The sequence below is a fragment of the Onthophagus taurus genome, chromosome 1, assembly GCF_036711975.1.
Source record: "Onthophagus taurus isolate NC chromosome 1, IU_Otau_3.0, whole genome shotgun sequence".
Taxonomy (NCBI): domain Eukaryota; kingdom Metazoa; phylum Arthropoda; class Insecta; order Coleoptera; family Scarabaeidae; genus Onthophagus; species Onthophagus taurus.
In genome coordinates, this window is record NC_091966.1 from 17,937,231 (window position 1) to 18,009,319 (window position 72,089).

The window sequence follows — 72,089 nt, forward strand, 5'->3', positions numbered from 1 at the left end:
CGAGATATTCAGTATTTGATGGTCGGTTCACTCTCAATTTCATTGTTACAGAATGTCATTTCTCTCCGTAAGAACATTTCCTTAGGTCTAAAACCTGTCGTACTTTATTTCAGTTTAATATAAAGCCTTCTGGTCTCGTTTTTGTTGTAATGTTCTACTATTTCTTGTACCTTTCTGTTAAGAGCCTATTTTTCTCCCTTTTACATATTCTAGACGTCGCGCCGTATTTATTTTTTGATAATATGACACAAAAATATGAAATCTGAACCTTTCATAATTAAGGAAGGATTAATGCAACTTGGTCCAGTACTTTTCATAATATTCATGGATAAAATAATCCTTAAGAAATGCTCAGCGGAAATGAAAAATTGCTTGTTGGGCTTCATCTTCAAGGGAGCGTTTGCAGACGATGTGGTGTTGATGGCAAATAGGTGATTTTGTGAAAAAATGGAAATTTGGAACAAAACACTAGCAGATTATAGAATGAAAATCAACAACATAACCAAGGTGATGGTGATAAGGGATGAACAGGAACAAGTTAGCATAAAGACAGAGAATGTAGAGTTAGAACAGGTTAGATCATTTCAATATCTAGGAGTGGTAATACGGTGTAATGGAAGAAAATGCAATAGATAGTAATAGAATTGAGAAAACATTAAAAATTTACCATGCCATGAACTTTTGACCAAATTAGCAATATCACAGAAAACGCAATGTGTTCAAAATAATCTACAAGCCTATATTAACTTTTGCTTGCGAGACATGGGTGTTAACAGCAAAAGAGCAAAATGCGGGCGACTGAAATGAAGTATTGGAGGAGAATTAGAAAGATAGCTATAAGGTAAGAATCCATACTGGACTTTATCGAGAAATACAACTAAGCTGGTGGGGCCAAAGAATGAATGGTAATAGAGCGGTCAAAATGTTTGGAAACACTTTTATCTGGCTTGTCGACATGCTGTCTGAAGGAATAAATTTCTTATGCCCGAACAGTCTTTATCTATGTTATACGAAGATCGATACTTTAGCAGACTCTGGTACTTCTCCTTTACATTTACAATCACAAGTCGCTCTATTTCAACTTGTGTTATTTGATCATTAGTCTTCCATTACAAGAGCTACTCGTCGTTCAATTTTAGCTCCCACCAAGTATTGATCTAATTGTAAGTGAACGCCCACTCTTTGGTATGATCTGATGTTCTAGATAGAAGTAGAGACTATTTCTCTAAATTACCTCTAAAGCAATCCTCTTTGATTAGCTTACCATTAAAATTTTCGAGAGGTACAAGTCATGTTTTGAATACGGTTTGTAGTTCACCATAGGATTTAAGTATTTTTATTTTAGACAGTAATGGTCGTGGGCATTGCTGGTGTTTGTTGCTCTGACGAATTATGCAAAATGAAGTTAGCAGTTATTAATATCAGAGAAAAATTTGTTGTGATAAAAATTCCTGACTCTAAAAGTGGTACTCAACGTTCATTTACAACTGTAGACAAGTCAGAAGAAGATATTAATTATATAGAGACGTTTCAAAAGTATTATAAAATAAGAGAAAAAGTTTTCTATGAGGAAACCAAGACCAGCGTTAAGAGTGTTAGGAACGAGTCTCGTGCTAAGATGATATTTAAGGATATTAGATGCATCAAAAAGTAAATTGGAAAAGATGTTCAAGGAGTACCAAGGATGATATTAATAGATAAATTGTTTAATCTTGAAACACAAAAGACAATGTTAACAAAGCAAAAGAGAACCTCAGTTTTAAACTACAACATCGTTTATTTTTGTGTTTCAGGTTGCCTGTGAGGTTATTTTCCAAAGAACTAATATGGTGTTAAGAGATGACTCGGACTATGTAGGGAGATCTCGAGAATAGCTTAGAAGAATCCCATAGACGAAAATGCTAGTAACGATGTTGGATGTCAGGAAGAATGTCAAAATATACCAGAGATGATGTTGAGAAATATCGAGAACTACGTTTACCGATATTAAAGACGATGTTGATAGCGTAGAGACATGTTGACGATTAAAAACTACATTCGCGCATATCACAATGATTACAGATATCAAGGAGAATTTTGATAAATAATTGGGAAGATGTTGAGAAGTTACTGACATTGGAGGAATGTTGACTTATCGAGAGATGTCAAAGATTTCGTTGATGTCAGAAACAGTGTAAACGAATCCAGCAATCGATGATGATAGATGATGTTGAGAAAGATAAGTGACAATATTAATATTTAATAGGGACGATGTTGAGGGAGTATGTGACACTGCTGAAATTTAAGAATTAGGGACAACATAGTCTCTAATTCCTTTCGGGATATATAAAGATTGTATAGAGATATCTGGTACGATATTGATAAATATCAACGATAATATCAATAACGATGTCGATATATGTTGAGGAAAATGTTGATACGTTGTTTATTGAAGATAATGTTAAGATACGGTGTTGGGATCAAAAACAATTTCCATAGTAGATGTATCAAAGTGCCATATTATTAAAAACCTACGATTTCTGACACAACATAAGTTTATGCTGAGACTTATGTTGCTGACTTCTATGCTAATCAGGGACAATGATTAAAATTATCAAGTAATATGATGAAGGAGACCAGAGATGATAGACACTAAGGCTTAGCAGTAGCACAGTGCATGACCGATCATTCTCAATGTTACGACGTGTCAAAGAGGATGTTGATAGATGATGGGGGAAGATGTAAAACACTACTGTGTTCAGATAGAATCCGAGTAACACCACTGCATGTGGTGAACCGATAGTTCCGATGGATATAGTTCAGTTATGAAGTAATTTGTGCATAGAAAAGCAGCATTTTGAATTTTTTAGTCATATTATGGATATATGTTTAAAAGTGAAATATGTTCATAAAGCTGCAATGGGTTAGCTAATTCAATAAGTCTCATCAAAAATTATATCATAGATGTTAGTGTCTCCTCACCATTCTCGTTTTTTCCTGCGATACCATGCTGGAAAATGTGCCAAATTTTTTGAAGTCTTTATACAGGACATTGTTTTCGTCGGAGCGGGGCAACGTTACTGGCTAACTTTGAAGTATCGAATCAAGTTTTTTATAAAGGCAAAATTTCCATCAAGGAGAAATCTAAAGAACCAAAAGAGAAGCATTTTTTAGAAAAGTTAGCAAAAGCAACTTCAGCTTCATTTAATAAAAATAAAAGACAAAAAGATTATGAAAATGAGCATTTGGTTTTAGGCAACTCATCTTTTTCGAACTACTCAATTGTGTTCAATATTTATAATAATGATGATAAATAAATAAAAAGAATGATTTTTGCTAACGTTGTTCATCTTTATTATTTTCCTAGGAATATAATGAATTAAGTTCTTTAGTAAATAAGCAAATGATATGGCAACCTTATGATACTTGTAACCATGAATGCAATTTCATTTTACGAGATTGCTAGTGAGAAAAAGTGATTTATTATTACTGTAAACAATACACAGTTCGTATACTAAATTTTAAAAAAAATGAAATTTTACCAGCGCCCCCTTTTATTCAAGGTCGAAATGTCTCCTATCTCTAGACTCTCTAGAGGAACAGTACACGCTTTCGTTATGGTTTGAAACTCGATTCATTTAATAACGAGTTATACTACTAAAACAGAAATGGCGCTAAAACACAACTAAAATATCAAAATCTATAATATTATTTGATAACGACATCACACGGACAATAGTGATCTATACATTAGTTAATCACCTTCAAAAATAGGTGTCATTAGTAATCATTGAGATAAATTACACCGCTAATACGGTTTCCTATGCCACGGATGCGATTCTATAGTAACCCTACATTCCATCAAAAAACAAATCGACACCTGACAAATTCATATTTCTAAAGTTCATCGATTAATAATCGCGTTAAACGAATAAGTTGAGAGTGCAGTTTAATTAAATTTAACAATGTCAGAGACATTATTTGATACTTGTCCTGAATATTCTTTACCGGAAAGTGTTCGTGTTAAAACTGTGGTCGATACATTCACCGAGCGCTATAAGTGTAAACCGGAGTTTCTGGTACGAGTTCCGGGAAGGTGAGACGCCATCTATTGAAAAAAAGCGATTATTTTTATAAGGAACTTTATTGCAGGGTTAATTTAATCGGCGAACACATCGACTATTGCGGATATGGGGTTTGTCCTATGGCGATAGAATTGGATATAATCTTGGCTGTGTCAACAACCGATAACAATGCTTTAAGATTATCGAATATGGATCGTTCATATGAAGACTTTGCTTGCAGAATTAAAAATATTGAGTAGGTCCAATTTGTTTATTTACTTAGTCCTTTCGATAAGATAAACTACTTTCAAATGTGCTCATTCCAACTATTTAATGCTAAAAATAATTTTATCTTAATCCCCGATAAAGAACAGGATGTATGTTGTTAGTTTTTAAACTTAAATAAAAACAAAATAAGATTGTATATATACAATGTCCTGAAAAACTAAGAAAAATGCATATAAGCTTGGGGTTAATAATATTGCATAAACAAGATTATTATGATAATGTCATCAGACATTAATTATAAACATAATCTATTGAGTACCTATTCAAACTACTTAATCTAATACTGGATATTAACACTAGATTTAAAATTTGTAATTTAATCTATGGACACATTCTATGTAACTGGCCTATTGGGTGTTAACTAAATAGATAGATACGTTATAACTCCACGAGTCGGTAGTTCAAATTAAATTTCATATATATCATCCCACATATCAAATCACGGATCATAACATCACAATATCGTATTACGATTAAACTCAATTTCCGGAGCTGACGGAAATGAACGTCTTCAATAAACATCCCGTTGAACTATCCGACCGGCGAACAAGACCAGACGTTAATAAATAGAGAAGGGGATCAGAGAGGAGAGGAAGCGCAGCGTGAAAGTTATAGCCTCTGAATATCCCCAAGCGCGTCGGTGTCGTACTAATTAATACAGAAGTTTTCATGTTCGAGTTAAAGCAATTCCCTGGCTTTAATGCAACAATTTAAAGTCAGCAACGGTCAACATAATTTTCTAAATATGATTTAATAATCATTAATTGAAAAAAAAACTTCAAATCCAATTATATCTACTATGATTTATATGTTTAGGTTTAGTAATACGGTTTGATTTATCTATTCGATGTACGTATCGTACAATCACTCCAAATAAGTCAATGACCATCGCAAATCATAGCCATTTCAATAATGACCAAGCCATTAATTTTACCCTCAAGCGAATCGGAATGTCATTTCGAAAGAAGTATGATTAAGCGAAACAGTTTTATGCGTTCTTTGTCCCAGACAGTTTAATATCGATTCGAATACTTTTTGCGTCGAGTACTAGAAAAATATATGTATACCGTATACGGAATGTTCAAAGAGAATTATATTAACAGATTCAAATTACGATAAATAATACACACGTGGTATATTTTTATGTAGCTGGATATTAAACGGAACTTTTAAAATTATGATATAAAGTTTATATAAACGGTTTAGCTTTATAGATGGGGAAATATGATTTATGTGTCTACGCTACATTTCTGGATTTAAGTGTTAAGGAACTTCAACGATGTAATGCTGAAAGTATCGAATGGAGATGAATAAAACAAATAATGAATAAAACAGGGATTACCCTAAAATGGAACATCTCTACAGAAGGCAAACCAAGGATCTTATTCAAAAGCAACCGAAGGAATGAGCACTTGAAAGAGAGAGACTTTCCCTGAATTCAAGTTCCCCGGGAACACATACATAATTGAAATCAATTACCTACAACGTTTTTATCATTTATGATAAAAAATTAGATGGAAAAAAAGTTACACACGGTTTGGGCCTAATAGGTCCAAAGCACTTCTTATAACTAAACGACAAAACAAAATTAAAAAAAAAAAGTGAAAAAGATGTACAGGTGTCCCTCATATAACACAGTACTTGTAATACATGGTACAAAATTTGCGATTATTATAACGGTGTCGATATTACATAGTACAAAACTTGAATTCAATATTGCACGGTTCTGATATAACACGATTTCAAAAAATTGAACTTCATTTTCGTTCAATAAGGGGAGCTCCAGCAGATGTAGAGGTAGCCCAAAAATGTATACTGGAAATACTACATATTAGTGAAGATGGACAATATTTAGCAGATCAAATTTTGAACGAGATTTTGGAACGAAGTACCATAAATATTGAAACCATAAAAACCATAAATATTGTACTTAACAACTGGACACTGGAATCAAGTGTACTAGATAATGGTCATTCAAGCAACACTCGAACTATCCATTGCACATTTCATCCACTGTTCACTGGAATTATCCACTAGATAATGTATTTAACCACTAAGTTCTGATTTTAATCACCATGGTAATTGTAACTAACATCAGGATACTGGAACAAGTCACTGTAGATATTGCATCAAATAACTATATGAATTCATCTACTATGTATTGGAATCTACCACTAGGTTGTTTTTCTAATCACTATAGAACATATATATGTATATCTATATTTTGGACACTAGAATCTGTTACTAGAATCTGCAATCATTGGCACGACACTGAAATCAACCACTCTATATTCAAACCGTAACGAATTCTAGTTCTATCAATCACCAAATTCTAGTTATAGTTAGTATGTAAAATTGTATCTAACTTGTGTATTCTGAAAAGAATCACTATATATTACATACATCAAACAATTGGATACTGGAAGAATTTTCAGCGGATCAAATTTTGAACGCCACTGAGACAGCTTTGTATAGGAAGAATCTTTTATTTCAAAAATTAAGAATCAAGCACCAGATTATAAACATTGCAAAGATCGTGTTACCCTTCAGATGTGTAGTAATCTATCGGGAAATTTGGTAGTAAAACCAATGATAATATATCGTACCTTGAATCCCAGAGTAATGAAAAACCTAGATAAGTGCAATCTACCAATCTTCTGCTGAGGAAATAAAAAGGCTGGATGACGCAAAATTTCTTTGAAGGCTCTTTGTTTATTTTCAAAACTTGTGTGTGATCGTTTATGTTAGAGACATATTAATTTCCTCGGCGAACTTTGATTAAAATTTATTTCTTTACATTTATCAAAAACCAAGCGTTAAAATTAATAAACTATTTTCTTGATACATCACAATCTGTTAATACTTAATACGGTTAGGTAGAAGAATTTCTATAAGAAAAGGGTGTTAAAAAACTGTCCGGAGAAAATCCTCAAAGTCTCTATTTTACAATGATGTATAACAACGATGTAACAAACTTTAAAATTTCATTTCCACTATTTCAGAAAAAAATTTACACCGAATTTTTATATTTACCTAAATTCCATAAAAAACGGGAATTGCATCATAATGTTGTATTACATATTTTTGTTTTTGATTAAAAACTTGAACTTTTTCGTTTGTATGTTTTATCGGAACGTAATTTCAGCTATCATAAAATTTTACACCTTACTTGATTTCGATATAACACGGTACACATTGCCCATATTTACAGTCTCTTTTTTATTATCAGCCTCTTTTCTTTCTCAGTCTTCTGTTATCAGTTCATTTCTCTTCAGTCTCTTATTATTTTGATTTATCTACACTGCTGGCACGTTAATTAGCACACTCTTACAAATTCAAACAGTACTATCCATATTTCGAACTATAAAGGCATTTTAACATAATTTTTGATTTGTTGGTATTGACTTATACTGTATCGCTTGTAATGGCTTCGTTGTAGTAAGATTTTATCGCTGCTTAATCATTGACAATGTCTGTTCGGTGTGTGGTTCGTATTGACAGTTGAATTTGATTTAAAAGCAGTATAAATGTCAGTTAAGTTAATTTAAACGAAAATTGTTTAAACATTATTGAGATGGGACGCAAAAAAAGCTCTACGGAGTGAGAAAGACGTCTAATATGAAAGATGTTTGAAAAAGAGAAAAATATAAGTAAAATTGCTCGATCGCGTAAAAAAGTTCAAAATGCACTCACACATTATCGAAATAATAAAAGTTTTTCTAATCAAAACGACACAGAAAAACCTCAAAAAGAGGAGATCCCCTAATTGTCTAGCACCTATCGCTCAAAGATCCTTTCACTACTTCTTCACAGATAAGAGCCACAATACAGCAGGAAGTCAACATGAAGTCAACATTGCAAGTAGGACTGTCAAACAATGACTTCAGGAAAACAATCTTCGGGGATGCCAAAGTTTAAAAAATCCGAAGGTTTCGCTTGATAACTATAAAAAGCCATATTGAATCATCCCTCTTTCTGGAATTGTGTAATTTGGAGCGACGAATCTAAATACAATATATGCGGACCTGATGGTAGATGCTATGTGCGACGTATAGGGTTGTTGTAGCGAGCATGGTGTTGCAGCTATTTTCAAATAAAAGGAAAGCTGAATGCCATGGCATACCAAAATTTATTGTTAAACCACCTTATCCCATATTTGGAAAATTTGCCGTTATCAATTTATACGAAAATGGTTTTCCAACAAAACATTGTGGGACTATTAGCGCACCCAGGCCATCGAACAAATTGATCCGGATCTATGCAGAGTCATTGAATATGGAGCCTCTCGAATCCCTACCACCGTGTGCAGCCACATTTGAAAGATGTTATATTTTATAACGCCATTCCATATATGCCTTACATAGTGGTATACAGGCCTTTTCAATCAAAAAGAGTTTCGTTAATATATCATACACTGCTTGTTTTATCCTATTTCAACATCGATCCGCCACTATTGGAAAACCTGTTATTACTAGTCTCTTCTCAATCTTTTCAGCTCTACCTTTCCCGTACCTTGCCTTTACCACCTCTTTTCAATATCTTTCTTTCATTAGCATTTTTTTTTTCCTTCTTCATCTGCTCTATCTTGTCCCTTTTTTGTCTTAACATTCTCTGTTCAGTTTCTAGTTACTATTTTGTGTTTATAGTCTTATGTAGTTCTAGTGTCTTTGTTTGCTTGCCAATCTCTGTTCAGCGTCGTTTTCTCTTTTCAACCTTTGTTTAGTATCGCTCTTCTATAGTCAGATTTTGTGTTCTTTTTAGTTGAATCTCTTTGTTATCATACCAGTTTTATTGCAATATCTGGTAGTGTCCGCCATCTGTTACTAATCCCTTTTTTATCCTTTCCAGTTTCTTTCTTTTATTACGAGTCTGTTTTCAGTCTTCCTTAATTCTTCCTTTCTTGTGTTCCCAATTGTAGTGCCATGCACCACACAAAGTGTGCCATGAAAAGTTGTTTTTAATAAAATGATTTGTTATATAATTTACAAAAAAACAAAAAACAGATTAAAAAAATAAATTATCGATTAACAACCTAAAACGTAGTAGAATAAAAATAATTTTTAAAATTCAATAAAAGTATTGTACATGATATTGTACATCAACGTACACCAATCTTTTTCTTATATTATCTTTCACTCTTTCCACTCTTTTTCCACTTTGCCTCGTTTCTTTTTTTCAGCTTCTCGTTTTTCGTTTCTTTTATATCTTTCCAGCCTCTATGATTTCTGCATACTTCGGATGATTATATATTGATTGCTAAAACCGGCCAGCATTTCAAATATGTAGATGTTGAAGACATGTCTTTATCTTTCAAATCTCTTTCTTTTATTACCAAATTGTTTCCTATATTCCTCTTTTCTGTCTAGTCTTTCTTTATTGTGACTTTCCAGTCTCTTTTTTTCTCTTTCTAGCCTCTGTTCAATCTCTTATTTTTATTATCAGTTTCTATTCAATATTCCACTGCTCTGTATAGTTCCTGCCTTACTCTTGAAAATTGTATCTAACTTCTGCATTTTGGAACAAATATGAATTTAATATAATTATTGAACCCAATAACTAGATGTTGGAATTACCCAATGACTAAATACTGTAACCATTCAAACGACTAAATACTAGAATCATCCACTATACTATGTTGGAATCTACAACTAGGTTGTTATTGTAATAACTATGGAGCTCGTATCTATATTCTGGACACTGGAATCAGTTACTAGAAACTGTAATCATTCAGTCGATACTGGAACCATCCACTCCATATTCAAATCACAACAAAAGAATCACTGATTACTGGAATGAATCACTAAATTCTAATCACTATACATACAGCATCAAACAATTGGATATTGAAATCATTTATTGGACGTAAGACTCACCCACTGCTGGAATCGTTCATTATACCATGAAATTTATAAATCTTTTCATCCCACATAAGCTAATCAATGCAACACGGCATACTAATATGGAAGATATTGCTGGATAACATTTCGAAAATGAAGTTCAAAAATTATTTTAGATGTTTTTCCATATGTTTTGTTTATTTGTAAGGCGAGCTGTTAGTTGACTACATTACCGGATAGTATAAGAAAAAATTGTTTAATTGAAGTCAAATTTCAATAAAAAAATAAATAATAATAAGTAACGGCTTTGGTGAAATATAACTAAATATATCGAGAACCACCAAAATCCATCTTTATCTAAGAAATAAATAAGAAGCATTTTAAGCGAAAAGTTAGTCCAACTTTCTTCTATTGGGATATCCGTCCCTTGCGCGCCATTAAAACTTTGTGACCGTTTATTACAGCCTGAAATTTTCTTTTCAACCAACTAACATTTATTCGTACATTATACGGGAGTATAATAAGTCTTGTTGAAAATATGGTTCTACCAGCGGTAATTTATCAAAAACGCTTAGTTGATGATATTTTCGTTGATTCAAGGAAGCGTCGATTAAAATAACCCTATCAAACTAAAGTTACTTTGGAAATATTTTCAATAACGAATTTATAAACAAATGCATACTAATATACTGCACTACTTGTAAAGATTGTAATGGTAAATACATTGGACAAACTAAATAATAGCTAAAAAGTAGAGTTAATAAACACAAAAGTGACACTAAATTAAAAAAAAAACATAACAAAGCACGCTGTTAACCATAACCATATTTTTGATTTTGAAAACATAAATTTTATACAAGGAATCTAATTGTCACAATAGATTATTCCTGGAAATGTTTCATATTAACGCTGAAAATAACATTGTCAATTTCAAGTTAGATACAGAAAATTTGAGCAACATTATTCATATCTTTTTCAACTAGATAAAAATAAAAATAAATACATTTTTTTGTGACATCACTCGATTGACGAGTACTGATTTGCTTATTTTAATATGGTTGTCACATTTCACGTTTTATTTTTCAACTTGAACTTTTAATTTTTGATGTGTATTGTATTGTGTTTTTAAAATGTTTACATCTTCAATTATTTTGTTATAAACGTTTTATGGTTTCATTATGTTATTTCCTTAAGAAACACAATTTATAAGTAATGAACCTTTATTGTAAGATTGTTATGTTATGTGGTTGCTTTTATATTTTAGTTATGCTCTGAGCAAGATCGAAATATTAGTATAAAATAAAGTAGTTTTTTTTTTATAAAAAGATCGTCTCGCGAATAATTATTTTATCAATTTTCATCAACAACTATCAAACTCCCTACTACACATTTTAAGAGGATTTATTTCAAAAACGTTGAAACCTATTTAGTTAAGAAAAGTCAAAGATAACAAAACAAAAACTCAAGAAGAAAAAGTAATGTTTTCAAACTCATCACGATCAATTTGATCATTTCTAGAAAGATGTCTTAGTATAGAGATGCAATTGAAATATTTGAATATCACCTGTTCTGAATGGCAAACAATTCCATTAGTAAGCAGTAAACGGCTTTGAACTAAAATACTCTCGAAACATAATATACGCCGCCGCCGTAGAATTTCAGGAATGTAGTGTTTATTTCTCCACGAAGTGTGTTCACGACGAACCACGCTGACGTTGCCATTTCTATTATCGTCGTTGAGATGAAATGCATTCAAATTATACGTAATTTCGATGGTGAACTAAATTATAAACTAGAGTGTACAATCGAGTAATTTAATACCACATCCAATCGTACGTAGTAGGTACTTAGCTAACGTCAGCAATGCAAACTGTAATCTATTAGAATCCGGTACGATTAGAGATCAAATTTGCAACTAGTACTAAGTAGACCACAACGAATTACTTAATTGAAAACGAATTTCACAATAACCTAGGATAAAAATTTCCGTAAACATTTTATTTTCAAAAACTTTTCGATGGTCGCGAAGTTTGGGTCGTAATTTCGTTAATCCCCAACGTCAAGAGTTTTAATGAATACCATTAGAGAGGCGGAAAGCTTTCATTAACATGTCGAATTACAATTTTTTTTGTGAGGGTGTTTTGCCAAGCCCGGGAAGGGCTTTGGTTGCAAAACAATAAACGGGACTCGCAAAAAACTCGGTTGTGGTTGGGAAACCTGATGGAGCATTAATTACTGGATCCCAACGTTCATATTTATCGCGTCAAACCTTATTTAGCAATAAAGTTCGGAGTAATTAAAGGACTCGGTTGGGCTTTTACGCCCAACTACTGTGTTATGATACATTAAAGTTTTACTATAGTTTAACACAACTTTAAGTAGATTAATTAATCTATTGAATTGATTATTGATTACTCAATTTTCTTTGTTATATAGAGTTAAAATTGGGGAAGGAGCCCCGGGATGGTATCAGTACGTTTTATGTGGTATTCGTGGTATATTGGACATTTTACCTTCTACTATTGAACTAAAAGGAATGAATATTTTAGTTCACGGTACAATTCCTCCTAGCGCTGGACTTTCGAGTAGTAGTGCACTTGTAAGTGCTTCGGCATTAGCGACATCCTATGCTTTTAAGGTAAGTTAATTGTGACTACGATGGCAGCAATAGTAATTTATTTAGTAAATTTAAAATATTGATCACGTACACTTTTCGAAACTTCTATGCTAAAGTACTAGGATAGTTTCAAAGTTTTCCACCGTGTATTCTCGTAGGGGAGGTGACTGGCGTTTTAAATTGCCAAACTTTTGTAGTTTGAACAACTTCAATAGCTTATATCGCTTTAGATTATATTTTGCCCCAGGGAATATTTTTCAAATATTGTGCTTTTTAGTGTCTACAAATATATATTTTTTTAATTTTATTAAAATTATGCCTACACCCAATTTCGCCGTACTTTTTAAAAAGTAGTTAAAAAAAGCAATCTTCCCTGACTTGATTATAAACCACCCCGTGTTGAGCGAAAAAGCCAGGTTGAAATTTTAGAGGTGATTACACCACAAAAACGCGAACCTCTGCTCACCATTTCCACGCTATGACGGACGAGAGATTCGATAAAAAGCCAACGTTTGCGCTCCCACGTTTCTCTATCGGTATTACCAACGTCGTTACCGGTAAATGCATCGCCCATATATAGCTTCACTTCTGCGAAAAGTAATTTCGGTTTAATGGCCATTGAAGCTGGAAAGCTCTAATGGCAGAATTTTTTATGTGTGCCACTTAAAATATGCGTGATTTTTTATTTTATTTTCACATTGTACTATTCAGAAATATTTTCTTGGAAATAAACAAGATGAAACGAAACAAGTTGTCGCGAAATCGAAATTGTAAAAATATCCTCCGCCCGTCAAGTTCTGAGACGTTAACGAAAACTGATAGAAAAGCGAATTTTTAGAGGAACGACGGCACTTATGTAGCGCACCCTTGTTGAAGAAACGGAAACGACGTCTACATCGCCCATTTTCCGAAGTGGGTTGTGTCAACACATTAACCGCAGAACCGTTTACAATATTCAGCGTTTTCCTTGCGGGGATTGCGGCTTGGATCTCTAATGAACCTTTTGTGCGACGGTCAATATTGGTTTCACAAACAATTTAAAAATTATATGGACGCATAGCGTAACATTTATATCCTAAAGCTTCATAATGTTCCACTTTATTTCAAACAAATAATAATTGTATAACAATGCTCATCCCTTTTCGAATGTTCACTTTGTACGAGCACAATCAACATAAAGAGCTATGAGGCAAAAAGAGGTTTCTGCATGAGGGTCGTATTTTAGTGGAAACGAGCAAAGTTTCGGCCTAGCGGTTAGTTTCCTAACGAGTGTGTTGTTATGCTCTGACGGTTGACCGATTTTCAAGGAAGTGACGAACGGATTTGTTCACGTCTCCATAGATACGAATCACGTAGGGGTTAGAGAAACACTTAGGAAGAGCTTTAAGCCGTTTCCATCTTTGTACAGAATCTGGAGATAATTCCCAGTATTTACTAAGAGACGAAATGGACTTGGAGACGTGTTTAAATCGGATTATCTATTTGTGTGGTAAATTTTCTGAAAGCCTTAAATTAGAAATACAGTAAAATCTCGATTTAACAAACTTCGTTAGAACGGACTTCAGATATAACGGACAAAATATTTTTAAATCATACTATTGTAGTGTAGTAATTAATTATAAATAATATATTAATTTAATTGTTAAGTAGGTTAAGTATTCTTTTGTGCGCTATTGCAAATTCTTCGTAATCGATCATAATGTAACGTAATCACTTTTCGTTATTAAAAAGCGGTCATGATTGCGAAGGATGAGTAGTAGCAATCATGAGTAGTAGTAATCAATACATTAATAAGGAATAATTATGTAATCATATTTTAATAAACAGTTATTCTTTAAATCTCACATCATGTTTCAATCTAAAAGATCCTGAACCATCGCACTATACATCTATTTAATACATCACTATATTTAAATCTAAATGTTAGCGTTCATAGATTGAACCCAACTCAGGTTATTTCCCAAGCTGCTTTATTAAATGTTCATATGTTTTAGTTAGTTTTAGTTTTAATTGTTATTCAGCGCTAGATTGTTGTATATTTTCATAGAACTAAAAGTTGAACCAACACTATACCTAGAACTAGAAACATTCGGGTTTGGCCTTACCTCTCTTAAGACGGCTAAACCTGAATCTTTCTAGTTCTAGGTCTACTGTTAGTTCTAATGTTAGTGTTAGTTCTAGTTTTAGTTATTATTCAGGATTAGATTGTTGCAGCGCATTTACTACAAAAAAAGTTAATATATATTTATTAATTATATTATAATTATTATTATTGCTGCCGAGCAATAATAAACATCAATGGTATTTAAATCGTGAGAAAAGAGCAAAAATGATGATCGTCAGCCGATCAACATTTTTTTAAGTATATTGTTTTTCCTTAAACGATTGGACTGAGTGTACACGAGGCTGTAAATAGCAACGAACCCTACAAGGCTCTGAAACAACAGGCCCACCACAATCTATACGGCTCAAACATACCGCCACAATTTCAGGTTTGAAATCACGAAAATTCGGACAAGCTAAACACTCATACACCTCTAAATAGCACTAGCGATTTTTAATTGAATTGAAGCTGTTTTCAGTAAAACGAGAAGTTTAACTACTAAATCAAAAAAGTAATATTTTGGAGGTTTTTGCTCTGATACTCAAATGATACAATTTGTCACCAATTGATTTCCTTCTTGTATATGCAAACGGTCATGGTACGCATTACTTATTTGTCGTTGGTACTGGGTCTTACCTCCATCAAGAAGAACTTCCTGTAAACTTTCGAATATACGATGTTCAAAATACTGCTGAGCTTCTTGACGTACGGTGGATCCGAAGCGCCATTAATTGTCGGATCCTTGACGTTTCCACATTCCATTACAATAACATGTTGGAAACTACTTCTTTTTAAAAATTCCGATAAGAGTTCGATTTCTCTCTATTGTTCAGAATACAAAACATTCATTTTGCCATATAAGCGCGGCTGTTAAAGCTAATATATTGTGTCAAAAATTTGAAAAGTTGCTTTACCTGTGCAAAAAATTAGTTGCGATCCCATTCTTATCCCAGAGATCCCAGAGAAAGAAGTTTACGAAAATATCGTCGTTGGGAGTATCGATGGTAGCAAGTAACTTTCTCCAAAAAGCCTCGCTGAGATAAACAACTGAATCATTGTTTGTTTCATGGTTATGGATCGACAATTACTGGGGTGGTTTAGTAACTAATACTGTAGGAATTTTATCTGATTGTAGATTCGTATTTGAAAGAACTCAAGTTTGATAAGAATTCACAACTTAAAATACATAAGAAGACGTGTTGTCATCGTTGAGACACATACAAAAAGCGAAGAATCTAAAGTCAGCCATTACGGAACCTTGTAAGAAACATCTGAAACCTGAAAAAAGAACTGAAAAATTGTAAGGATTGGATGACTGGTGAGATATTGGCGCCTATGGAAGAAAGAAGAAACCTGAAGAATAAAGACAGGCAGAAGTATAAAGAAGTACAGAACGACATCAAATATAAATGATGGTAGAAAATCTACAGAGACTACATCGGAGACAAAAATACATTCTTACAGATGAAAAAGGAAACATTGTCTTGAATATTGGGGATCAACTGATTCTATGGGAAAACTATATCAAGACCCTTTGCAATGACCAGCCAAGATACATAGAGCTCAACACTAACACTGAAAGTGGACCATCTATTCTAAAAGAAGAAGTACAAGCAACAATAAAATTCGCCAAAGATGAGAAAACCTCTAGCCCTGACGAACTACCCGCAGTTGTACTAAAGTTGATTGAAGAACAACATCCAGATATTGTAACGTCGCTATCTAATAAGATCTATGAAACAGGAACAATACCAGAAGAATCACATCGGTCAACGTTTATAACAATTCCTAAGAAGCAAAACGCTAAAAAATGTGAAGAACACCATACGATAAGTGTAATGAGCCATACATTAAAGATCTTTCTCAAAGTCATCCACCGTAGGATCTGTAAGAAATTGGAAGAGGATATGGCTAATACTCAGTTTGGTTTTAGAAATGGTTTCGGCACAAGAGAGGCTGTGTTTGCGTACTATGTCTTCATGCAGCGATATCTTGATGACAGCCAAAATGTATACGCCTGCTTTATTGATTATAATAAAGCATTTGATATAGTAAGACACAAACAGTTGATGGAAGCTCTGGAACGGAAAAACCTCGATACACGGGACATGCAAATAATAGTAAGATTATACCTAAACCAAAGTGCGTTCAATCAGAGCTGACGAACGCAGTGGAAATAAAGCGAGGAGTAAGACAGGTGTGTGTTCTTTCACCACTCCTCTTCAACGTCTATTCAGGGGAAATCTTCACTAAACTCCTCGGTAGTGAAGCCGATGGAATTATTATTATTATTACTGCTGGGCTGAGGGCAGCGGCCCCTCTGGTCACCGCGACCTATAAGATCTATTGTAACGTTAGCCCTCCAAAAGTTTAGGGCAAATGTAGGTCCTTAATTCACCTTAGTATTGCTCCAAGGTCTTGTTCCTTCATGTCGGTAGGTATCAAAAGAGCTTTACCGAAAATGCTGTGTCTTAGTTGGCCTCTTGCGACGTATTTGCACAGTATATGTTCAGCCGTTTCCGACTCGTCGTTGCAAAGTCGACACAAGTTTGATCCTCAGCTTGTGCAATGTGGAACAGGTGGTATTTTAGGGAAGCACATATTTTGCAGGAAACCTGAGAGCGTCTTTAGATCCCCTTTGCTGAGGCATAAAATCTGTTTGGATTTGTTTTACGATGGAGTTATCATACTCTTCGCTTGTCTGTGACTAGTATGTTCTTTCCAGCGTAAGGCTACCTTTGAGGCTTCCCGACTCTTGATTACTTGTTTTAGGTGGCTTTTTTGTAGTCCACAACCGGATTGCGGTCCAATGAAGGTCGTTTTCGCTGCCTCTTTGGCCAGTTTGTTCGCCTTTTCATTGCCCTCAATGTCTCTGTGACCTGGAATCCATCATAGAGTAACATCATTGCCCCTACCGAGTTCTCTCAGGTTCCTGGTATACTCGCTGATCAGTGAGGAGTCAGACGTGTAGCCTGAATTGCCTTTAGAGCGGCCCAATTGTCTGTGAAAATGTTTATGGATGCACCTTTCTGTCCCTTTTGTAGGCTTAAAGCACTGCAGAAGTTTATAGCAAGTACTTCTGCTTGAAAAGTGGTTATGTCCGAGCTGAAGGGCAATTTAATGCGGCTATTTGGTCCACTAATGCCCAAACCTACTTCGGATGCAACTGTCTTTGAAGCATCCGTGTACCAGGCAAGGGCTCCTCTTTTTAGTTGAGGCTCACATACGGCTGGTCGAAATTGTATTCTGTCAGTATAACGTCCGTTTTAATTTCAATCAAATGAATTAGACATGGGACCTTGAGGATTTCGAGGTGTCCTCTGAGGTTACCCTGCATGAGCTTGAGTGAAGAGCATGTTTTCAGTGATAAGGCACTTAAAGCTGTCTCCTTTTGTATATATAAATGAAGTGGTGTGGGACCGAGTAGGGCTTCAAGATTTGTTTTTGGGCACCAAACCAGTGACTTTAATTTGCTACACGAACGTTCACAGCTAGCAATTGATAATGAAATAGTAAGGAGTATTTGAAACGCGATTGTTAGGTTTGGAAAAACATCTTCTCCGTACGAGATTATAAAGGTAAGAAGCTCTAATGGAAGTTTAGGTTCAATTTCTTTTCTATTGCGGAGTAACATTTTGCAGTCACATATTTCGACGGAAATTTCTGTTCCATTGAAATCTGTATTATAAAATTCACCTATTTTCAAGACCGTTATCATCATTATCCTGGTTTAATAAATTTTCAACGTCCAATAGAAATCATAATTTGGAATTAAGGCCAACATCGCTAGCCAATTCTCTGGGCATTTTTCGACGTCTTCTATCACGGATTGTTTAATGCAACAATCCCATTTTTCACAAAGAGGGTTGGTTTTTTTTATTGCGTTTTTACAGACATTGTCTCGAATTTGTGCAAGTTTAGTCGCTAATGTTTCAAGATCATGGAAAGCTTCTCTAAAATTCATTTTAGGATCTTATAATTTGAGCTACACTCGATCAGTTCTCTTCAAGATTTCATGCCAGAAATGGACTAAAGTTATAAAATTGAAATTCATTATGTTTTGTAACAAAATTGTAGCTTCGCTTCTGGTATCACTTGTGCTAGTACCTCTGCTACCTCTGCTAATTTTTCCATTACTCCTATTAACTCTTCCAGCTCATCGACAATAATTTTAACCGCTTGTGCTTTGGCGCTCCATCGTGTTTCAGACTGACGTTTCACAGTTTTCTTTAAAGCATTTTTTAGTAATTCCCATCGTTATGTTGAGCGTGAGAAAAAGAGATATATGTTTTCAATTATCCCAAAACATGTTACAACGATTGGATCTTGCTTAGCTGCTGTAACTCCTACTAAATTTAAAGAGTGATTATCACAATTTACAAATAGTGCTTTATTATTTTTTTCTATAATTCTTTGTTGAACGCCAGATATATGACCTGACATCACAGCAGCATTCTCATAACATTATCATATATCACAATAATTAATTATGTTACAATGATAATATTATTTTAAAATATATTTCTGAGAAATCCAGTAAAATAACAATTAAAATTATTCGAAATATCTTATATATTGGGTATGCGTTGGGAATTCTTTGGCGCTCCCTGCAAGTGGCGCCGGGAGCATGATAGATTTTATTGAACTAAAAGTAGAACTAACACTAGACCTAGAACTAGAAACATTCAGCTTTAGCCCTACGTCTCTTAAGACGGCTAAACCTGAATGTTTCTAGTTCTAGTGTTAGTTGTAATGCCAGTGTTAGTTCTAGTTTTAGTGGTTATTAAGCGTTAGATTGTTGTATATTTTTCATGGAAACAAAATTAGAACTAACATTAGACCTAGAACTACAAACATTTGGGTTTAGCCGTCTTAACAAACGTACAGCTAAACCCGATTGTTTCTTGTTCTAGGTCTATTGTTAGTTCTAATACTAGTGTTAGTTCTAGTTTTAGTTAAGTTAGCTAATGTTGACTCTATATTCATCGTATATGTATAATTATAGGTGTGAATTTTTCCAAAAAAACCACTGTTTGAGAACGATGAAAGATATTTATTTAATTTTTAAATCGGTGCTACGTTACGTTTCGACCAATAAGTTGGTCTTCTTCAGGCACGTCTAAAAATAGTATAATTTAAGATTTACCAACGAAATAGAAACTAACAATTCCATCAATTTTTTAGATTTAACCATTACCAAAAACTTAGAACTTAACAGGTTAGAATTTAATATTTTCAGAAAACCAACCACCACCGACGCGGTGATCCCCAAAAATTCGTTTCATGATATCAGACATAAGGAGGCTAGCTTCCGATTTTTATTTACTAGACTTAACAGAATCCCATTAAACCATAACGATTACGTCATGGAGCTCAACAGAATAATAAAAATAGGTCTAAATAACAAATACAACATCTCGGATATGCAAAGTGCTTTCGATAAGGTGCATCACTCTAATATTATTAAATTGATTTATCCTCATTCTAATAAAGTTAATAGGTTTATATCTTTACAATACATACCTCAGATGACACGCACTATAAATAAGTGCCTTCATGACTTCAATTTAACAGCCTCCTTCTCGAACGCCTCTTTGATTAGTAAATGTATAATTAATAATAAACATAAATTCTCACCACTTGACATGAGCGGTGTTTATAAACTTAAGTGCGCTGATTGTAACAAATTTTACATCGGACAGACAGGACGTAATCTTAAGATCAGATTTAGAGAACACGTGACTAAACAATCATCGGCCGTATACAAACACCTTTCAGATAATAATCACAATACCAACATCGACCAGATGCAAATGATTAAGAAAATTAATAAATCTAAAACACTGGACATATTAGAAGAGTTCTACATACATAAAAACTACCTTAACAATAAAGAACTTTTAATTAACGAAAACATCGAATTTAATAAACAGCGATATTTTTTGAAATTTTTGTAATACCAGTTTTTGGAAATCCTTACGTCTGCGCATTAACATTACTTTATTGTCATTATTGAGTTTAGTCACACATCGAACACGTTACAGTGAAGTCAAAAAGAATTTCAAGACCTGTTCTGCAAATTGTATTCCGGTCGTCATCTTGCAAAATACTGATTTTCAAGCATTAATAATTAATAAACACACATACACACATTGACATATATGTATATATAGTTAAAAAAGAGGCGAGCCGACCTTATATTTTAATGTTTTAATGTACAAAACGTCAACGTTTTTCCGAAATGTTTTTTTATATGTTTTTTATATGCGTTTTAGAATCCGACCCTCATGTAAATCTTTGAACTATAACTTAAAATTATGTACGTCTAAATAACGAATTATCTCCATTGCCTTTGCGATGTTAAATTTATATAGATCAAATCCTCCATTTGCTACATCCTAAGACGGTAAATATTCAATGTATAATTTTGTCTTAATTATTTGTATTGAACGTATAAAACCTTTATAGACGTGCCTGAAGAAGACCAACTTATTGGTCGAAACGTAACGTAGCACCGATTTAAAAATTAAATAAATATCTTTCATCGTTCTCAAACAGTGGTTTTTTTGGAAAAATTCACACCTATAACTAGTTTTAGTTGTTATTAAGTGTTAGATTTGTTGTATATTTTTCATGGAACCAAAATTACGTACGTCTCTTAAGACGTCTATTTGTGTGCATTAAAATTATTCACGAATTAAAAATTTTTCATATAACGGACTTTTGGTTATAACGGGCATTTCTTTTCCCGTATTAATTCGTGATATCGAGGTTTTACTACAATTTAATTTACTAGAATAATATTTTTTTTTGTTTTTATTTTAGTATCCAGTTTGCAAAGAAAAATTAGCCTCACTATGTGCAATATGCGAGAGATATATTGGAACTCAAGGAGGCGGAATGGATCAGGCGATCGCATTTTTAGCTACGAAAGGTAAATAAATCAAAAATTTTTTTACTAAGTACATCGGTTTCTATTTCTTAAAATATATTTCCAACATTCTTTCGTGATAAACTGACGTAGTTGCTATATTTTATGTTCGGGTCCTCGCCCCATTGCGCACTTGAAGAAAATGGAAAGGCGAGCGTCCGCTAAGTGCAATCACATTACAGTAACTTTACGCAACGTTTGCCGTAAACGGAATAAACGCAATAAGGGCAATGTGGCTGGCGACGACGTTTCACATAATAACACAAGATCATTCCACGCTATACGGCAATTTTATAATGAAAATTGGGAAAACTTCTCCTAAAAGTACTATTTATAGTTTTAGTTTAACCCAAATTTCCACGCGGAAGTAATTAGTAAAAAGTCATTTCAACCCCGAAAAACATCAAGTTAGATAAGTTAACTTTTCAGTGAGATAAAACCCCCCGTTTTGAAAACTATAACGAACTTTTATGCGATCCGTAAGCTAACCTGACCACATAAACCATCACAATTAGCCTTACAATTAATGAAATGAGCCCTCGCTATTGCGGAAACGACACCATTAACTAAATTCCGGATGCCGGTGAATTGCAACTTCTGCCCAACGAACGCGGGAACATCATATTTTACCCGGAACGTGATAACATTAACCATTTCGTACGTTCTTGCCACACATTCACCCGTTCAGTTTCCTATACTATTTTCTCTGCGCAGTGTGATAACTCGAATACATTGTATTCTACAAACCATGTTTATGTCCCTATTGATTTTATCTTCATACCTTGCAGTTTTTCCATTAACATGATTAAACAAAGTAACTGCCGTTCGTAAGTAAGTCTTGATAAAATTAAATCCTAAGTAAAATTTTTACTTAACGGAAACGTTTATAGATTGTTACATAAAAATTAAAGACGCACTTAAAAAAATTAATTTTACTATTTGTACATTCTATGCAAATTTCTAAATTAGTAGTATTTTGACAATTTTCATTAAAATACTGAAATGTCGGGACAGGTAAAATCGATGTTTCAATTTTAAGCGAATAAAATGTACTAACATAAATTTTAGCAAATGCATTCACGATTTTATAGTATCAAAGCAATAAAATGTAATGCTTGAAAATGTTTTATATTGAACAATTTTTATTATTAAAGCTTATATTTTTGTGAATTATGTATATATTTATGTGTGAATATTATAAATTATAACACATACAATATTAATTAATTTTTATAGAGTTAACAAGGGTTGCAAACTATGCAAGTTGCTACATAAAATAGATCAAAATAAAGTTTACATATTTCTTACACATAAGGAAAAAGAAAAAAGTCTAGGGCGAGTTATAAAGGTTTGGAATTAAGAGAAAAAGTATTTAATCGCTTATATTTCGGTAATCAAACTTCCTATCAAACATACTAACTTTTTAGTTTTTTTTAATTGATTTTCGATCCACCCGATCGATATTGGATCCATTAACTAAACATAAAATACCTTTTTGTAATTCGCGAAAGCTATTACAGTACTCAAACGAGTGCTGTAATGAGACTCCTTACAGCATCCGATGCTGTAATGAGATTTTAGTAACATTTCATGGAACCAGTTCAAGTTGGTGAGGTTGGGTCATTAATTTTTCTAGTTGTCAATGTGACAATGTTTGTCTATGAATGCTTAAACACGTTCTTAGCATCGAATACAAGGTCCACAATGATGAGGACATTGAACTCAGCAATTTCTCTTATTTTGGGAGGTGTACATGAAAATTTTTTTTCAGGTGAATACATTTTGTATTTTGACAATTTCTAATTGTCAATTCAAATTTCTATTTTCAATGTTACGGTGTTACCAACTGCTACATACCTATTTACCTACATTGTCAAAATTTATTTTATTTTTGTAAAAAAAAAGGATAAAAACGCGAATTACAAAAATAACAAATAAAAACACGTTTTGTAAGACTTAAAGCACTCATTCATTAAAAGCTCGTGGCTTCGCCACTCGTTTTTCAACTTCAATTCGTGCATTTCAAGCGTGTCTTACGGAACTAGTTTTTTAATATACTATTATTTCATACTGTTCGGTATATTGATGCTTAATAGTAAGTGCCGAACATCATCAATTACATCATCAATTTGAGTACGGTAAGTGAGCTATAACATCACAAGGCCGGTAAGTGTTACTAAGCAACATTTACCAGACAGTTCCAGTATAAATTCAATATAACAACAAAGTGTTACAACACCGTTGCCATAGAAAAAATGGTGTCAAAATGTAATGTCATTTTTAACTTTTAAAATAAGTCAATATTTTACACCGTAATTGCTATTGTATAATGTTATGCGATGTGTGTCCGGTATGTCTTGTAACAGTATTTGTTTAGATATTCCAGCTAGCATATCCCACATGTGTTCTATGGGGTTTAAATCAGGGCTATGTGCAGGTTATTCTATTCTGCTAACATCGAAATCATCCAGGTGTTCGTGCATGAACACGAAGTAGTCACCAATAAATGGGCCGAAGAGGACCACGTGTTCAGCCAAAATTTCTTCAATATACCGAGCCGCGTTGAGATTGTCGTTGATAAAGCTCCATACGTGCTTCGAAGCAGATTCCCCCCAAACCATTACAGATTCTCCCTGGTATTATACTTTTTGAGAGAAGTTACACTGAGCATAACGCTCTCCTGCTCTTCTCCAAACTCTCTCTCGACCATTTGAAGAGTACAAGCCGAACCTCGACTCGTCTGAGAACAGTACGTTTTGCCACTCTGCATTGGTCCAGTGAACATGATCTCGTGCAAATTGTAATTGAGCAACACGATGTTCTCGAAGCAACTGTGGTCCAGATGCTGGTCTCTGTGATCTCAACCCCGCATCTTCAAATCTCCTTCTTAATGTCCATTCACTCATGTTCTCCCGACGCACTTGTTCCAGACGATTTCTCACCTTAACTGCTGTGGTGTGTCGATTTCGTAACACGATCGTTACAATATATCGATCATCACGGGGTTGTGTGGTACGTCTTCTTCCTGGCCCAGGCCGTCTGATAACGGTACTCTGTATCGCGCCTAGAACACGAGCAGCATGAGTGCTGCGCCCATCTTCCACCAAAGCCACTGCCTTCGCAACTTCTGCAAGACTTAAAGGCATTTTTCTTGTCTAGCAACGTTAACGACACTAAACGTCACAAAAATGTTTTCGTCAATTTCCATGGCTTGCTTTAAATGCTGATGGTGCTGCCGAAGAAGCTGCGTTATTCTTTAGAGCTTGTAACTTTGGTGTTAACAACAACAAAAACTTATTAAAGCTCCTTATGTTTAAAATTAATTTCCTTTGTCGGTGCACCTCACAGCAAGCTTCAAAGTGTAGGAAGAAAGCACGCATTAGCGTTATTCACTATTGTTGAAATGAAAGAGCGCCAAAATGGGGAAGGCGCCTACAGAAATATTGGCAAAGGGTAGAACTTTCAAATAAAAAAAAAACCTTATTCAAATCGAGCAATAAGTTCAAAGGTATTGTAGTTTGAAACTGGTGATCATTGCGTTTTTTATGCCGCTGAGTGTATTAAAAATATTAATTACATGTTTTTTCTTATTCTAAATCCTTTGCAATGTTATGTTAAGTTTCAATTTTTGCCCTGAATCAGTATAGTTTCATGGGTAACAGGGGAAATGGGGTTGAGATGATTGGATTCAGGATGAAGCTAAATTTAATCTTCGAGATAAGATTGGAATGATTTTGTTCGAAATTATAACCTTGTAAAATGATAGACTGAATTGCGACATTTTTCAGAATACTAGATACTACTGCTAATATAAGGCTGGGCTGTGTTTGCCAAAGACTGGATACTGCTTCTACTAGAAGAACAAATTTCTTTTTCCATTTGATTGAGATTGTATGTGAAACGAATTTCCTTCTTTCTGATAATTTTTTATCGAATGCAAGATGGGGTACCGATGTGTTCAACCGTTTCCGGTATTTTCTCAGATATCTATGTTAATTATTATGAGTATACAAAATATATAATACAATTTTTTAACACGGAATTTGAAGTAGTTTAACATAAACCCAGTTTTTAAAACGGGAAAGAAATTGTCGACAATTTCTTATCAACAACAAACATGAATTTCATTTTTCAGAACTTAGCGGTATATACCAATCAACTGCAATTGCTGTGCTAAATTTTATATCGGCCAAACAGGTGGATGCTTGAAAAGCCGAACTAAACAACTTTTATCTAAATATTACTCATCTTTTTTTCAATAATTCTTGTGTCAGATACAAGAAAATAATAATTCCGACGTTCGAAGAATATTTTATACCTATTAATACAAAAACTTGACAAAGGCTATGGTTAAATAACCTAATTACGACAACCTTAACAATCGACGTTCTTTTCTAAAATGTTACTTTTGAAATCCGTTTCCCATTTTTTCGCTTAATGTTCCTGTCATGATCTCTGTTATAACCTTATACTTTTCTTGTTAGTCCGTTGTCTGACTTGATTTTATTTAGTGTTCGACTTTACTGTATTAACTGTATTATTCAACTTATTAATCATTCGGTGAAGGATCCGGTGATCGAGGTAGCCACTACACATTCTCTCGCAATGAAAAGAGGTGCTCAGGAAAATGTTTCCTAAGAAAAGTGATGGATTGTCTTGAGGTGTGGCTAGTAGCCCTATCCAAATGTAAAATTTGGCGATATAACCTGTCTCATATACGTAAAACGCAAGTTATCTTGGCCTTGAAGGGCGAGGATTGATGTCCTCAGCCTGTCGAACTATTTTCATGTTTTCTGGTGTTCTAACAGTTCGATCATTTCCCCGAGCTATTCCATGTCTCCCAGTTCCTTTTATTCTAAAGTAGTTAAACCATTTTAATATTGTAGGGCGAGAAGGGACGGCGCCCCATCTATCAACATTGAAGTGAGTTTGAAATCTTCGCAGTGTTTGCACTACTGAATGACCGGTTGCTACAAAGGTGTCGTAAACAAAGACGCGTTTCATTACCTATTCTGAAAACGTCATTCCCCACTTTGTGTAGTTACACCCGTTACAAAAATGTAATAGCTACGGGACACTGTACAAACGGCAAAACTTCAGCAAAAATTACTTCAACGTTGTAATCTCGTCTCATAAAACGGACACAATTAAACATCGGTAAAAAACAAATTAAATTTTAGAATATAGATAACAAATCAATCTTGTTTATGTTTTAATATCTATTTATTTATTTATTAAATTTGTTTTAAATTTTTTTTTATTTATCATGTTATCTCTGATAGTTTTTGAGATACGATGTATTTAAATTTCAATTCTATACCCCTAGTGATTGTTAATAAGCAGAGTCGGATTGAAAAACTAATAATAAGGACATTTATTGAATTATAAATGTATTAAACGCTGAGATTTTGATCACTGAGATACTGAATCTAAATCAAATTTGCATTTTAAATGGCTGCGGGTGTTCTGCTAAATTTGCATATCGTCCACTATTGATTTTCTATCATTCATGGCGAATTATGTTTCTCTTTCATGAGCTAATGTACTCGTCACTACGTAAATAACTGCACTTTATAATTAGACTATTTCTATTCACTTGTGCAATGTATTTTAATATAAGAAGTGTTACATCTAAGAATTTTTGATGTTTGGTTAGTTGGTGTAGGTTAAATTGTAGAGTTAAATTTGTTCAATATATAAAGATACACCTTAATTGATATGTTGATTTCGGATCAACATATTCGGATCAACATATACACAGAAGCTAGTCGGAGAGGTCCAACTAGCTTCTCCTATAGTGTCTTCTTCTTTCAGGAGGCGTATTGCTTCTTTAGTGTCGATTTTCCTGCCTTAGCACTTCCTGTGATATTGACTACCAACTGTCTCGCCTTCTTTTAGGTGGTCGTCCTATAGGTCTTCTTCCGTGTTGTGTGTTGTTTCGCACAATCTTGGCTATTCTGTCGTAACACATCCGATTGACGTGCTGGTTCCATTCATTTCTTCTTCTCCTTGTTCATCTTACCACGTCACGTGGTAAGTTTTTGCACTTTTCTCTTATTTATACAGACTGTATTTCTTTGTCAGTCGGTTCATGTGTATCCCGTTATTGCAAGAGTCTTCATTTCGGCTTTTCTCAGGATCCTCGTTATTACTGATGTATCAGTTCTTGTTTCCGCACCATATGTCATCACTGGTCATACACATGTTTTACATATTCTCGACTTGCAATCTGTACTTAGGTGTTTGCTTTTCTTAGATTGGATATTTGAGGTATACTAAATCCTGTACTTGATATTCTGCAACCAAAGTATTCCAATGACATGGTTTGTTTCATGTTATTATGTATTACTAGCTTACAGCGTAGCAGTTCTGCTGAAGGATTACAACGCTAATAATAGTTAAGACATTTTTCACGACAAATTTTATTCTCTACAAAATAAGATATTTACAATGAAATCTAAGAAGGTAAAACTTAATCAGGCAAACTTTTTTAAATTACCCAGAAATTTACACGCCCAAAAAGAAGTGTTGGAATTCTTAGCCGTTTTAGTATCAGCTAAGAAAGATGAACAAACATTTACAAAAACTATAAACTAGAATATATTCGGACTGTTGAACAAAAACGGAAAAAACAAAATAAAGCTGTAATTGATAATGCTGGAAATAAAATTAAAAAAATGTGGGAGGTTATAAACGGACAACGACAAAACTCAAAAAAAGAAAATAGTCATGATAATAATTTGAGTGCCTCTGGTTTCAGTGAACACTTTGAAGTCATGATGCAGTCACTGTTGGACAAAACATACAAACAAACAGACTCTTTCTTGTTGTTATTTCGCACTAATGAGTGAAGCAGAAGTACTGCATGTTATTAAGACATCTAAACTAAGACATGAGATCTAAAAGTTAAGAAAACGGAGGATATATATGGCTGTACGACTTACATAATGAAGAAGGTTGCGACTGAGATTGTTCCTGTTTTAACGACAATAATAATAAATGCATCAAAGAAGAAATTTTTCCGGATAAGATTGAAAACTGCAAAAGTCATTCCGATTTTCAAAAAGGGAGATGACAGTTTATATGAAAATTATTGGCCATAGATTTAGATTTATTACCAGTGTTCTCAAAAATTTTTGAGCAACTGATTACGAAGTGTCTTACGAGTTACTTACATAAGAACAATATATTATCCGAATCACAGCATGGCTATAGAGTGGCAAGATCAACTACAACGGCTATTATGAAAATTATAAATGATGTAATTGAAGTACACGATAAATTTGAAAAATCAAAAATGATTTGTTGTGACCTAAGCCGAGTTTTCATCACTGTGGATGGTTTCATATTGTTGCACAAGCTGCACTATTACGGGGTGAGCGAAATTCCACACAAGCTCATAAAATCATATCTCTCTGCAATGACGAAATGTGTTCATGGGTTACCGCAATGGTCCATCCTCTGTCCCTTGCCCTTGATATTTATAATATACGTACATGACTTACCGGAAAATATAACTAGTGCTACTTCGTGCCTGTATGCCGACGATACAACATTTGTGGTGCGTGATGCGACGTTGCAAGCCATCAATTCAAATAGCACCGCAATACTAGATACAACTTCAGACTGGATGAGTGCCAACAGACTATTGCTAAACAATGACAAAACTCAAACGTTGGTTTTCTTTCCACTGAAAAATAAAATCCCATGTAAAGTTCTTGGGTCTACACGTCGACTCTTCCCTCAGCTGGAACCTTCATATCGATGTGATTTGCAAACATCTCGCAAGTGCAGTTTATCTAGTGCGAAGGTTAAGGTGTTGTGCTACCCTGGAGGCCGCAGGAGCTGCGTACTTCTTCTGCTTCCATGCTATTGCCGGGTATGGAATATTAGTTTGGGGTTCAGCTCCTGGTATAAAGAGACCCTCTTTATACCAGGAGCATTGTCCTGCAGAAAAGTTGTGTGCGGGCACTTGGCGGATTGAAACCCACAGACAGTTGTAAACCCTCCTTTATAAATCATAATATCCTTACCATTCCTGGTACATACCTCTTGGCTTGATTAGTTTATGTTCATAATTGTAAAGGCAAATTGCGGACGAACTCTCAGTATAATACGAAAAATAGAGAACTTTTAGAAATTCCTGTAAGTCACACAGCAGGGTATTGACTATCAGGGGGCAAAGCTGTACAATAGATTGCCAAACCATGTAAAACTTTTAAACACACAAAAATTTTGTAAATACATCAAAGCCGTGATTATTAGACATTGCTTCTATTTAGTCGATGAATTAACAAATTGTATGCCTCTCGATTTTTCTTAATGTAATCCTCATATTGTTATTGTATCATTGTGTTATATTATGTTATGTATGTCTGACGTTTTCTTGGATTCGTTTTGTGTCAACAAATAATTAAATAAATTTCAATTTCAATAAAAATTTCAATTCAATATTACTGTTTCATAAAGTCGTCACGTCACGGACCCCACGATACCTCTATGACAAAATAGCATTTAAGTCAGATGACGGAAGATATCCAACCAGATTTTGTCTTACAATCATACCACCTAAGTGTAGAACATCATTGTTTCAGCAGTCTTTCACATACCATGTCTATAAATCTTACGGGAGTTTGCCAGTGTTGTTGTGACAATTAAGTATGCCGAGTTTTAAAAGGCAGGTAGCTGAGAGGAGAGACTGAGAGACAGAGAGGATCTGTGCATTACTTAATGTGTGGTTTATTTAAACAATGGTAACTTCTTTATAACAATCTGTGATGTACTTTGATTTGCGGTCGTGCATTGATGTGCGGTCTGAGCTTATATATGTCTTGTCCGTATGCTATTTGTTTCATCATCTATTATATTCACAACTCTACTTTATATAATTTTTTTTTCTTTATGTTTATACATTAATTTTAGTTTACATTTTATTTTATTTTATTTTTATTTTGGTTTATTTTATTTTATTTCCTTTCAAGGTTGGTTAGAACAGACTAAAGTCTAGCACCCGCCGTCTGTGAAATTATTCTTTATTTTGTCTTATTTTATTATGTAAGTTATATGGTGCACAATAATAGTATATTGTTTTATATGGAAGAGAAGCAGTGCTTTTTATGGCGTGGTCTGTCGCTTAGCGACGAACGCAGTGAGTCGCTAATGACAGATGAGCCGTTAAAATTGTGGCGTGTCCGACAGTTTTCCGGACGAACGAAGTGAGTCCGGCAATGACGGACCAGCCACAACGAATCTGCTTCTCTTCCGAATAAAACATAGTATTTTTTCTTCAAACGTTGCAAATAATTGCAATATAAATTTTAATAAATTTAATAAAATGACAATTAACTTATTATGTATTAATGAGAAATCGAAGGACGTCATGACAAAATAACGTTAGCAACGACGACGTAAATTTGACAACCAATAAAAAAAATAAACAGTTTTGCGCGAATTTTAACTTTTAACTGTTAGTTAAATTTATTTTGTACAAAATGTCGTCCGAAATTAACGATATCGCGAAGAAGGTAATAGAAAATAGTTTCCAATACGGCGCTAAAGTGACATGTGCTTCAGCGCTATGGCGCTAAAGTGAAATTTACTTTAGCGCCATAACGCTGAAGTACTTTTTTGCTATGTTGATCTTACCAACCGTCGTTATGCAACAATGACTTACTTCTACCGCGAGTAAACACGACAACAAAGTTGTCATTTAATGACGTTTGAAGAAAAAGTTTATTATTATTATAATTTTTAAGGTATTAGTTTACCCCCACTACCCCAAATATACGACGCCTTTACACCAAACATTTGACTGTGCAACTAATTTACAGTTTTGTTTAAAATATTTTCAATATACCTGACAGTTTTATCACATCATTCTTACGAAAACTTACATATTAACCCCCGGAACTTCGCTGGGGTTGATCTAGGACGAATGAGAAAAAACACAACTAATATTTTTGAACGTACTACAAGCACATGTATTTAACGCCATTCAAAACGATAGAGTGGTTTTTAACAAAACCCGAAAAAATAAGGGTAGTTCGCCCCTTGTCACCCTGTGGTATATGTGTGATACATCAAACATCACAAACATCGTACGAATGTACTTTTTTCCCACACATTCAACTCCTAAAACTCGGCTCAGGTTCTTTTACCGCACCTTATTTTGATCCATTTTAAGACTGTACCTAATTTCGTCAAACCCGATGTCACACAGTTGTGACACTTCCTTTGTAAAAAGTATTTCCGAACAATTATATATTATATAGAAACTACTTCATATTTTTGTATTTAAAAATTATCACTGATGTTTGGCTAACCTGAACGTATTTTCAGACCCTTTGTATAACAGACATACAAATTATTAAATTTAATCTTTGTACTTTTGTACCAGCACATCTAATTTTGGAAGTGCCGCGAGGTGCATTTCTTGGACTTATTTTATACAGTACCTACACATTTCTGTTTTGTGTAATTGCAGTTATCACATACACCCAGGTATTACACATGTTTTCCATACTTTTATAATTGCGAATTTTATAAACGCATCAATGTGGAACACTGAATTCGGAATTGTAAACTTTGTAACTAGCTTGTAATTTATAAATTAATTTATTTCTTTTATAATGTTACTCTGCTGCCAGAGATTGTTATGCGTACTTTTAAAATTGGAATTTTTGGTGGTTATTGTAATGGTTAAAATTATTTTGTTATAAGGAGATATAAAATATTTATAATACTATCCATTATCCAAGATTTTTTATTTGTAGATTTATATTTCTTTATTGTAAACATGTGAAAGGTTTACTGGAGAAAAATGTAAAAGCGGGTCAGGTTTCTACCCAAATAAAATAAAGCGAAAATGGGTATTACGCATAAACATCCTTGTCCATTGGAATATAACTCTCCAGAGAGTTTTAGAACAACTTCTATTCCCTTCCTTTAACACTTTACGGGAGAGGCGATTATCTGCTTGAAGCGTTAAAAGAGGCTCCCTTTTGATGGGGTCGAAATTATCCTTATGATAATTCGCAGTTCGTGGAATACTTAACCCTCATTTACATTCAGTGTGCTAAATTAATGCCTTCTGTGTTTGTTCACTTAGGTATTATTACTTGTTTAATTGAGTAAACTAAATTGTTGCAAAATTGTGACGAATTTTTGATTAATATCGATTGCAGGTAAATTTATTGCTTAGAGGAATATTTGAAATCACATAAATTCAACTAATCGGACCAGATTGTCCCCTCCTGTGGATTGGTAACTTGAGCACATCCATTTCCTAGTTTGAGCATCGAAGCCGCACGGAGACTGGCATCATCGATATTATTCGGATTGAAGGAACGCCGTTCGCGATATTGCCGGATATTTCCGTAGATCCGGAACTCGAATTGGCTTTTGTGGGGTGCACGCTTCGTACTTACATTGTTCGCCAGCTGTAAAATCCCCGAATGGGATTTGCGTATTTGAATTCTCGCAAAAATTGCCCTCATGAATTGTAATGGAAAGAGAGAAACCAACGACCACGGAAACCACACACTCGCAATATTGAGCGGTTGATTGGTTACTGTTATTTTTTTTCTTTTCAAATTTTCCAATTCCGCACGGTTATTACCTTCCGTATTCGCCTTAATTAGGAATGAATTGAATAAGGTCGAATGAGGTTTAAAGAACCAATTATAAAATGCGCCCACATATTTTGTATTATGGAGTAAATTGATATTTGATTTTTTTTACGTGGGTGGTTCATCCAAATATGATGTGAATTTATAATGAAAATCAGTAATTTGAAGAAAAATTATAGAAGAATTTTATGTTCTGTTCAATATATTTATAATTTATATCATTCATGTTATAATTTAAAAGCTTTCAGTACCTACTTAAAAGCTTTAAGTGAATGATTTCGTCAAACGTTTACTTTTGAATATTAATTCTCTTAAACTTCTGCCGGATTTTATAAATTTCCTTTTAATCTTTAATGTTGAACAGATAAAACTTTGAATTTGGAGATGTAATATTACGGGAAGTGGCTTCGCTTTTATGACTTGATTTGGGAAAAAATAATAAAAGTTTAGTGCTTCAACTCCTGTACAACCGTAAAATATTTTATGGATTTTAGAGTTTTCAATTAGGTTTTATTTCGAAATAATTTAATGCTTTTATGCGTTATGGATTTTTATTAACAACACTTATTTTAATCATCTTACAACTTTTTCTTAAATTCGTATAAAGCGATACATTAACAGGTTTAGGGCCGGTTGTACCACCTCCCGATAAACTATCTAGCGGATAATTACCATGGTTACAGCGGTTTTAAACGCTCTCATTGGCTAAGGGCTGGTTGTACTAACTCCCGATAAATTTATCCGATAGATAAATTGGCGCACTTTGCCAATGAGAGCGCTTAAAACCGCTGTATCCATGGTAATTATCCGTTAAATAGTTTATCGGGAGGTGGTACAACCGGCCCTAAGGCTCGTTACTACCATCTTCTGGTTAAGCTATCTAAGGGATTATTACTATGGTTACGGCTATTTTATGCGCTCTGATTGGCTAATAGATGGGTTTATCTATAAGATAAATTTAACTAAAAGATGGTAATAATGGACCTTAGTGCGCCAATTTATCTATGGGATAAACGTATCGGGAGGTGGTACAACCGGCCCTAAATGTAATAAACTTCACCTCGTAAACCTATGCGAAGTTAGCCCCCAATTTATCTAGCCCCCAATTAGATAGGATTTTACATGTATAGTATTTTGATTATAACAAGAGAACCAGTCAACCGATTTCGATAAACAATGTCTCATTCGAAAGCTAAATCCTTGGCCAATACGAAAATGGAAATGCCCGATTCAAAATCTCTCTCGAATTCCGTTAAAACGCTAAAATAATGCGAAGGTACACGAAAATAACACAAAAATGACCTTTTTTAAATGGTGATAACTCGCAAACGATGTACCCGATGATCAAGCTCTATACGTCATTCGATTCGTCATAGTTTCTTCTATCGAAATCACAAAATGCCCGATTTCAATTCTCTCCCGTTAACATTGTGCAGCCCTCGGAATGACACTGTGTTCGGCTCGTTGTTTATGCACGTATGAACGCCCGAAAATCTAGCCCCCAACGGTTTGACGGATTTTAATGTTTTATATCTCAATTAAAAGTACGTGTCTGGCTGAATGCGGTTGTCGAAATGCCCGATTCGAAATATTTAAGGATTATGATTAAAACACAAAAAAACGAATTAATAATTGATCTTAATAATTGATCAAACAGATTAATAAAACACATCAATTATCTCCTTAACTAATTGACCAGTTTTAGTTATCAACGTCTCGATCGAAAGTATGATCTACAATGAATGCGAAGATGGAAATGCCCGATTTCAAAATTTACTAATTACCTACGTATGACATTCTATTACATGAAACTGTAAGTGCATTTTTTTCGAAACATCCTTTTTACATCTGGTTAACACGATTCCTAAAAAACTACTCATTCGATTGACTTGAAATTTGAACTGCACTTTCAAATAGCATCTTTCTATCGTATGACCTACAGAGAAACTGATACGCGATATACACATTATTTTTTTTTTTGAGATAAACTTATCGATTTGAAGAACAAAATCGATTATCTTAATTTGACTAGGCGACATTTTGCCAATAATATTTTTTTTGCTTAGTTCTAGTTCAAACGATAATCACAAGTACATATATAGAAAAGAACATCATTTGATTTTTGAGTTTCAGATTATTTCAGGGATAGATATTGTATCAACCAGCAACTTAGACAATCCACGCACCAACATGGTTGAGGGACAATGTAAAGATTATTTTCTATAAGCAGTTCTTCTTAAATAAGTGAATATATCATGAAAACACATGGAAAAGATTAAATTGAAATACCACATAATTTGGCAGCCAAAAATACCCAAAGAAATCATTTTATTTGATACAAAAAAGAGACTGCCCCCTTAAAAAGCATGCATTAGATTATACTAGCATTATATGGAGTGCTTTACACTCAATTTCAAATTATTTCATGTTTTGACAATGTTAATAATTAAAGCTTTATAATTTTTCAAGCACAAAATGTAAAAATTTATTGAATGGTACCGTTTGCAACATTACACCGTTCAAATCGCGAATTATCACGATATGTTTTGGTAAATTAATAAAATTGAAAACGACTCACCGAATGCATGTTGCTTCCCTTGGATTTTACTTCGAAGTTCAGCTGGGAAGAAAAGATAAATTAATTTATTGTGACAAAAAAAAAGAATTAATACGATACCTTCGCATCCTTCAACATCCATAAAATGGCAATCCCATGATGTCCTATATCACATCACTAATATCACCTAACACTTAGCATCAATATAGCACACATTTATCACTTAATTTAAGTAATAAGTTTTATTTTTCTAAACTACTTTATCACCCTTAAATGCCCGCATATCAACTAAAATGCGTTATTAGCGAATCAACTTCCAAACATCCCCTCCTTAATTTATTGTGGGAAGAAGGAATACTGGAGGTGAATAAACAAAAAAAAGGTAAAGACGACGGGCCAAAGCGGTTCTAAATCGTTTTTTGGTTTTAAAACTCAACCTTTCAATAAAAAAATTACTCGTTTTCTCGCAACATTTCAAATAAAACTTACGTCATTTTACTAAAATAAAACGCACTAATCGAATTTCAATGATTAACACTTCCTGCAAAAGAAAGTCTATCCCCCAATATAAAAAAGATAATTTAAACTAAACCGACTATAATTAGAGAACGGTTTGACGGATTTTAATGTTTTATATCTCAATCGAAAGTTTGGGGGCTAGACTTCCAGTCGGCAGATTCATAGGGTCATTTCAATAGCCGTACGCAGGTAATTAGTAAATTTTGAAATCGAGCATTTCCACCTTCGTATTCATTGTAGATCATACTTTCGATCGAGATGTTGATGACTAAAATTGGTCAATTAGTTAAGGAGATAATTGATGTGTTTGATTAATTCGTTTTTTTGTGTTTTAATCAAAATCCCTAAATATTTAGAATCGGGCATTTCGACAACCGCATTCAGCCAGACACATACTTTTAATTAAGATATAAAACATTAAAATCCGTCAAACCGTTCTCTAATTATAGTCGATTTACTTTAAATTAATTTTTTTATATTGGGGGCTAGACTTTCGGGCGTTCACACGTGCATAAACAACTAGCCGAACACGGTGTCATTCCGAGGGCTGTACAAGGTTAACGGGAGAGAATTGAAATCGGGCATTTTGTGATTTCGATAGAAAACACTATGACGAATCGAATGACGTATAGATCTTGATCATCGGGTACATCGTTTACGGCTTATCACCACTTAAAAGAGGTCATTTCTGTGTTATTTTCGTCTACCGAAAGAGATTTAAGCGCAATTCGAAAGAGATTTCGAATCGGGCATTTCCACTTTTGTATTGGCCAAGGATTGAGCTTTCGAATGAGACATTGTTTATCGAAATCGGTTGACTGGTTCTCTTGTTATAATCAAAATACTATACATGTAAAATGCTATCTAATTGGGGGCTAACTTCGCATAGGTACCTCGTAAACGTCTAAGATATATCCATTTATTATAACATACAATTTTCCCAAAACGTTTAAAAACAACTTAAGTATACAACTAAATTACCGTATGGGGATTAAAGTTTTACGTCATGTATTCTCAGCTCAGAATCTAACGTATTCTGAGTGCAGTTGCGGGATCTAAAGTTAGAAATTAGTTTAGAGTTAAATTAAATTAAGTTTAGAATTTAATTGAATAGAGTTTGTGTTGTGTTAGAGAACATTATAGAAAATTTGAAAACTTATCCCTAACCAAACAACAACGAATTAATTTTTTTTTCTTTTAAGCATTATGTTTTGATGTTCTCATTATTTTATGTAGTGCGAAATTCACTTAGGAAAGAGATGAAGAGAAGTACAGGTCAGCGATTTCACCCGTTTTTCTGTAACATTGTAAAATCCTCTCGGGCGGAAGGACTTTTTAACAACGTGACAGTTATAAACGGAATTTACGGTTGCAAAATTTCATTTCACGAACAGCACGGTGAAAATGAAACTGGAATATAAAAGTCTCCGCTCCCGTATATACTCCACCCTGTACATATATACATTTATTTCGTTGCACTTTTACGCCGACCATCCAAAATTGAATTTTCGCACTTCTTCTTGCAGGTTGCGCCAAGCATATAGAGTTTGCTCCTCTTCGTTGGAAAGACATCACGCTTCCGGATGGTGCCGTTTTCGTTATAGCCCACAGTTTGGCTAAAATGAACAAAGCTGCGACTACTGATTTCAACTGTAGGGTCGTCGAGTGTAGGCTCGCTTCACAGGTTAGTAAAATTTGTAACTTACCATGAGATTATAATTAAAATTTTAATCAACGAAATTCTATATTTAACACATTTTGCCTAGTTCATAATTTTTCATTTTTGTACACACGGTTTTAATGAAAATTTCTTTTAGTTCTGTTATTTATTACATATTCAAGCGGGTTGAAGCGAATGCGTTGTTATCATATAAAAAAACGAATAAAAACGAATGAGCTACAATTGTACAAACGAATTTCATAAATTATTTAAGTGAGTTATAGTCCAAGTACACGCGAACTGAATTATGCGTCTTTTCTATCTCGATTTTCATTTTAAAACAAAAATTAAATAAAAATATGTATGAACATAAAAAAATCCATTTTCTTGTATTCACCCCTCTGTTTAGGGTTGTCACACATTTTGAGTGGCATTTCACGATTTTCTTGGCACCCTATACAAAATGTCCTTCAATCCCTCTTTAAAGAAGTGTATCCTTCTCCCTCAAGACAAAAATAACACATGTATAGATTTTTATTTACATACTTTCGTACTTTCGTGTGCGTCATTTAAATTTGTTGTGTACAACAAACAATTTTAATACAACATTTTATGCTTATTTTTCATGTTAATTTAACTGATCCGTCACAATTAAAAAATTGTAAGTGTCTTGGTTATTAGTAATTTTATTTATCGGTTCTGTTCCTTTGAATCTATCAGGTCCACTTTTGTAACAAAACCTTGTGATGTGACGAATTGCATCCCATTTTTTGACGCAGCTCCCTTCAATGTGTACATTCTATATATCATCAACATCTCTTTGATGCAACGAGAAAACATCGACGAGATTTCCTACATCGTGACGCCACGGGGTTTTCTTACGACTGTGAATCTTTCTTACCCTTAATATTGTAACTAGCACTTTTGGGGAATATTTTAGAAGCTAATTAAGCAGTTTCCAGCATTTTTTGTGATACACTGTCGACTTAAGAGGGGCCGATACATTTACATATTAGATTTTTTTCATTAAGGTGTTTTTTTCACTGTTTCATTAATTAATTTCAAACATTTTCTTCATTCATTACTGTTTTCTAGTGCTGTATACTACACAAATATAGGTTACCTAAGATTACCTAAGAAGTTGCAATAAAAAATATATGATTATAAAATCGTATATGAAGAATCCAATGCACCAGTTTTTATCACGCTGGTAACACCGGAAGACCTGACATCAACTTAAAAATTTTCCAAGTTGTCATATGAATTAAATTTTATATCATATGAATTTAGCGGTGAATTTGAATCCACACGTTTATACACACCGGATTTCGATACACTTAACATTAAGCCAATCAACAGTATGGAGAATATTAAAGGAAAATCGTTTGCATCCATACAATCTTAGTGTCCATCAGGCTCTTGGTGGACGAGATTTTGAAAGGAAGCTGTTTTTTTGTAATTGGATTTGGATCAAGACAACGATTTTCCTAGACGTGTTCTTTGGACCGATGAATCGTTTTTTAAAAGTAATGGAAAGGTAAATCTTCATAACACCCACAACTGGGCAAGGGAAAATCCACACTGGGTGAGATATGTTAACAATCAATACTTATGGACCCTCAACACGTGGTGTGGTATTATAGGAGAGCAAATAATTGGTCCACATTTCTTTAATACGGCTCTAAATAATAATAATAATGCCTTTATTAATAGAAACAACAGAAAAAAAAAAGATTACAAATGTGCGCAGGGCGGAGTTAGGACCATAGTCCTCTCTACCACCCAACCCTGCGTTAAAAAAAAAAAAACAAAAATTCAAAAAACAAAACATAAAACATTCGATCTTGACAATAATACTAATACCAACAAGACAGCCATTCAGAGAGAAAGTAATAAAAATAACACTCATAGTAAAAAAAATCGAAAATGATATAAATTACTCATTAGCCCCATTCTGGTTACAGACAATGATCTCGCGGAGCCCTTTTTTGAAGGTGCTCAGTGGCAACGACTTAAGAGAACTTGGCAACGGGTTGTAAAGCCTGGGTAGATTAAAAGAGAAAGACCGTTGAAACAAAACCGAGCGGTGCTGAGGTGGAGTAATCAAGCCCTTGGATCTGATGTTCAAATTATGAACATCAGTCCGGAATGATATTTTATTATAAAGATAAGAAGGCGACTTAAATAAAAGTAATTTATGATAAAAAGTTAACAGATGTAATTTCCTCCTGTTAGCCATATTAAGCCAACCCACTTCCTTCAAAAAACATGTAACGTGATCTCTCAAACGCAACCCAAAAATCAATCTCAGACAGGCGTTCTGAACTTTCTGAATACGGCCGGCAGTTACCTGATCCAGACAAGTGCCGTATACCGTGTTGCAAAAATTAAATTGGCTGAGTACCAAGGCGTCACACAGTCTCGCCCTAATGTCCCTAGATAAAAAGTTTTTAATATTATAAATAAGCTTCAGCGCCGCAAATGATTTACGGACCTTTAAAGTAACATGATCCCTAAATCTGACATCACAATCCATTAGGAGGCCAAGATTACGACAACAACCCGCAACGCCCAAGTCACCACTATCCAGCTCAATTCTAAAATGAGAGCAAGCGTTGCGGGCATTGCGTCCACCAAACAACAACATAACCGATTTTAAGGGATGCAATCTTAAGTTGTGACTGGCAGCCATTTTGGTAAACCGAGCAACATCACCCGCAATCCTAAGTTGGGCCACAGGAGCATCATCCTGTCTGAAAGAATGATATATCTGAGAATCATCGGCATAAAAATGAGCTTTAGAATATTTGAGACAATTTTGGAGACCAGAAGTATAAATGCTAAATAAGAGCGGACCCAATACAGAACCTTGTGGTACACCGGCCATTAATCCACGGGCAGCCGAGACGATCATGCCACAGGAAACGACCTGTCTTCGATCAGAAAGAAAATTCAATATTAAGGCAGCAGCATTAGTACAAAACCCAATGTACTTTAGAATAGAATCCAAAACTGTATAATTCACCATATCAAATGCTTTCGAAAAGTCGAAAAGAATTAAAGCCGTAACCATGTCATCATCAGCTGCCCGCAGTATATCATCAGTTATATGCATCAATGCTGTACCACATCCATGATTTTTACGAAACCCAGACTGTGTCGTCGGCAAAACACTGCAACCCTCAACAAAAAATCTCATCTGAAAGGCCATGATTTTTTCCAAAATCTTAGACAAAACAGGCAAAATACTAATCGGCCTAAGGTCACCACACGAAGTAGGATTGGCTATCTTAGGCAGTGGGATCACTTTAGCAGTTTTCCAAGCGTCTGGAAAAACTGAGTTAGATAAACAGTAGTTTATAAACACCATCAAAACCAACCGAGCCTGATTTTAACTTCAAAAGTAGTGAACCGACAATGTATTCATCTACCGTTTCAAATAGGAAATTATTAGTAGGATTTAATTTAGAATTATTATAGAAGCCATAGCTTAGCAGAACTACGCTGAGCCACCACCGAACCAAAGTATGCCTCTTTCTCTCTTCTTATCGCTCCTTCCACGTACCGCCTCAAATCTTTGTAACTATACAGATCATTAATATTCTTAGAGTGCTTATATTTAGAGTAAGCCCTATCTCTCAAACACATCATTTGTTTTAACTGCGGCGTAAGCCAAGGACTAGGTCTTTTAGAAAATCGTCTATTCCTTAGTGGAGCATATTTATCGAAAATTGAAATAATAAGATTATTAAAAATATTAACTTTGATATTAACGTCATCCAGTTCATAAACTAAAGAGAACGGCAACGACTCCAGTTCAGCAGTAAAATCAACAAGATTGATAGAATTAAAATCCCGGTAAGCCCTAAAAACTGGTTCAGTAACAATAGGTGCGACTGTCAAGCTACATCTAATCAATTCATGATCAGTTAGACCATGCAAACTGTCCAGTGAAGTAAACGCAAAATCGACACAAGAAGAAACAACAACATCTATCAAGGTTTCCGAGGAAGAAGTAATACGAGTAGGCTCGTTCACCAGTTGCAACAACCCATATGCGTCCAGAAGATTAAAAAATTTAGAAACATACGTCCACTTTGTACAAAATGTGCTGAACATCTACTATTTGGGTGATGTGTCCTGACCTGCAAGGACAACAATGTGATATCAACACAATAGGTGACCTTCACATTTTGCAGTTATTGCACGTAGGGTAATTGACCAGCATTATTCCATGCGTTGATTGGTCGTGGGGTCCAGTAGAATGGCCATCTCGATCAACACATTTAACTCCACTGAACTTTCTCCTGTGGAGCCGAATTAAAGAAATAGTCTATATGGAACCGCCTACAACAAGGGAGAATATGAAATCCGAATTCGTCGAGCATGCCACTCTATTAGCACTAACGAAATTTGTCATGCAGTTAATGCTGTAAGAAGGCGAGCAAGAAGGTGTGTGGCTGTTGATGGCAACGTTTTTGAACGTTAAAGTTTCTTTACGTTCGTTTTTGTTCTTAAAATTTTAAATAGGTGTTTAAAAAATCATTGTTATTGTTTGTTCAGATTGTTATTTAATTAATTACTTCAGCATTTTTTATAATACATGTTTAGTTATCATCAATAGCACTTAAACGTTGCATTAAATCAAAGAAGAGTTAAAGCAAAAGTTGTTTATTTTTAAAATATCTATTCTACGATAAAACTTAATTCATATGACAACTTGGAAAATTTGTAAGTTGATGTTATTGCCACCAACTTCCAGTGTTACCAGCGTGATGAAAACTGGTGCATTGGATTCTTCGTATAAGATTTTATTATCATATTTTTTATTGCAACTTCTTAGGTAATCGCGTTTTTGAGAAAAATTCCTGCTACGGGTGGTCTGATTCACAATTTCTAAAAGTTTTCAAAATGGCCGGCAAATAGCAATTGTCTTAGGTAAGGTTGTGGCGCGAGTTGCTTCGCTTTGGACAGTATAGGATTCGTTGCAGTGGTTAGAATTACTTAAAAATACACTTAAATTGTTCCTAACATTCATATCTTCTATGTGAACCTAAAAAATTTGAAGAAAATTAATAATTAAAGGAAATACAATGTTTTTAAAAAGATGTTCTTATTTTGTAAGTAAATTTTGATGATTTATTCAACAACAAAGCATATTACTATTAGCATATTAGTAGCAATATTACTATTCGTTACATAAGAAAATGTTCGAGAAAAATTACTTTAAAGTTTTACTACCTCAAATTTGTTGACATGGTAAAAATATGGACATGGTTGAATCTCCGTTGAAACATTTCGTCGGCCAGACTTCGAGAAATGCTTCGAGAGATGCCCATGCTTTTTAAATTTAGTCACAGTTAGGCTCACTATACTTTGGCTAATGAGTTGGCGATCAGGATATGTGGTATTAAAGAGGTCAACTACTTACTAAATCAGTTTTTGACACTTAGGAAATTGTTTAAAATAATTGGTTACCATAGTTACTCATGGCTACTGCTATTTTTATCATTTATATAAATTTGAAATTTCGACTATTTTCCGCCGAATCGTAGAAGCTTTGGGGTCAATCGTCGAACCGTAGAGTTGAAGCTTTCGTTAGCATTCTGGCGGAGAATTCTTTTGGGAGGTCACACCCAAACATCTGACTAGCAAATTATCTTGAAATAGATTTTTATAAACTGCCGGTATATTATTCTTATATTTATTCTCTGTACTGTCTATATTAATGCGAATAGCCAGACCATAATATGTAGTCAGTTTTCTTATTAGAGCATCTGTCTATTCTCCTTTCCCTCCAAGCTTGTGTGTTTTTCTTATGTTTGAGAGTCGAGAGTTAAATCTTCCTTTAAATATTCTTGATAAAGAATGGAAGAAACAAAATTGCGGTTTGTTACAAATTAAAATTTTTTAAACGCCTTTTTTTTTAATTTTTACAGAAAAAAATAGTAAATTTTAATTGATTGAAATAATAGTATTTCCGGCTATAAAAAATCTATTACCTTGCTTTCACACTAATACCACAGATAATACTTGTTACCATACAGTAAACAGTGATGTTTCAATAATTTGTTGAGATGCTACAACTCGACTATACCAATCACGTTCTCGCAGCTCAGTAGTTAGGTTTCGCCGACATCAAAGAGTACTAAACTCACAAGGGAAGTATCAGAACTGTCCCTCACCGATTTTGTTGAAATTTGGTACAGCGATAGTATGACCAAAAATAAGGTTTACGTATTTTTTTATACGTGCTAATAAAGCCCCTGGGGAGAGTTATAAGGGTTGGAAATCGGGGTGAAATATACAGGATGTCTCCGAAATGCGTGTATAACGGAAGACCACAACTTCCTTGACTCAAAATAGGTCGATTTAAGTTAAGTTATCTATATCCAAAGTTGCTTCGTTTCGCCGCTAGAGGACTTCAAAATTAGCAAAAAAAATTCTTTTATTTTTTATAACTCGAAAACGCGTAATTGATTTACACGTTTTTTGACTTACATTTAATTGACGATTTCAAACATATGGTAAATATTTTTAAACAGCAAAGTTCATTTCATCAAATAGAATAAATCGCTGATTCGCAAGGAAAGATATGATATTTACGAAGAAAAATTAGTATTTTTGATGTTTGTTACCTGCCATGTGCGATTAAGCACATGAATGAATTCATCCATAATACGTAAAATTGTATTGTATTTGTTGGTGCGGATATAAAGTCCCCTTTTCAGGACAATATTTTTTTTATATTTCCAGTATTATCGGATATGATTTCAAATTTTATTTTTCCTATTATTTTCAAGATTTTTTAATAACTCTAAAGTAAAACATCTGTTTTATTATTATGTTTGTGATAACAGCTGATGGTTATTCGTTATAACGTTTTATTTATTCATTCTTACTCTACGATTACATATACTAGACTAAAATTTTAAAACTTTATATTATTCGAATTAAACATAAACTAATTTGCAAGTTCAACATTTTTATCGAATGTCCTCAATTCGTAGGCACCTTCGAATTGCACGCATCGATATTACATAAATTTCGTAATCATTTCCTGTTTTGTATCCATTACATCTTCATCCTTTTTTTTTATTGAAAAAATTGATCCCATTAGTTTATCTTTAATCCGTTTTTCATAACTATCTCCTTAATAACTATTCCACTTTATATTTAATTTTCACTTAAATCACTTAATTTTAATTTTATTTGTCTTCACTTGAAATATCTTTTCACTCGATTTTTATGCACTGTAACTAATTTATTGTTTATTTTCAATCTCACATTTGGAGTGTCTTCTTTAATTACTTTAAACGGAACTTTGGACAATGCGCCTAATTTATTTGTTGATTCATTTTTTAATAGTACTTTATCATTAAATTTATAACTAACAATATCAGATTTCCTATTTAACCTACTTTTTCGTTTTATTTTCGATTCAATTAACTGCTCTTTTGTATTACTCCATGCTGATTTGAGTCTAAATTTTAATTCATTACAATAATTATCAAAATTATAAATTGGTTGATTATTATTATTTAAGATATTACTTGGCAATTTCTTCAATTACTCTCTTTTCCAAAAGTTAATTCGTAAGGAGTGTATTTTGTCTCGGTATGTACACTGTTATTATACGAAAAACAGCAAAACGGTACCCACGAGCTCCATGTGTCTGAAAAATTTGATGTTTGAATTCTTAAATAAGATCCTAAATGCTGATGACTATTTTCTATGGCACCCATGGATTGGTAGTTTCGCTGTTTCTTTGAACACCTGACTTAAAAACTTAGTTCCCTTATCTGTAGCAATCTCATTTGGGATCCCGTATTTTAATATAAAATTGTTTACTAATGATCTCGCCACAGTTTCGGATTCTTTGTATTTAAGAGGGTATCCTTCTACGAATTTAGTAAATTCGCATTGAATTGTTAGTATATACCGGTTATCATCATCATCCTGATTTAACGGACCTACCAAATCTAAGTAAACTTTTTCAAACGCAGATGATGCTGTTGTTATTATTGTTACCGGTTCTTTATGAGGTATCGAATGTTTATAACGTTGGCATTCTTCGTACTTTTATACGAATTTTGTTATATCAACTTTTAGATTTTCCCATAAATAATACCGTTTAATGTTAGCATACATACGATTTATACCCGCATGTCCCCCAGTCGGAAGAATATGAAAATCATTTAATATCAACTGACATGTTTGCTTACAATCGATATAACTTGCTTTACTGATTGCGTTTATTTGTAATTTTAATTCTTTTAGTAAAGTAACACTTTTCGACAATCGCTTAATCAATTCATCATTATCTCGAGAATTTAATATAAATATGTGCGCATTATTATTTATTTTACAAGTGTGACTCAAATCTCTCAACACCGCTTCGAAGGCAAGAATTGATCGAGAACTCGACTTAATAAAAATTATTTTAAGTTTTTTATCATAAATTACTTTATCTTATTCCATTAAGCGTTTATTGTTACATTGCCGTAATTCTATTGAATTTGGTGGAGGTTTCAATAACTCAACGATTCCGAGGTGGCCAATTCATTCATCAGTTTCGTCATTTACACCTTCATCCACTTCAAATTTTGTTTTAATTTTTGTTTCGATCTTATAACTACAAAAATATTCTCCGACATGGTTTTAAGATTTTAAAATCATTGGAATTAACAACAATTCTTGATAAAGCATCATCTGTTGAATTGTCTTTATCTTTAACGTAATGTACTGAGAAATCGAATTCTTCTAATACGAGTCTAAACTTTATCAACCGAGAAGACGGGTTATCCATTCCAAAAAGATATGTCAAGGGTCTATGGTCAGTATAAACTTTAAATTTTTTCCCATATAAATATGGTCGAAAGTGTTTTACAGCCCAAACAATAGCTAAAAGCTCTTTTTCTATTGTTGCATAATTGATCTCTGACTTGTTTAATGCTCTACTGGTGTATGCTACTGGTTTGTTATCTGCATTTGATAGTACTTCACCAATCGCATAACCAGATACATCTGTTGTTAATGTAAATTCGTTTGACGGACTAAAATCAGGATATTGTAAAATAGGTGGGCTAACCAAAGCGTTTTTTAAGGTTTCAAAAGATTTTTGACATTGTTCGTCTCAATTAAATTTTACCATTTTTCGCGTTAGTTTATTTAAAGGATAAGCAATTTTTGCAAAATTTGGAATAAATTTTCGGTAATAATTTGCGTAAGCAATAAAATCTTTTACATTGGTTTCAATCTTTTGGAACAGGATAATCTCTAACAACAGTAATTTGGCTTGGATCCGGAAGAATCCCTTCAGACGAAATTACATGTCCTAAATATAAACCTTGTTTTTTCAAAAATTTACACTTTACGGGGTTCAATTTTAAATTAATCTTTCTAAGTCTATTAAGAACTTTTGTTAAATTTTGATTGTGATTGCTTAAATTATTATCAAATACTACGAGAACATCTAAATAAACATAACACGTTTCATAATTTAATCCGGACATAGCTATAGTCATAACCTTTGAAAAGGAATTTGGACTAGTTTTTAACCCCATGGTCATTTGATATTGACCCTTACTAGTAGTAAAAGCTGTGTACTCTTCCTGCTGTCTTCATCTAATTTAACTTAGTAGTACCCTTGAGATAAATCTAAATGTGAAAAATAAATCGCTCCCGATAAGAAATCTAAAATCTCCGTCACATTTGGTAACGGGAATCGATCGTCTTCGACCTTTGAATTTAACTGTCGGCAGTCAATCACTACTCTCCAACTTTTATTACCAAAATTGTCCGTTTTTTTTGGAACAATTAAAAGACGAGAAGACCAAGTTGATTTGGTTTCCTCAATAATACCGTTTTGCAATCATGTTTGAATTTGTTCATCGATCACAACTTTCTGTGAATGAGGTAATCTATAGGATTTAATATAAACAGGTTTTGCATCTTTCTTTAATCTAATGCTTTCTGAAACAATATTCATCACTGTTAACGAATCTCCTTCTAAAAGAAACACATCAGCATATTTCGCACAAATTTTGTGAACCAAATTTCTTTCTTCGCTCCTTAAATCTTTTACATCAATTTTATTTAACAATTTACTTACTCTATCTACCAAATTACGATTGTCATCAAAATTATATAAATAAAATTTGGATAATTTACATGTGTTTGGTAAAAAATTTCGAATTTTAATTTCTTTATGATGGGTATTTAAAATACGTACAGGAATCATGTGAGACTTTGGTCCCACGATAGCTCCTGCTGTAAAAACACCTTCAGTAATTTCGTTAGGCAAAATTACACAATCGTCTGCTTCATTTACCCAGTAATATTTTATTATTTCACAACGTGGAGGGATAGTTGTAAAACTGTTGTAACTAGATTCTATATTAATTGTTATTTTTGAAGTGTTATCCTAAAAAGAAAATAAAAATGTTTCAAAATCAGATCCAATAATTCCATTCATACCTGATCCTAAATCATTAACTATTAAAAATTTATAGTTAATTATGTGATTATTTGATTCAAGTGAAAGATCTACTGTACCAGATGAAGTAATGGAACCTGCAATTCCATTTATTACGATGTTACGACTTTTATCAATAATTTCATCACCATTTAAAAATTTTGAAAAAATTATACTAACAGTAGCACCCGTGTCTAAAAGAAAAGTCAATAATAACATTCTCTCGACTTTGTTGAAACTGTTGACCCGATTGAAATCTGAAAAGACTTCTATTGCCGTTTTGGTTAAAATTATTTAAATTTGATTTATTTGGTTGATTATTTTGGTTACTATTACCGTATTGATTATATGATCCTCTGAAATTTCCACCGCGATTATGATTAAAAGGACGGCGCGCCCTTATTTGACCCCTATTTCTACTACCAGGACCTGATCTAAACGGAAACCTTTGATTATTACTTGAGGATTTGTAGAAATAAGACATATTAGAAGATGACGGTTTATTCTGTTCTTCATCTAATGCCACAGAGATCACATCTTTTAATGATTTACAATTTCTTGATTTTAATATCGTTCGCAAATCATGGTTTCTAACACCATTACAACAAGAATTAATTGCTATTTTTTCATTTACTACGCGTAAGGATATTAAAAGATTGTCATCATCTCCCGTCTGTGATAATGTTAAATCTCTCAGCAATTGTTCGATTTCCTGACCAAATTCAGTTGCCGATTTATTTAGCTGTCAAGCTTGATGAAGTGTTGTACCGGATTTTTTCGTTACATAATTATCGCGAATATATTTTTAACCTATCTTTAAGAATATTACGAGATTCTATAATAATATTATCTATTTTATTAACATACTCTTTTATTTTATCTAAAACGTCTAAATTTGAAAAATCCTTACTTGTTTCTAATTTTAATGAACCTAACCTATCTGAAAATTTATCTATATCTGCTAATCTGTTATGAGTTAATTCTAAGTTTTTTCTTCTTTCTTGATTATCTTTAATTATATTTGTCTTATTTACCTTAAGTTCTTCCAAAACTTTTTTAAATTTATCCACTGTCTCCATAAAGCAATAACAACATTGTCGCGCATAGACACTAATTCTTGGCTCCTAGAAACTTCTAACCGAATTCTCTTCTCTAACTTAAAAATCAGGATAAGAATTATAATTACTGCATAAACAATTTCCGATGTGGTGAACGATTTATCCAATCCAGACGTTGCTCCTCCAGAATTTCCGCTTGACTTATTATTCTTTCTTTATTTTCTTTAGACTGTATCCCATTTTGTTGAATTAATCTTCTTCTTTTTTCTTAGATTTACTTTTAATTAGTTGTTTTGGTTCTTAATATGCAGGATCGCCATGTGTTAACTGTTGATGGTTATTTGAATAAATTGAATATTAGACAGTGATAGAATTGAAAGATTGTTTCGTTATAACGTTTTATTTATTCATTCTTACTCTACGATTACATATACTAGACTAAAATTTTAAAAGTTTATATTATTCGAATTAAACATAAACTAATTTGCAAGATCAACATTATCGAATGTCCTCAATTCGTAGGTGCAATGCACCTCCGAATTGCACGCATCGATATTACATAAATTTCCTAATCATTTCCTGTTTTGTATTCCATTACACGTTATCTTTCTTTTTGAACCCTTGTTTTTAATGGCAACCTTAGAAATTTATATATTGTTTGTAAATTTTTACTAATATTCTCAAATTAAACACCACCATTAGTCTGGTAAAAACGTTCCATCAAAATCCCTGTCCAATTTACCTAATTAAATTGTCTCAAAATCAATACCGCGACCATTCACCATTCGTTCAAGACCCTCTCGTCTTCTTGAATCCTCTTAATTAACTTGGCTCGTATTTACATTGCACCCCAGATAATGGCCAAACAAAAGAACTTAAACTGGGTCGAAATAAAAACTCTCGGACAGCTGCAACAGACGCTGGGCGCCGACCTCCAAACTATGGCCGAATTAGTCGAATCGACGTTCCACGAAGAACCTTACACCAAAGAGGAGGTTCTCCAAGAGCTTGAAATACTGGACGATGAACTGGAAAATATTAGCCTTACGCCCAATACGAAGCACATTGAGATGTTTAAGTTAAAACAAAGAGCTGCACATGTTTTTCAAGGTATTAATAAAAATTAATTGTAATTTTACTTATTCAATTTATTTTTATTTATTTTAGAGTCTTTACGTGTAGATCAATTTATTGAGAATTGCAAATGCGATTGTTCGCAAAAATCTAATAAGGAAATCTTAAAAACGCTTGGTGAATTGATGACTGCAAGCCATATGAGTTTACGGGATTTATACGAGTGTAGCCATCCACAACTGGACAAGTTAGTGGATCTGTCGTCGGAGCTGGCATTAGGAGTCCGTTTAACCGGTGCTGGTTGGGGAGGATGTGCAGTGGCCCTCGTCGAACCGGACAACGTCGAAGAGTATATGTCCACATTGAAAAAGAAATTCTATTCGGAAATGACATCCGACGACATTTTGCTCTTTGCCACGTCTCCAAACGCCGGGGCGTGCATTTACACTATAAACTCCGGAAATTGAATTGTAAAACACTTCGTTTTGGTAACACGCCAAAACTTTTCAACAAATCTTATTTGATTTACAATTGTAGTGGTAGATGTTGTAAAAGAATTTTTCTTTATCATATTAAATACTTTATTGATTTTCATTAAAAATTAGTTTTTCTATCAGGATGTTGCCAAAATGTATCACAAAATGTTTATATAAAACAATTTTATTTAAATAAACAGTATTATCGACGAAATCTTTTTGCTTATCTTTGCTTCTCTTGAATTGTTCGGAGCTTGAACAATAATTTTCAATTATAGCATGATTACTTTCAAAACTTTGCTTTTCATACGAAAGGATGAAAAGTTTTTAGAGTTGGTGATTAATCAAACCACTTTGTATTTGGACGTAGTTGGGTTAACAAAAGCTCTATAAAGAACACCTTTTGTCCCATTTATTTAATTGTGACTGAAGGCAACAATAGGTACAAATCTGTTTTTTATGCTTTTTCGACGATAGAATTTCGACAATAAAAAATAGAAAATTCGATTTCAATAGAATAATAATAGAATATGTCACCGTGATGTTCTATTCGAATTACAGAACGCGTAATGGACTTTATAGGAACGGTTTGTCACGTGCTCTGGCTGTGATTCCGAGTTATTCAAATTGGTGCCAAGTAATTCCGAGTTAATCTGCGGAAATCCAGGTCCGGACAATTTCAACAGCCCTGCACAATTGTGTATAATTCGTTTTAGATTTAATCGATTAAACTACTTCAATTGCTGTATCATCTATATTACTAAAGGTGATCCAAAAATAGATAACATAATTAAAATCATATCCATTTTACTCTCAAATTAACTAAATAACACTTTATTCACCAACGACTATAAAGGTTACGTCAAAACATCAAATTACAAAAGTTATACTTAAAAAAGTGTCTATTTAATAGTATAAAAGCTGTTAAGTCAATAACTAGAACAGAAAATTTGTAATAAAACTGCTACTACTTTAATTGCAATTTAACTGGTTTGTTCGTTGGAAAAGTAAGCTGCCTTCGAGGTATGACGGGAGTTTTAAAAATGAAATTAATTTCTCGACAGTAATCTAGTTAAATGTTCAGACGCTATGTTCTTGGACAAACCAAGCTCGAGGCGGTGCAGTTTTGAAGCTCCGACGAACTAAAGCGACTTCGTCGAGATAGTTCTCTTCTCTTTTAAGTACCACAGGAAGGCGAGAGCGACTCGTAGGTATGCATGCGATCGCCCTTCCCTAACAAAAACTCAATTTGCTTCGAGCACGTAAGGCTTTACCATGTTAAAATTTCAGGTTAAATTAAATCGACAGGACGATCGATAAGTCACTGTCCCGGTTCGTTTTCCTCTCCGAGTTCATCGAATGAACCCATCCAAAAAAATAAAAAACATTTTCAAACCGGTAGGGACGAAAACGTAATTTCGCATTCGCTCGTTATAATTTTATACAGCATAAATACAAGGGTGAACGGGCAGGTTCGGTCTCTCTCTATGTAGAAACGAAAACATATCGTTATGCTTTGGAAACGAAGTGTAACCGCTATAAGTACTTTTTGATTTATTCCAGTTATATAAAAGAGTACGTTCTCTCTGCATACTTCAGGAAAATATACATATTGCGATAAAATACCCAGCCATATGGGAAAAAGATTATTTGAAGTATTGCACATAGAGACTCGATATAGAAAAGAGTAGAAAACGATTTAAACAAGGAAAAGAATAACTCAAAATACCTTGCAATAAAAAGGGTAATAAATGAAATAATAATTGTAAAGTCTTAATAAATTCAAGTTATTGCATCCAATATCATGGATGCATGATATTGCATATTAACCCGAAGAATTTAATTAAATAAATAATAACGTAATATATTTTATATACGACTGCTTAGATAAGTCATCATTACCGCACTCATTTGAGGTGATTTGAGTTACGTAATGAAGTTCATTACCGCACTGGTTTCATTACGTAACGCATTTTTAGCCTAATCAGAACAGACTTAATTTATTGAAACGAGTAACAATACAAAAGAAAAAGTGCTATCTACTTACAGAGAAACAATACTATTTATTATAAACATTAATTGTTATGTTTTTACATTTCAAAACACTTATTCCAGATGAGTAAACATGTTGTTGAAACTGACAAATCAAAATTGTCAACAATCATTTCAAAATATTTTTATAAATGTCAAAAAGACTTTTTTAAAGAAATTTGATTTTTAGTAATTTTTAACAGTCGTAGATAAAATGCTGTATATCACACGTGGGCTAGAGCATAATTACAGTACTCGTGTGATTACACGACTCGGTCTACGACTAGTCTAGTCCACTTGTAATATAAATAACTATTATCAATATATTACGTTATTATTACATTATTTGAAGAACAAGCTTTTTTGTATTAAGTAATTAATTGCTAGCTATGGATTTTATCAGTGTAAGCGCTTTAAAAAGTTGGAAAGCTGCTTACTGAGCTTTTATAAATTTATTGTCTATCACAAATAAAGGGATAGAGCTTCGCCGCTAACAATTTCAGCTGGATATTTTTGTTCGAAAGTGGATACCAACTTCTGCATGTCTTTTTTTGCTCATATAGATATACTAAATACACTCAATTCTGTTTTTGTCGCAATAGTTATATATAATCTGTTTTTTATTTAAATCAATTGTCAAAGTGTCGTCAAGTTGGTATTGAAAGTAAAAGCGCATGTCGTGACTTTTACTTTAATTATGTGCCACCACTGTCTATCAAATTTGTTAAGATTGATTAAAAAACAATTTTCATATAATTTTTTTGCTGCTAAATCCACCATAAAAATGTTAAGAAAGGGTGGAACGAGATGTCAACTGTCTAAACGCGAAAAAAACTCTATAATTAGGTATTGTGAAGAAGTACAGACGGAGACACCAACTACGAATTTAAAATATATATGTGATAAAGCTTCACGTATTTTTGATGTATGTGTATTGCACTTGAGTTTTAAAATTAAATTTATATTCAACATAATTGTATTAGGTTCACAGCACGACGGTTTTTAAAATGATTCAAACCTACAAAAAATATCAAACTGTAAAAAAACCAAAAACACAAGGGCGTTGTAAAATGAACTACAAAACGGATAATAATTTATATTTTATTAAAGTAGAGTTAGGAAGACAAATACAAAAATTGCATGAAAAGAAACAGTATTTTAATCTTAATGATTTACTTAATTTTGCAAGAAATGAATGTGATTTTATTAATGGTAGATCAAAATTACATAAAATTATAAAATCTATGGGATATAGATATAAAAAGATTAGCAATAGAAAAGTGTTAATTGAACAACCACATATAGTTTCAAAAAGAATTACATTTTTAAAGACATACTTACAATACCTAGAATCCGGAGAGTATACTTTTGTTTTTCTTGACGAAACTTGTATTTACGAAAATGGCACCCAAGTTTATCAATGGGTAAATGAAAATGAAAGATTCGGTATTCCGCAAAGAGCAGAAGGCGAAGGAAAAAGATTTACAATCTTGCACGCAGGCACTTCGTCAGGGTTTTTGCCAAATTGCGATCTCCATATCATATATAATGCTCCATATCACTCAAATCAAATCGAGAAAGCTCCAAGTTTCTGCACAAAAAAAATGATATGAAAAAATGGTTAACTGAACATAATATACAGTTTGAACCAACCTTAAATAAAAAATCGTAATGGGAAATAATCCGTTATTACAAGCCTCAAATTGAAAAATCCTTTGAAATTGACAAATTAATAAGAGACCATGGCCATACTGTTCTTCGCCTTCCTCCATACAATTGCCAATATAATCCCATTGAACTATGTTGGGCGTTCTTAAAAACTTATTACAATAAACATGTTCAGTCCAGCTCGGAGAAAAAGATCTGTCGTGTCAAGGAGACTTGGCAAAACGCTCTTGGTCATTACACTCCGGAGATGTGGGCAAATAGTGTTCGCCACTGTGAAGAACTAATTAAAAAAGATTGGACAACATTAATGGGAAATTCATTAATAACTGATTTACCTTCTGTCGTCATCCAACTAGCGGAAGACTCAGATTCTTCCAGTAATTCTGATTTTTAAACAATATTCAAATTTTAATTATAGCACTTAATTATGTTATCTTAATATATTGCTCACGAGTTTTAATTTCAAAACGTAAATATTAGCCAAGTGACGAGAGATTAGTGGCTTCGTCTTTAAAGTGACAATCAGTGACAACTTCGTTTAGAATATACACAACCTTACTTATTATTTAGTGGAAAATATTATAAAGCGTGGTCATAGAACATGGTATCTAGGGTGGTACAGACCGTTTTTTTATAAAAATTTGGCAATGACAATTGATTTAAATAAAAAACAAATTATAGATACGGTATTTGTATGAAATAGGAGAGAGATTCCGAGATCTGAAGAATCGGCTAAAACATTATGATTAAATTTTTTAAATAAATAGAAACAATTGTACTTAGTGATAATATTATTTATTCGATCTCTCTCTTCTAAGATCGAATAAATAATATTATCACTAAGTACAATTGTTTCTATTTATTTAAATTATTAATAAGTGATAAAAATGGATAACATTTACTCATGTTATGATTAAAGTAGGCATTCATCTTTCTTAATTTGCTTTTATTTAAAACTTTGTTTATAAATAAAATAAAAATACATATAAATTAAATAAAAATAATCAAAAAATCATTATTTAGTGAGACAGACACATACGAAAATTAATTTTTAATTACTATCACTTTTAGATGCATTTCCGTTCTCAAGTTAATCTATTGCTTTAGTGATTCTAGTTACAAATTTTGATAACGATCGTTGTGTTTCGAATTTATAATACAGCAAGAAGTATCATCGACCAACAACGCGAACAGTAATAGAAAAAATTTTATTCGGATTTTCAGTCAGCAGGAATTAAAAGTAAAAAAAACAAAAACTTTTCTCAGGGATAATCCTTCAGTGATGATTACCAAAGCTGACAAAGGTGCCACCACTGTCATCCTTAACAAAGACGATTACTTAATTAAGGCCAAAGATATGTTAAGTGACACTAATGTCTACAAGGTTCTTAATAATAACTCGTTGATCTCTGTACAAAACAAAATTAATAATTTTGTAAAATTACTTTATGAAAAGAAGTATATTAACATCGGTGAAAAGAGACAACTAACAACCAATAACTCAATCCTTGCTAAAGCATATTTTTTGCCAAGAATACATAAGGAGGGGACACCTTTGAGGCCGATTATATCATCGATTGGTGCGGCATCGTACGCTTTGTCAGGTCCCATTGCTGCAATCTTGAGTTCAGCTTTTAATAATAGAACTAACTACAACATTACTAACACCTTTCAATTTGTGGATGAATTTAGATGCTATAGCCTACCTCCGGATCACATGTTAATATCTTTAGATGTTGTTAGCCTTTTTACTGTTATTCCGTTGAATTTGGTTAACAGAATTGTGGAGGAAAAATGGCATTTGATTGCTGATCATTGTTCATGGGACAAATACACCTTTTTGCTTGGCTTGAAACTTATTTTTGATACTTCAATTTTCACCTTTGACAATGTAATTTAACATCAAATAGAGGGCACCCCTATGGGCTCTAAAATATCACCGATTCTAGCTCTGATGATGATGGATTTCGCGTTGAATGAGATTTTGGTTAATAACAACTCGGGTTTTCGCATCAGTTTTATCAAAAAGTATGTTGATGATTTGATCATTCGAATACATAAAGATAATATAGATTCAACGTTGAATTTGTTTAACGGTTTTCATCCGAGCATTCAGTTCACAATTGAGATCGAAAAAGACAACTGCATTTCTTTCCTTGATACAAAAATGATAAGAAATAAGAATAACGTCATTCAATTTAACTGGTACGTCAAGCCAACATACTCTTGACGCTATTTGAATTATTTTTCTAGTCACAGTTTAAAACATAAAATTTCCACCATTCTCGGCATGAAGCATAGAGTTTCGAATATTTGAGATGATCAGTTTTTACAAGAAAATCTTAACTTCCTTAGAACAAATTTTGTGAATAATGGTTATCCTCTAAAATTGGTCAACAGACTTTTGTTTTCAACGTATTCACATAATAATATCAACCAGATCAGTTTAACTAATCCAGATCTAATTAATACAGAACGCTTCACGTACAGAAAGCTTCCATACATAGGAAGGTTAAGCGACCAGTTAAAGAAAAAGTTGAAATGTATTGATAACATAAAGATCATTGATTGTTATGATAACAAATTAGGAAACCATTTTACTAAACTTAAGGATAAGACTGATGATAATTTTAGATCCAACTTGATTTACTGTTTCATGCAAGGGTTGTGATGGAAAGTACGTTGGTCAGACCAGTCAGTGGCTAAAATGTAGAATCTCAAAACATGCAAGTGACTGTAGACTAAAAAAGTCCAGTAATGCTTTATCCCAACACGTTTTGGAGTGCAGACATGAGTTTGATTTTAAGGATGTAAAAATCTTGGATTCAGAAAGCAATTATCATAATAGGCAGTTCTTGGAGATGGTACACATCAATTATACACAGAATGCTGTAAATTTTAAAACAGATACCCAGAACCTTAGCAACATTTATGCTTATTTGTTTGCCTTAGATAGGTTTAACCATAATAATTCACGCAACTTACAAGGTTCCAATCCTAATAACACCTCAAATTTCTCCAATGATATGCTATTTTAAGTTTTTAATTGCTTTTATATTGATTATTTTGAGTTAATTTATTATTGTTAAGAAATTTAGAGATTCTTTATAAATTAAATTTATTTTTGTTTAACGCTCATATGTTTGATGAATTTTCTCTGTACACTGTACAGGGTGGGCAAATTTGGGTGTTATTATAGGCTATCTCAGAAACTATAAGAGATACAAAAAAAGTAGGTGCCATGTCCCGGTCTCTTTTTCCGAGACTAATCCAATCCCGTAAAGACCAAATCTCTATCTTCTTTTGTTTTTAAGTTATAGCCAAAAAGTCAAATTTTAGTGATTTCAAAAAATGCTCGTATTTCATTTATTTTTCAAATTAGAGAAATGGGGTTAATGCATTCTTAAGACACTTTTTTGAGTAGAATATACTGCCGTTGAAAATTTTTTAACATAGCTGATAATTTTTGAGATATAACATAAAGTTGTATTTTTTTAAATACAACCTATACTTTATTATGATGTTACTGAAAAGAGCATATTTTTAGCTTTCCAATGATGTATCGCACGCATGATGTTTCTGCGGAAAATAAGCGTTATTTTTCAATTTTTAAAATATTAAAGATTAAAATTCAAATTTTTAATTATAGTAGGCGAGGAAAACGCTAAATACTACTTAGTTACTATAGCAACGTGAGTTTACTTGTCATTTCATTCATAAATTTTGCGAAACGAGTTTCCCGTTTAAGAAGTTCCGCATTATCTTTAAAGAAAACGATAAAATTAAATATAGAATATATTGGAGTCCGCTTTGAAGATGATACATAAGTCTTCATATCCCCATTCAAACGGTGTTTCAATGGAAAGTCCACTCCCAGTTTATGATTCCTAATTTTCCTCTATCTCACCCAATTTCAAAAGAAAAGATTGCTGATATCAAAAAACTTCTACATATTATGTTTGGGGAAAACTGGGAAAATACTACCGAAGATTTCATTCGTGATACCGAACTGTTCTAACCTTACAACCAGTAAGTTGAGTAGAAGAAGATGACAGTTTATGACTCTTTAGTTCCTCAAGTTGTGCATATTTAATTATTCATTAATTAATACATTTCTTGTATTTTTAATAAACAAACTTTAAATGCTAATCATTTTTTATTGGTAAACAAAGTCAGGGATAAGATGTTGAGAAATTTAAATTAACTATTCAAAGTTTTTATTCGTTGGTACAAAACCAACTTATCCTGAATAATGGTACACAACCAACTTTATTCTGTCATATTCGTGCAAAACCATATATTATAACCACTAGGTAGTATTTACTGTCCGGATCCGCCTACTATAATCAAAATTTTGAGCATTAGCGCTTACTATTTTCGAATTGAAAATTAACGCTTATTTTCCGCAGAAACATTATGCGTGCGATACATCATTGGAAAGCTAAAAATATGCTCTTTTCTTTAACATCATAATCGAGTATAGTTTGTATTTAAAAAAACACAATTTTGTGTTATATCTCAAAAATCATCAAGTATATTTAAAACTTTTCAACGGCAGTATATTCCACTTAAAAAAGTGTCTTAAGAACGTATCAACCCCATTCCTATAATTTGAAAAATAAACGAAATATGAGCATTTTTTGAAATCGCGAAAATTTGACTTTTTGGCTATAACTTAAAAACAGAAGAAGATAGAGGTTTGATGTTTGCAGGATTGAATTAGTCTCGAAAAAAGAGACCGGGACATGGCACCTACTTTTTTCGTATCTCTTATAGTTTCTGAGATAGCCTATAATAACACCCAAATTTGCCCACCCTGTACATCTTAAAATTTTTGGGAATCGTGTTCTCACTCCAAAAACGGGTTTTCCCTTTTTACATTTGACAGTCGTGCATTTTGCGTCTATTTGTTCCACGTTTTATTAATAACTTTGATATTTAATTTTTCAATTTTAATGTGTTTTTTGAATTTAAAATTTTAATAATGTTTTTGATCGATTCATTTTTGACGATTTCCGAGATTTTACGCAACTTCGAGTTACAAGTAAGTTACATTTTTGTTTTTTAAAATATAGTGGCTTGACTTACGTTTTTTCTTTGTAATATCTTTTAGCAATAAAATGCTCTGAAGAAGATTGTAATTTTAACAATCGAAATATTAGCGATTTTAAAAAGTTGTTTTCTTTTAATTCCTGCTGACCGAAAATCCGAATAAAATTTTTTCTATTGCCGAATTTATAAGACTGTTATATAATTCCTGATGACTGCCCATTAATAATTTAACTTTAACTTGACATTGTTGAAGTGTGGTAGATATATGCTCAATAGTATCATGCTTACGAAAATGAACGCTCTATTTAGCACCCAGCTGTAGCGATGCATTGATTAGATCTGCGGTAAGGAACCTCGTCGTCATTTTCACTGGATTCTCTGACATCGAGAATCTCTAGGACAGAACTAAAGATTTCATCATCGGTAAGTGCTTTATTCACTAGTAATTCAGCGATATCTGCAGACATTATATTATCGAATCTTTCTCCGCCTATTTCATGAACTAAAGCTATTATGTTAGAATATTGAACCGTATTAGAAGGCTAGAATGTGTATTATTTCTTACACATTCTGGCTAAAGGGATCTCCAACATGCGTTCAATGTTGACAGTTTCATGTAATCCGGATAAGCAGGTTTAATGCAGTCGTTTAAAATAGAAAATTTCTTTCATGCATCAACAACTATTAAATTTTTATCATTAATTAATTGATCTAAAATGTATCGAAATATTTGCTATTCAGTAGTCCAGTAATTTTGTTATTGTTTTAGATTTAATTTTGGACCCAGTTATTATTTTTATACATTCTATTGTTATAAATGATATATTTGTTGTTGCTATATAAATAAATAAATAAAGAAGATATAACTTCAAAAAATATTAGTTTTTGAGACATATCCTATACGAGAGCTTTTTCCATTTTCAGTTTTATATGTATCTTCTGTATGATGGTGTAAGAGCACTTAATTTTGTCCCAGCAATAATTAGAGTTTCTAATCGCGCCCTCATTTTCCTTTATAGTTCTTACGGTGTATTCTTTTAAACCGAAACGTAGCCCTACAGAGCACTGTCTCCACTACGTATACTATTCAAAATGAATATATTTATGTATATTTTTTTAATGGCGCAACTACATTTAACAATTGAAATCCGCAGTAATATAGCAAGAGATTAAAAATCTATCCATCACCATCAACGCTGGTTGTATACATTTCACGGATAAAAGTAGATATAAAATAAAAATGATGAAATGATTACACACTGGAAGTTCGTAACAACGATCTGATAACGTCACTCGCTTCTAATCTTTCTGTATGGGCTCTTAATCTGTCTCATTAGTAAACAAGTAAATGTTTAAGTAATGTTTATAATAAACAAAAATAAATCAAAACTATTTATAAACTAGTAGCATAAATCAAAAATGGAGTGTAAAGAGTTAAAATGGGCTAAAATTAATTGATCATTAAAAGTAAAGTTATCATTTTGAATTTTGATTACTTTGCGAACGTGAACACTAACACGCTGGAGTTTACAAAGTAATGTGTATAAAAGCCGTGTGATAGCTAATCCAATGAGAAGTGGAGCAGTGTAAAGGCAAATTAAACCAACAGAATGACTACTTACCGCATTCGTTGCCTGTAACTTCTTCCCTTTATTATCCCCCTTGGACATCTCTCGATTTATAACCATTTCTTACAAGTACGTTCTTTAGAAGTCGTTCTTCATTCTTCAAATTATTAGTCTCCTGGCCCTTTGGAAACGAGTGCCATTACGAACATTACCTGTTATTGCTTTTTCCGGTACTCTCCGAATTTTTCGTCTGTACTAAACTTAATCATCAGCTTGGATGTTGTTTAAATAACTTAAGAAATCATAAAACTATTTTGTTTTAATAGATATAAGCTGCACGAAATCTAATAAAACCCATTCAAGAAAAAATATGTTAAGGAAAGAATAATTTTATCAAGATTAAAAAAAAATTATCAGCTGCTATATGAGTCATCAATTCATTCTCTGGCAAGAAGAAAGTGTAAGATACCTTGACATAGTATCATATATAATATACGATACGGTATAATAGCCGTATCAGTGGAGGAGAAAGAAATACGTCAGAAAAGAGAAACTCAAGCTAAAATAAGAGCAAAAAAACAAGGTAAAACCGCAAATACTTTTTTTAATGAAATATAGGAATCTAGTCTATTAACACTAATGAGGCTATTTGTTTCTACATAACAATCCACTGCGTTTACATAACAAAGTACTTATCGTTTAACACTGCTTGTAGAAGTACTAGATTTTTATCACTTTCGAAGTGGCATATTAAATTAATTACAGTTTTGTATTTCGGCAACAGCTATTTGTAATTTTCGGTATCACTGTTGTTGTTACCACAGTATTTTCATGTAGGCAAGTCTGCTGTATATAGTTGGTAAACGACCGGTCCCAATACACACCCCGTGGGACTTGGATTTTTCTCAAATCAGAGTAAGCTTGTTTAATCCGGAAATAGCATCAATATTTAAATATTGGACAGGAAACACATTTCAATATTTTAGATCGACTCTTCATATCATACTTTGTGGAAAGCTTGTGCCAAATTCACCACAGCTGAGCAAACCTTATTTTGTTACTCAAGTCATCAATCTTCAAGTTATAACAAATCAAGGTTCATTAAGATTTGATGTAGGAGGCGACATCCAGTATAACATCAATGAGTTTCACTTCATTATCTTTAAATTCCTTGTAGGGTTCCGAATCACAGTCATTTATTCCTCCCTCATCAGCAAAAAGTAGCTTATATGTCATAATCTCGTTTTTCTAGAAACTCCTAATGCTGAAAACTCCGAACAGCTATGGTCTTTTGTTTTCACCCTATACGCAAAAACTGAAAAATTTGCAAAAACGACAAACGCGAATATCTCATTTATTACCAAAGATGGAGTATTAGAATTAAAACATTGTATAGGCAACTTTTTACTCATAATTCAGTAGCTTAGGTACAACTCTTTTCCTATTCGTTATTTTCGAGATTTTACAAGTTAATACATTACTTTTAGATAGAACAAAAAGAATTTTTGTTAATTATTCAATAACTATAAGAAATATACCCAACAAACTATATATATATTTGTTATCAGAAGAAAATAGCAAATTATTTTAGGTCATAGCCAACAATGGCTTCCATTAAAAAAAATAAAGTTACTTCTAAAATCTCGAAAATAAAAGATGGGAAAAGAATATCATATAATGTTTTATTTATAATACTCCATCTTTGGTAATAAGTGAGATATTCATATATTATACAACAAGACGATCAAAAATACTCGATAATACGAGACGTATTGCCTGAAACACCACGAGACCGAAGGTCGAGTGGTGTTTTTTAAGGCAATACGTCGAGATTCGTGTATTTTCGATTGTCGTGTTGTATATGGCTAGACTATTTCATGAATAAAAAATATACATATTTTTAGAATTTTTATATTTTTTTAATATATTACATTGATTGTTATGGAAACATGCATGGATGTCTCGAAATTAATTAAATGTCAAACAAGCGATAATACAAAGGTTCGTATTACAGCGATAATACAAAGGTTCGTATTATCGTTCTCCATGGTTACGGCCAAATAACCGCTGAAATACTCGCAATTGACGGAAAACCGCCAATTCTTATTGGCTGTTAACGATATGAATGAAATAGTCGCAATTATCGTTTTTGCAAAATTTTCAATTTTTGCCGCTAGGGCGAAAACAAAAGACGATATCTGTTCGGAGTTTTCGGCATTAGCAGTTTCTCAAAAAACGAGATCATGACAAGTAAGCTACTTTTTTTCTATCTCTGTTAGTTTCGGAGATAGCCTATGCGGACAACGAAATTGGAACACCCTGTACAGGACGAGATTTGTAAGAATGGAAGAAAGCAAAGCAGTCAGAAACCACGAAACTTAAATGTTATGAGAATGCCTGTATTACTTTCGTTATTGTCTACAGCTTGAAAGCATCAAAACGATGATAGAAAATGTAGCACAAAAATGCCAGATAAAGACGAAAAACAAATAAAGAAAGAAAAGATGCTGAATACACTAAAAAACAGATCTTATGTAGAAAAAATGAGTAATCTGTAAAAAGCAATAAATTCGTTAGAATCCAGAAAAAAGAAATGAGAACAAACATGTTGAACGTCAAACAGACACGTTGAAGCTCCTTATAGTTCCATGTTAAATCCTATAGAACGAATATATTAGGAGTACCTTTAAGTTCGAAATATCAAATCAACTTCAAGTTCAGAATACTGTATTGATGCGAGTTGATTCCCACAGATTTTTAACACATGCAGAATTTAGAGGACGTTTTATAAAAAGTATTGATGATCCACATTCACGGTGAGATGTCTTCGTGCGTATAATCACATACAAAGATATGAGGCTGCGACATGGCAAGCAGATGTCACCATATAATAGAGTTATTTAAATTATTGATTTCCTGAAGTTCTGAGATACATAGGAGCTTTTTTACAAAATGCACATGTTAACCACATGTTAAAAAATTGGCTTGTAGATGGTATTACGAGCTTTGTCGGCAGTAGAATATTATACATCGTCAAATCTGGTCAAAGCTACTGCTAACCCCTTTTTGTACGTTTTGATTGTGGATTTTATTTAAGGTACAAACCAAAAGACCTACACTTAGAAAGGTGGATTGATAAAAAGTGTGTACATTCCAATAACAAGAAATTTCAATGTAAGGATATTCCAAAACAAATGTTAATAAAAACCAAAAAGACAGTTTATAACGATAACGATCAATTACAGCAGGATGTACGGTTATTTCATTTACTAGAAGTGCATTACCCAAAGAGACATCGTGAACGCAAAAACTTCATTACCAAGAAACGTCACCACTTTCAAATATGATAGAAAGTAAGAAATTATCTTGTTATGCGTTCTTGGTCTATAGAACTTTTTTTGAAAAACTTCTGGAGGTGCGCTATCATGGAATCTTATAGAATGCAAAAAATATCAATGCTGGCACGGACTTATAGGAAACTTTAAAGGGGTTAAAAGCCATTACAATAGGGCAAAATCCAAGAGGTTATAGTTGAGTCCTACGCTCGTCATAAATAAAATGGTGAAAATGTATAACGAAAGTGTGGACCACCACGTTCAAGTAAACTAATCGTTTTTCCACAAATATTTTCAACAAAATTTAATTTAGGGTTTGGTTCACCAGCAACCAATATTTGCAGTTACTGCGAACGTCACAAGCACAAAACATTATCAGCAAAGTGTTCAGAAGTTAAAAATAAATCATTGTGTTATCTCAAAGTACATGGAGTAAGAGCCAGGCAGGTACTATAACATTTTGTTTTGATTTACAACAGGTTCAGCAACTCCCGAAACTTCCTATTCAAGAATGTTTCTATTCACCACAGATTGGAATGTATGCATTTTGTATTTTTAATTTGAAAAGCTCGTCACCTCACTTTTACATGTATGTTGAACATAATTGCGGCAGGGGCTCGAATTCAACTGGTTCGGTAATTTAACATTTTTTAAATAGTAATGATTGGGCTGGTGTACGAAAAATTAGATTTTTTGCTGATGGCTGTTGTGGCCAAAATAAAAATAACCATATAATCCATCTATTTTACTGGTGGCTTTACACGCATTCACCACATAACCTTAAAGAAATCGAAGTAGCTTTTCCAGTGATTGGCCATTCCTATCTCCCAGCAGATAGGATCTTCGGAAGAGTTGAAAAGGAGTTAAGAAGGCATGCAGAAATTCTTTTACCTGCACATTACCACGAAATTTACAAAAAAATTTGGAAAAGTACACTAATTTGGAATAGATTGGCGAGCTTATGATATGAAATCATTGCTGGATACTCTTAAAAAGATTGAAGGACCAAGCGAAAAAAAGATGTTATTCAAGAAATTTACATAAGTCCAATCCAAGTCAAGTTAAATTTAAATGTGAGATGCACTACAGATTTGAAGATCTTTCAAAAGCTTTTATAACACTAGTAAAACTCCTTAAAAAGTTAAACGCCGTCGAGTTACCATTACTGGATTCTGTAAGATTAATTTAGCGGGATAAAGGGAAGGCCGTGGATGTTCTACTAAAGAACCGTTTTGGGGAAGACGGGATAAGGGACGATAAATAAAATTTTGATTTTGATGTTCTCAAGGATCACGTTATCTTTACTGAACAACATGATGACGACGATCAGTTATGTCATGATTGTGAACCAAAACTTTTGTCTTAATCAATGTCAGAATTTGCATTTTCCACTTCGAATATATGTTTTGTTACGCTACGTTGTTGTCAATTTAAAGTAATGTTGTTTTCTTACAGTGTAAGATAATTTTTGGTTTCTTGCATTTCAAAACGCAAAAATGCAACACATCCAAGGTTTTTTGAGAATTCTCAGCGATAAAGCATATTTCATGAGTAATTATTTGTGTCTAAAAAGGCTAATGCAATAACTAACATATAAAAACGAAAATAGCATCATTACATTTGGGATAACATAGTCACAAACCGTTCTGGTTTTCTCAAAAAGCACTTCGTGTGACTTGTTGCATTTTGTAAAAAAGCTCCTTATATGTCCTGTACCTATATAACTTTATGTTTTGAAATTAAACTTTCGTTTTCTGAAAATGAAGTTGAGTGGTATAAAAATTATGAAACATGCGACGGCTAAATATTATAATGATCAATTTTCTTGTATCACATGAAGATAAAATTCCAAAATGCAGATTCTTATCTGTTTAGTTTCAATATAAAAAATTATACTATGGTAAAGACAAAGTTAATAAATTACGAATTATATACGACCGAAATACTTTGTAATTATTGTCTTACATTCAGAATGTTTATCTCATATGACGGCCAAATAATTTTAAAACGTAATTACCGTGAACAGGACAGCTATTATGTGAACCTGGTAGTGTCACATACACGAGGATAATAAATCAGCGCCGGTCGAATGGTGGATTAAGGGCTAAATACATAATTTATACGCGGTCGTGCCACGAACTTCCCCGAATAGTAGGGTAAAATCTGGTCGATTTGGAAACCGCGACTCGACCCTGGCAGCTATGTTCGCAAATTACGTTCTCGCAGTGACAGCGGTAAATGTTGAAGATCTACGGGGCGAAATAGAAAACAGAAATATACTAAAGATCAGCGAAACGTTTTTGACAGAATAGCGGAAAATAAATTACCGGATTACGTAAATAACGCGATATAAATCTTCCAGACTACGGATTCATAAGAAACCGTTCTGCTTTTATAAAAAGATTACCTCATTTCTTTCAGGCGCTATAATTTTCAAGAAAAATTTAGCTCTGTCTTTTTTAAAAATTTTTATAAATATCTTCTGTTTTTGAAATTAATCTTTGTAATGTGTAAACTGTCCAAAGTAAATCTTTATATGTATAAATATCTCTACAATGCTTTTGTTTAAATTGCTTTGGTCTCGCCTCCTGATTCCCTTATGCACAAGCCGTGCCGTAAATCTCTCGTCCGAAGGGCAAATGTTGAATACAAAATGTTCGGCGTTGGGCCTACTAATAAATCAAACTTTATTCTTTTGAGAAAAACTTGTTTGTTTCCTTTTTATTCTCGATTTCGTCCCTCAACGAAAACGCTCAACCCCAAATAACAAATAACTCACTTACGCGAAAACAATTTCACTTTCACGTTTTAACTTCGACACGGGTCGACATAAAACTCAACTGAGTACAAATTTATTAAACCATAAATTAAATAGTACAATTACACCGAGCTTTTAAAGTGACATGTATGTCAATAATAGACCTCTTGCGATAATTGCAATACGTTATTTATTATTGCAAAACAGAGTTGTAAATACACGAACACATTTTCATCTATTATGATTTATTGGTGTTTGTTATTGGTATGTTTGATAGTCGAGCAATATTGTGTATAATAAGATCAATAAGCTGACACAGAATTCGAATTAAAAAAATGTATGTAGATTCCATGTATATAAAAAATATTACAAAAAAAATTAGCCTTACAAATTATATGTAAATTTGAATTTTCGTGTCGCTTACAAAAATCGATTCCCTTCAGTATTTTCTACGAAATTAAAACGTGTTAGGACAACCTTTCGCGGAATACTTAATTCAATTGAAACTGAAAAATTCGGTACGGTATATGCGACCTTTTGCCAAGTTATTATTCAAACAGTCACCCCGTGTGAATACGAGTTTATCAAAACATGATTCAATTCTACCCAAGCTGTGTTGAATTTGTCATCGAAAATGTACCGTTCCTTTAATAAAAAGTTTAGAATAGTTTCTATATTCTTTATGAAATAAATTTCAACATAAAACATAACAACCGCATTACGAACACGGAGATTAAAATATTATAATCCACTTTTCCATAGACGTTATACGAGTTTTCGTTACTGCTGATAGTAAAACGGGTCGTTTCTAGCACATTTGAATATGAAATTGGAAAAGTTTTCCGTTTTATGTCGTTTAGATGGAGAAGTAAATTTTAAATAGATCTTCATAGTCCAATAATAATCAAAACAACAATAGCATTTTTAAGTTATCTAAAGATAAGTGAGTTGAGATATTTGGTCCTTTCTTAAGATGATTTCAAATGTAGGAATTGAAAGAGACACTCAAGCGCACAATCGGCGAACTGGAATTTAGGGAGTTAAATTGGGTGGAAGTAATCGACAACATCGTTTAGGGATAAGTAGCATCGATTTCCGTTTTCTATATATAAATACATTTAAGATATAAAATCGATTATAATGTTTGCTACTTTTTCTGCTCAATATATTTTAGTTTTATCTCAACTATTTATTAATAATAAATTATTTTTATTTGCTAACATTGTTCTTAACAATTTTTGATCTCTTAAGCGATCGATTCGATGGAAATCTGCCATGGAGAGAACAAAGAAATAAAATATTCACACATCTTGCGGTGAGATATCTTACTGGGGAGACCCTTATCATGGTGTGTAATCAAATATACTGTTTGCAAAAAAAATTCGCCCCAAAAAGTTGCAGTAAGAAGTTATATCTAGAGACAAGTTTACATTGGCAATCTTACAATTGAATTACCTCGATGATATAGTGTCTGCTCGAAAAAGATTCTTCTACATACTTCCAAATCATATGAAAACTCTTCAACTTTAAAATTTAAACAAGTTGTCTAAGTGCATTGCATAAAAGACGAGTTTTACGGTCAACGATGACCGTAAATTATTCTACGATTAAAATTTTATTCATATGGCTTAAGTGATAATGAGCCAACATTCTAAATGTCACAACATACATTATAAGAATGTAAGTAACATCAGCATCTTTGATTTAAGCTAATTTTTCTTCTTCTTCATGTACCGTCTCCATTTCGGAGGTTGGCTATCATCATTGCTATTTTAACTTTGAAAGCAACAGCCCGGAATAGGTCAGACGACGTAATATTGAACCATTTTCGCAGGTTCCTAAGCCAGGATATTCTTCTCCTTCCAATCGATCTACTTCCCACAATTTTCCATGGATTATGAGGTGCAGAAACTCGTACTTCGGACCTCTCATAATATGGCCGAGATATTGCAGTTTCTTTTTTGTCACTTCTTCCAGGATCTTCGTGTCCGTCTTCATTCTTCTCAGAACCTCCACGTTGGTTATATGTTCTGTCCATGATATTCTCCTTCTAAAATCCGAAGGCTTCCAATTTCCGCTCGCAGTACACATTGAGGGTCCAACTCTACATCATACAAAAGGACCGGGAAAAAGTAAAATTTGACTATTCAAGTTCTTGTGTCCAGGCTCAGTTCGCGATTACAGCGCAACTTCTTGATCTTCACAAAGGATGCACAAGCTTTCTCAATTCGCAACTTTATTTCCAAACAGTAGTCCACAGAGCAGTTAACATTCGCACCCAAATAATCATACCTCTTGGCTCTTTCTAGCCTTTCTTCCCCCACGTATAGAATTTCGTTAGGTACTCCGGTTTTTGGTAACAACCATGTATTTGGTCTTCTTAACATTGAGTATCAGGCCATATTCTTTACTAACCGTAATGATATTATACAACATACTCTGTAGGTCTTGCATGTTTTCGGCGAGAAGTACCGTATCGTCCGCATAACGCATGTTGCTCAGTGGAATGCCATCGACTCGTATATAGACTCGTATAAGGTTCATCAAGGACCAATTGGCCCTATATCTTTTGAGAGCTTAACTTATAGTAGATCTTATAGGTTGCGGTGACGAGAGGGGCCGCTCCCCTCAGCCCAGCAGCAATAATAATAATAATTCCACCGGCTTCCTTTCCGAGGGCTTTAGTGAAGATTTCCTCTGAATAGATGTTGAAGAGGAGTGGTGAAAAAACACACCCCCCAAAGCCTCTCTTGTGCCGAAACCATTTCTAAAGCCTAACTGGGTATCAGCCATATCCTCTTCCAGCTGCTTGTAGATCCTACGGTTTATGACTTTGAGAAAGATCTTCAGTGTGTGGATCATTGCAATTATCGTATGGCGTCCTTCACATTTTTTATCGTTTTGCTTCTTAAGAATTGTTATAAACGTTGACCGATGCCATTTTTCTGGTATTGTTCCTGTTTCATAGATCTTATTACATGGGGACGTTGCAACATCTAGATATTGTTCTTCAATCAACTTTAGTACATCTGGAGGTAGGTCGTCAGGACCAGGGGCTTTTTCATCTTTGGCGGATTTTATTGTTGCTTGTACTTCGTCTTTTAGAATAGATGGTCCAGTTTCCTCTCTGGTAATTGAAAGGGTCTTGATATAGTTTTCTCATTTTCATCATCATTTCATTCATCATTTATATTTGATGTTCTTCTGTACTTCTTTATACTTCCACCTATCTTTATTCTTCAGGTATCTTCTTTCTTCCATAAGTGCCAATATCTCACCAGTCATATAATCCTCACCATTTGTTCTTTTCTCAGGATCTAAATGTTTCTTATAAGGTTCCATAATAGTTGACTTTAAATTTTATTTTTCTAAAGGTAATTTTCGATGCGGCTTTATAGGTGGCGAACTGATTTGTTTTTACACAATACATTTACGGAACCTGACCAATCGCCATCGCCTTCTTATGTATTTCAAGTTGTGAATTCTTATTAAGCTTAAATTGTTGCAAATACAAATCTACAATCAGATAAAATTCGTACAGCATTAGTTACCAAACCACCCCAGTAATTGTCGATCCATAACCATGGAACAAACAAAGATTCACTTAACTATTAATCGCTTTTGATATTAACGTGTGTAACATATAAATCAAACAACCAGAAGGTAGGGATATTACCATTACACATTAAAGGACAGGAATAACAGAAAGGAAAAATTTCGGTCCCGGCGCTGCTAATTTTTTCTTTCTGTTATTCCTGTCCTTTAACGTGTAATGGTAATATCCCACCTTCTGGTTGTTTCATTTAAAGATTTACTTGTTCATATCTGTGAGGCTCTCTGGAGAAAGTTAGTTGCTACTATCGATACCCCCTAGGTACAACGACGATATTTTCGTAAACTTCTTTCTCTGGGATCTCTGGAATAAGAATGGAGTCGCCTCTAATTTTTTAACAGATAAAGCAACTTTTCAAATTTTTTACACAATATATTCGATTAAACAGCCGCGCTGTATGGCAAAATTAATGTTTTGTATTCTGAACAAGAGAGAGAAATCGAACTCATACCGAAATTTTTAAAAAGAAGTAGTTTTCAACATGTTATCATAATGGAATGTGGAAAACCATTTTCAGCGAAGGAGTTTCGATCAAGGGGTAGAATGTTAGCGCGTCAAGGATCCTACAATTAATGGCGCTTCGGATCCACCGTACGTCAAAAAGCTCAACCTGCTTTTTGAACATCGTATATTCGAAAGTTTGCAGGAAAATAATAATAAGTAATGCGTACCAGGTATAGCTAAATACCGATTTTGGAAGCAGCAATTCGGAACCAACCTTATGGTGGTGTCGCCATTTTGGTCACACTGGGCCAGAAGTTTTTAAAGAAACTGTTTCAATTTTCTCCCAGCTCAA

General features: G+C 33.3%; 1 protein-coding gene across 1 annotated transcript; it reads left to right on the plus strand.

Annotated features, from left to right (window-relative positions):
- Positions 1 to 3,766: 3,766 nt before the first annotated feature.
- LOC111424620 (N-acetylgalactosamine kinase) lies at positions 3,767 to 51,482 on the plus strand. The gene is made up of 7 exons (XM_023058233.2): positions 3,767 to 4,075; positions 4,132 to 4,299; positions 12,605 to 12,806; positions 21,715 to 21,823; positions 38,050 to 38,207; positions 50,573 to 50,828; positions 50,886 to 51,482. The coding sequence occupies exons 1-7, from the start codon at positions 3,945 to 3,947 to the stop codon at positions 51,257 to 51,259; spliced, it is 1,398 nt and encodes a 465-aa protein (XP_022914001.2). The 5' UTR covers positions 3,767 to 3,944; the 3' UTR covers positions 51,260 to 51,482.
- The last annotated feature ends 20,607 nt before the right edge of the window (positions 51,483 to 72,089 follow it).

Excerpts from the sequence above, each read along its gene's own strand:
- LOC111424620 (XM_023058233.2), top strand. The coding sequence starts at position 3,945 with ATGTCAGAGACATTATTTGATACTTGTCCTGAATATTCTTTACCGGAA. Across the intron at positions 4,300-12,604 it reads TGCAGAATTAAAAATATTGA|AGTTAAAATTGGGGAAGGAG; the intron begins GTAGGTCCAATT and ends TTTGTTATATAG. Across the intron at positions 38,208-50,572 it reads AGTGTAGGCTCGCTTCACAG|ATAATGGCCAAACAAAAGAA; the intron begins GTTAGTAAAATT and ends ATTGCACCCCAG.